A 72,089-nucleotide genomic window follows, 5' to 3' on the forward strand; every position below is an offset into this window, starting at 1 on the left:
AGGAGTTAGAGACTATCCTAAGCAACACAGTGAGACCCTATCCCTACAGAAAAGAAAAGGCCAGGTATGGTGGTGCATACTTGTAGTACTAGCTAATTGCATACTTGTAGTCCTAGCTAATAGCATACTTGTAGTCCTAGCTAATTGCATACTTGTAGTCCTAGCTAATTGCATACCTGTAGTCCTAGCTAATTGCATACCTGTAGTCCTAGCTAATTGCATACTTGTAGTCCTAGCTAATTGCATACTTGTAGTCCTAGCTAATTGCATACTTGTAGTCCTAGCTAATTGCATACCTGTAGTCCTAGCTAATTGCATACCTGTAGTCCTAGCTAATTGCATACCTGTAGTCCTAGCTAATTGCATACTTGTAGTCCTAGCTAATTGCATACTTGTAGTCCTAGCTAATTGCATACCTGTAGTCCTAGCTAATTGCATACTTGTAGTCCTAGCTAATTGCACACTTGTAGTCCTAGCTAACTGGGAGACTGAGGTGGAAGGATCACTTGAACCCACGAGGTTGAGGCTGCAGGGAGCAATGATCACACTACTGCACTCCAGCCTGGGTGAGTGTCTCAATAAAAAAAAAAAAGCAAGAGAGGAAACAAAAATCATAAAATCATCAACTCCATAAAAGGCAGAAAAAGAGTGGAGGACAAAGCAAGAACAAAGAACAATAGGAGTGAATGGAAAATGATATGGCAAAATTAATCCAACTGTACAATCACTTTGAATGTCAATGGTCTAAATGTACCAATGAAAAGACAAATTGTTAGAGCCCATCAAAATAGAGGCACACCTCACTTTATCGAGCTTCACTTTATTTTGCTTGCCAACATCACCTTTTTAACAAATTAAAGATTTGTGGCCATGAAGTGCTCAGCAAGTCTGACCAGCACCATTTTTCCAACACCGTGTGCTCACTTCACATCTGTGTCACATCTTTTGGTAATCCCCACAATCTTTCAAAGATATTAGTTATCACATCTGTTATGATGATCTGTGATCAGTGATTTCTGATGTTATTATTGGAATTGTCTTAGGGTGCTGGAACTCTATTGAAGACAACATGATGGAAAAATGTGTTCGACTGCTTCATTGACTAGTCATTTCCCTGTCTCTATTTCTCTCTTCCAGCCCCGCATTCCCCAAGATACAACAATGAAATTAGGCCACTTCACTCTGCAGTGGCCACCATGTGTTCAAGTGAAAAGAAGTGTGCACGTCTGTCACTTCAAATCAAAAGGCAGAAATCATCAAGCTTAGTGAAGAAGGCATGTTGGAAGCTAAGACAGGCCAAAGCTAAGCTTCTTGCATCAGCTACCCAAGTTGTGAATGCAAAGAAAAAGTTCTTGAAGGAAGTTATAGGTGCTACTCCAGTGAACACATGAATGATTTTAAAAAACAAAACAGATTTTTACTGATACAGAGAAAGTCTGAGTGGTCTGCATAGAAGATCAAATCAGCCCCAACATTCCCTTGAGACAAAGCCTAATCCTGAGAAAGGCCCTAACTCTCTTCAATTCTATGGACGAGAAGAGAAGTGAGGAAGTTGCGGAAGAAATGTTTGAAGCTGGCAGAGGTTGGTACATGAGCTTCTAGGAAAACAGCCATATCTGTGACATTAAAGTGTGAAGTGTGCTGTAAAAATGGGAACAAGAAAGCCTGCATGATAGCACATCTGTTACAGCATGGTTAAGACCTTCTTGTTGGTAGGCCAGGAAGTAATGGTCACCATTTGTGTCCATATTCTCCTAGACTGAGCATGGAGAAATCTATAATAGTAGCCGGAGAGGTGTAGGTTGTGTGTTCAAGGGAAAAAAGAGTGATTTTGAGGGAACACATAGCCTGCCTCAGCTAGTCAGATTTCTCTCCTATATGGGTTTGTTGATGCCTGCTGAGGTGTGACTTCTGGCAAAAGGTTTTCCCACATTCCTTACATTCATAAGGTTTTTCTCCTGTGTGTGTTCTCTGATGTATATTGAGGCCTGACTTCTGGGAGAAAGTTTTCCTACATTCATTACATCTAAAGGGTTTTTCCCCTGTGTGAGTTCTGTGATGTACAAAGAGTTCTGACTTCTGGGAGAAGGTTTTCCTACATTCTTTACACTCAAATGGCTTCTCACTTGTGTGAGTTATCTGATGTATGGTGAGAACTGTCTTATCGTAAAAAGTTTTCCTACATTCATCACATTCATAGGGTTTCTCTCCTGAGTGAGTTCCCTGATGCGTATTGAGGTTTGACTTGTGACAAAAGGTTTTCCCACACTCATTACATTCGTAAGGTTTTTCTCCAGTATGGGTTCTATGATGTACAGTGAGGACTGACTTCTGACTGAAAGTTTTTCCACATTCGCTACATTCATAGGGTTTCTCCCCCATGTGAATACCTTGATGCTTCCGAAGATTTGCCTTCTGATGAAAGGATTTTCCACATTCATTACATTCATAGGGCTTTTCCCCAGTGTGAGTTCTCTGATGTATAATAAGGTATGATTTCTGACCAAAAGTTTTTCCACATTCATTACATCCATACGGTTTTTCCCCTGTGTGAGTTCTCTGGTGTATGGTGAGGAATGACTTGCGATGAAAGGTTTTTCCACATTCATTACATAAGTAAGTTTACTCCCCTGTGTGAGTTCCCTGATGGGTGCTGAGATTTGACTTCTGACGAAAGGTTTTTCCACATTCATTACATTCATAGGGTCTTTCCCCTGTGTGAGTTCTCTTGTGTATCCCAAGGTTTAACTTATTGATAAAGGTTTTCTCACATTCATTACATTCATAGGGTTTTTTGCCAGCATGAGTTCTCTGATGTATAGTTAGGAATGACTTACAGTAAAAGGATTTTCCACATTCATTACATTTATAGGGTTTTTCCCCTGTGTGAGTTCTGTGATGTACTGTAAGGTATGACTTGTGGCTATATGTTTTTCCACATTCGTTACATGCATATGGTTTTTCCCCAGTATGAGTTCTCTGATGGACAGTGAGGAATGACTTACGGCGAAACGTTTTCCCACATTCATTGCATTCATAGGGTTTTTCCCCTGTGTGAGTCCCTTGATGGACAGTGAGGAATGACTTACGGTGAAAGGTTTTCCCACATTCATTGCATTCATAGGGTTTTTCCCCTGTGTGAGTTCTCTGATGTATCCTGAGGTTCGACTTATTGATAAAGGGTTTTCCACACTCATTACATTCATAGGGTTTTTCCCCTGTGTGTGTTCTCTGATGGACAGTAAGCCTTGACTTATGGCTAAATGCTTTTTCACAACGATCACATGCATAGGGCTTTTCCCCGGTGTGAGTTCTATGATGTATTGTGAGGTATGACTTCTGGCTAAAGGTTTTTCCACATTCACTACACTGATAGGGCTTTTCCCCTGAGTGAGTTCTGTGATGTAAAGTGAGAAGTGACTTACGGTGAAAAGTTTTTCCACATTCAATACATTTGTAGGGTTTATCCCCTGTGTGAGTTCTCTGATGTAAAGTGAGGAATGACTTACGGCAAAAGGTTTTTCCACATTCATTGCATCCATAGGGCTTTTCTCCTGTGTGAATTCTCTGATGGATAGTGAGGCTGGACTTATAGCTGAACAATTTTTCACACCAGTTACAGGCATGAGGTTTTTCCTCAGTAGGCATCTTGTGCTGTATCATAAGGTCTGATTTGCTAATGGAGGGTTTCTCACATTCAACACATTCATAGGGTTTCTCTCCTGCATGTGTTCGCTGATGTTTAGTGATGTCAGACTTTCTACAGCAAGTTGGCTGTCCTACCTGAGTTATCCCTTGGACGATAACAGCTGAATTATTACAGGCTTTCTTATATTCATTATATTTATCAAACATCTGTCCTGTATGAACCCTCTTATGTATAAAGAACATTGCCTCCGTGTTGAAGGTTTTCCCTTGTTCATTACATTGAAAAGGCTGCAGCAGAGTTTGAATCTTGTGATGCTGAGTAAGATGTTCATGATGTCTGTGGGATCTCCTAGTTATATCAGGGACATGAGGTTTCTCTCCAGACCGTGTCTCACCAGGCTTAATAGGGAAAATCATGTTCTGGCAAGCATTAAACTGCCCAGGCTTCATTTCTTAACTGTTTCCATTATTTATAATCAGATTTAAAACATGGTTTGAGTTCAAATTAAATGTTTTTCCTAATTCAACTCTCTCCTGAATTGATGTGTTGCTGTTGGTGATTACAATTTGCCAGAAAAATCTATCATGACTTTCATGGCTCCTTTCAATAAGGTCATCAAGGATCTGGACAGCTGAAATGAGAAAAAGGTATCTATGAACCACACATGAGCATGTCTTACAGAATGCTTGTGTAAAGGTAAAAAAAATTGCTTCCTATCCCAGTGGAGTAAGATTTGATAAAAATAAATAATGGGTATTAGTTTTATACCCATATGGTTCCTGTTCCTACTAACATAATGTAATAAATCAGTATATTTTCTAATGTTCAATTGAGTTTTTCTTTTCATTTGAAGTTTTCCTGTTCTTTTTTATTTCACAAAGAATTATTTGGTAATAATATGCATCTACTTCCTACTCATAGGTTTTAATAAGTGCTCATTATCTGTCATTTGTTTTCTCTCTTTTTTCCTAGTTATTCATATAATAGTGGCTGTTTTAATAGCTGCTATTTTTTCATTATTCTTCTTTGAAGATAGCCAGTTTTCCCTGGGTCAGCAACTGGCAGGTACAGGAGATGGCCATTTTTCTGTCTCCTAAGCATGGAAGTAGCTTGTGGACAGGATTTTGCCTATATTTAACCTTTCACTCTTCCCTGAGAATGGTTAAATGTGTCTGGAGGTTTTCCAAGCAGAAAATCTCTTATTCCCCATGTTAAACAAAAACAGATCCTGGCAAATTCCTACTTAAACATGACAACCCCTGCTTCCCAGAACCATAATAGGCACAGAAGCTCCAGTCAAAAAACCACACTGGTGATCTGAAGGATTGGTTCTGCAACTCAGGCTGTGCCCGTCATCTTTGAAAAGTGTATTTCTGGTTCCTTCTGAGATCAACAGCCCTGCCCCTCTCCACTCACACACCCCTGCTTGGTAATTCACCATTTTTGAAGGGTTTTATTTTGTGTTTTGGAGTTTCAGATGTCACACAGTTTCATTTAAAAATGAAGTTTCCTGTACATTTCTCATCTTCAAATGGTAACTACAAACTCCACTCTCAAACAGAAATCTGAGCCCTTCAACAGGAAATAATTGGTTTCTTTGGACTTGAGACCCAGAATCTTCTGGTTCTCCTCCCAGGTCCAGCATCACCCCTATCCAGGCCCCTATGATGGGTCCCCCTCAGCTTCATAATTTCTTTCTGAGACAGGATCTTACTCTGTTACCCAGGCTGGAGTGCAGTGTTGCTATCATAGCTCACTGAAGCTTCAAACTCCTGAGCTCAAGCAATCCTTCCACCTCAGCCTCCCAAGTATAAAACCTGGGATTACAAACCCATGTCACCATACTCAGCTACTATTTTTTTTTTTTTTTGTAGGTGGGGGTCTACAAGGATCATTTAAGGCCAGAAGTTCGAGACCAGCCTGGGCAATAGAACAAGACCTCATCTCCACAAACAATAAAAAATTAGCTGGGTGTGGTGGCACACACCTGTAGTCCTAGCTACTTGGGAGGCTAGGCTGTGAGGAACACTTGAGCCCAGGAGTTCATCATTACAGTGAACTATAATCATGCCACTGCACTTCAGTCTGAGAAACAGAGTGAGAACTATCTGTTTAATAAAAAATAAAACAAGAATAAAGCTACAGCTTAAAAAGAAACACTATTTTCATCATCATTGTTATAATGACTGAGTCTTAAAAATCGCTTAAGATACATTCAACGGATAAATAAATGCATGAATGTCTAAAAAAATTTTTTAAGATACTACATCAGAATAGAGGAAAAGAGGGAAATAGAGAAAACAAATAGCAAAGAAAAAGGCCTGAGGAGAGGATGGCAGGGATTGGATTTGGGGTAAATAGAAGATACTCAGAAAAATAAAAGACTGGGATATATGTATGAGAGTTACCCCTGGGGACTATATAATGCACATTTAATGCAGACCAACAGTCTTCAGGTCAAAGATCTAGGGAAAAAAGTGGTGAAAACAAGATAACACTACAAAAATCTGCTGGGCATTAGTCCTCCAGGCCTCCCTGCCCAGTATTCACCGACTGACCTGAAAGTCTCAGGTTTGGGGCTTCTTCTACTATCCATGGCTCTGCTCCTTGCTCTAGCTTGAAGATCATCTCAGGTTTGGTAATGCAATGCCCTGATAACGAGAAACAGTGGAAGACTTTGTCAAACCACTAAGTCAAATCCTTTTCAGAATGACAACAGCTGGGCTTCAGGGACTGTGCAATGAAGGAGCCAATTTGAACATTTCATTACAGAGTAGTGACACATTTTTCATCAACTGGAATCTTACAAGTAAATATTATTATACCTTAAAAGGGTTCCTATATTTACCAACAACAAAACACATTCCTGGGAGTTACTGGGAAGTTTTACTCACCCAATGATACCAGGCTGCTGTAGGTCTCCAGCATCACGTCCCTGTAGAGGGTCCTCTGAACATCATCCAGGTCCTGCCACTCCTCCCAGGTGAAGTGCACAGCCACATCTTCAAAGGACACCAACCCCTGTAATGGCACATTTTTCCTCAAGTCAAAGCATCAGCCCAGGGTCAAAAGAACATGAATCTGGGAATTCACTCTTTTGTGTGTCCATGTGTCTTATATGTATTTTACATAAGATGTAGTTTGTTTTGTACTGTTTATGGTGAGAGAAGGAGTAATCACAGTAGAAATATGCTTCCACTGTAATAACTTATGAATTAATAAAATTGTATTACAAAGTTCACCTTATAGATCTAGAACCATCCTTATTGCTGGGGATAAAAGTATAAACAAAATGCAAAACCCTCTCACTACAAAAATAATAAAAAAAAATAGGCATCATGCTGCATGCCTGTAGTCCTGGCTACTCTGGAAACTGAGGCTGAAGGATTGCTTAAGCCCAAGAGTTTTACAGTGCAGTGAGTTATGATCACATCACTGAACTCCAGCCTGGCCAACAGAGAGCCTATCTCTCAAAAAAAAAAAAAAAAAAGAGGAATAAAATTCTACTCCTCAAAGGAGCTCATGATCTGGTTATGAATATATAAGTATAAACACATACTGGGAATGATGTTTAGGTGAACTCATTGAGACACAAGTTCAATACAGACTAAAATAAGAGAGAAGAAAATAAGTTTTATTTTGCATCATGAGGTTCCACTTTACTGAAAAATCAGGTGTTTGGCTCTTCCACACGAACCATGAATCCTCATGACTATGGGAAAGTATCAGAAGTCTACTCACAAAGGCAAAGAGAACACACACCACTTTAATGGAACTCTGGACAGCACCATGCCTAGATGAATGATCCTGGGCAGTGATGAAAGCTAAAGGCAATATTTAAGGAATTGATTATGCAGTGATTCTGCATTTAAATATTTGACCTAATTTCAAAAATTCTTATGCATCTATCATTTTTACATTACATTACTTCCTCAGTATCCATGGGGACTGATTCCAAGATACTCCCAGATACCAAAATCCACAGATTAGATAACTCTCTTATATAAACTAGTCTCATATTTGCATAAAACTTATGTACATCCTCCTATATACAGTCATGAGCTGCATAATAACATTTCAGTCAATGATGAAACATGTATATCACAATAGTCCCATAAGATGATGTTGAAACGTACACAGAAACCTGATATTGGCATTACAGATGAAGTGCAGAAAACGATATTCAATAATGGCTCTGAGCCATCTGGTTACCTATATACCAAAAACATATAAATAAAAATATACATATCATGTAGGTTTTTGTAACACTATGAAGTTCACAAAACAATGAAATTACCTAAAGATGCATTTCTCAGAAAGTAATCCCATTAGGAAGCCATGCATGACTGAACTTTAACTCTTTAGATTACATATAATACTGAAGACAATGTAATGCTACATAAATGGCTCTTATACTGTACTGTTTAGGAAATAATGACAAGAAAAATTTCTGTAGATGCTCTGCACAGAGACAACCATCTATTTTTGTGGGAATATTTTCAATCTGAAGTTGGCTGAATCCACAGATGCAAAACCCATGGATACAAAAGGGTAAGTATAATTAAAAGCATATACACTAGCATTTCAAAATTTCCTTTCTACGGGACAAAAAATTGCTGTATCCACTCAGGGTGAACATAGTCACTTCACAAACAGGTGTAAATAAGGAGGTCCAGTAAGGACAGAAAAGTTACATGACCATATTGGCATTTTAACAGCCATCCCTGAGAAAGAGAATGGGAAAGGTCTTAAGGGAAAGCCAGAAGGGAGTAAACAGGAAGATAGATGTGACCACCTACATCAAGACATGGAGTGTAAGAATACACAATAGGGAAGCAGTTCTTAAAAGGAAAATAATGTAGAAACAGGATTTGGTACCAATTTGCTGTGCAGTGGGTAAAAAGGGGAGTTTTGTTTCCAAGTTATCTGCCATGATCCAGCTAGTTTGGTACTGGTGTTGTGAAGTGAAATTTGCAAAAAATAAAAGAATATGATAACCAGAAGTGACACAGACTTGGACATATCATGTGTGAAACATCTGAGGTTCCATATGTGGGAATGTCCAACTGGCAATTGGGAATATGTCTCCAGTGGTTCAGAAGAGAGATCAAAACTAAAGATAAAGATTTGGAAACTACCAGCATTTCAATGGTACCTGAATCCATCAGACCAAATGAAAATAAGAGAATGAAAGAATAAAAGAAACAACTACAGAATCTACAGAAACACTAACATTTACACAGGAAAAGAAATAGACCGTGAAGACCAAGAAGGAACTTTCTGAGTTTATTCCGTGAATAAAGAAAAATTCAATATTCTGAAGTCTACTAATATAATTCATCACGACCATAGTCCTGTGGAAAAAAATCCTTTAACTGTGCATATACGCATTGAGAAGACAGTTTTAGAAACACATTCCAGGTTCCTATTTCTGCATGTAAGAAGCTTGGAAGTAATCAATAATTACTTTACAATAATTAATTTTAATAACAATCTTCACAACAAATTAATATGACACAATCTTAACAACAAATAAAAAGCCGAACAGACTAAAAAATCAACAATTCTTTCTAGATTTGAAACTCAGGGGAGGACACAGGGCAAACCACTGCCCCCAGGATTGCAGAGACAGAGAAGTGAATATAGGACTTTATGGCTTACAGGAAAACGGACTCACTACTGAAACCAACTTTCGAATCAGTGCTGGAGTAGAAAAACTCAAACTGTAACTGGTGAATGGCTGGAGGATCCGCGTGGACAACTCTAAGTGGTAAAATCTACAAAGAGATAGAGTTATTGTGAGGGAGGGGCACAATACTGTAAAATTGTCTCATGGAGCTTCACCAGGCTCCTGTGACAAATACCTGAGAAAACTCCCCTCCTGCTTCAACCTTTTGGAAGGAAAAAGGAAAACCATTTTGAAATATGCCAGAGCACCCCATCTTAACAAGGCTTGTCCACAGGAGAAACTACTTAACTTCAGCCTAATCTGCTCTAGTATAATCAGAGACTAAATAACGGAGGGAAAGGGAATTATCCCCTTCCACTGCAGCCCATTCTAATCATGTTCCACCTAAGGTGGAAAATTAATTAAACAGAGGAACACTTCTGAGGTTCACAGTATAGACCCAATCATAGCATTCCAGAACACGGCTGCTGGGGTCTGTGTGTTTGTCCCTCACATACGATACCAAAACGCTGCTCCTGAGGTCTGAATGTTTCTCCCTCACATAGGATTCCAGAACACTGCTACGAGGGTCTGAATGTTTGTCCCTCACATAGGATTCCAGAACATTGATGCTGGGGTCTGAATGTTTGCCCTTAACCTAGGATTCCAGAACACTGCTGCTGGGGTCTGAATGTTTGTCCCTCACATAGGATTCCAGAACACTGCTGCTGGGGTCTGAATGTCTGTCTCTCACATGGAATTCCAGAACACTGCTAAGAGGGTCAGAATGTTTGACTCTCACATAGGATTCCAGAACACTGCTGCTTGGGAGTGAATGTTTGTACCTCACATAGGAGTCCAGATCACTGCTACGAGGTTCTGCATATTTGTCCGTTACATAGGATTCCAGAAGACTGCTGCCATGGTCTGAATGTTTGTCCCTCACATAGGATTCCAGAACACTGCTGCTGGGGTCTAAATGTTTGTACCTCACATAGGATTCCAGAACACTGCTGCTGTGTTCTGAATGTCTGTCCCTCATATAGAACTTCAGAACACTGCTGCAAGTGTCTAAAGGTTTCTCCCTCACATAGGATTCCAGAGCACTGCTGCGAGGGTCTAAATGTCTGTCCCTCACACAGGATTCCAGAACACTGCTACGAGGTTCTGAATGTTTGTCTGTTACATAGAATTCCAGAATACTGCTGCTGTGGTCTGAATGTTAGTCCCTCACATAGGATTCCAGAACACTCCTACTGTAGTCTGAATGTCTGTTACATAGGATTCCAGAACACTGCTGCCATGGTCTGAATATCTGTCCCTCACATAAGATTCCAGAACACTCTTGCTGTGGTCTGTTTGTCCCTCACATAGGATTCCAGAACACTGCTGCCATGGTCTGAATGTTTGTCCCTCACATAGGATTCCAGAACACTGCTGCTGCGGTCTGAATGTCTGTCCCTCACATAAGATTCCAGAACACTGCTCCTGGGGTCTGAGTGTTTGTCCTTCAAATAGGATTGCAAAACACTAATGCAATGATCTGAATGATTGTCCCTCACGTAGGATTCCAGAACACTGCTGCTGGGGTCTGAATGTTTGTCCCTCACATAGCATTCCAGAACACTGCTGCTAGGTTATGAATGTTTTTCCCTCACTTAGAATTCCAGAACACTAATGCAATGATCTGAATGATGGTGCCTCACATAGGATTCCAGAACACTGCTGCTGTAGTCTGAATGTTTGTCCCTCACATAAGATTCCAGAACACTGCTACGAGGGTCTGAATGTTTGTCCGTCACATAGGATTCCAGAACACGGCTGCTGTGGTCTGAAAGTTTTTCCCTCACATACGATTCCAGAACACTGATTCCAGGGTTTGAATGTTTGTACCTCACATAGGATTCCAGAACACTGCTGCTGGGGTCTGAGTGTCTGTCCCACACATAGTATTCCAGAACACTGCTGGGACGGTCTGAATGTTTGTCCGTCACATAGGATCCCAGAACACTGCTGCTGGTGTCTGAATGTTTGTCCCTCACATAGGATTCCAGAACACGGCCGCTGTAGTCCGGTTTTTTTTTTTCTGTCTTTTTAAAATTACTTTATTAATATTTATTTTTAATTGACATATGATATTGCAAGTTTTTGTAATGTAAAACATGAGGGACAAACATTCAGACCAATGCAGTAGCGTTCTGGAATCCTATGTGAGGGACAAACATTGAGACTCTCACAGTAGTGTTCTGGAATCCTAACTGAGGCACAAACATTCAGAACCCAGCAGCAGTGTTCTGGAATCCTATGTGAGGGACAAAGTATGCATACATTGTGAAAAGGTCAAATCTAGCTAATTAACAAATACATCAACTCACATAGTTATTTTTCTGGTGAATACACATAACATTAACTTTCTATTTCTCAAGAATGCAATATGCCATCATCAATTACAATCACCTTGCTCTACATCTCCTGAAATTTATTCCTTCTAACTAACTCTAAGTATGTATCCTCTGATTAACATCACCGCAACTCCCCTTTACCCCTAGCTTTGATACCCACCATTGTACTTTGTAATTCTATGAGATCAACTTTTTTACATACCAGTAGGAGTCATGTCATGATATATTTGTCTTTCTGTGCCTGGCTTATTTCACTTAACATGTTGTCCTCCAGGTTCATCCATGTTGTTCAAAAATGACAGCGTTTTCTTTTTTTTACTGCCAAATAATATACCAGGTTTTCTTTCTTTTTTTAATATATTTTCCGTATTGAATTATTTATATATATATATACTTATTATACTTTAAGTTCCAGAATACATGTGCAAAACGTGCAGGGTTCTTAACATATGTATACACGTGCCATGTTGGTGTGCTGCACCCAGTAACTCGTCATTTACATTAGGTATATCTCCTAATGCTATCCCTCCCCCCTCCCCTCACCCCACAACAGGCCCTGGTGTGTGATGTTCCCCTTTCTGTGTCCATGTGTTCTCATTGTTCAATTCCCACCTATGAGTGAGAACATGCGGTGTTTGGTTTTTTGTCCTTGTGATAGTTTGCTGAGAATGATGGTTTCTAGCTGCATCCATGTCCCTACAAAGGACATGAACTCATCATCTTTTAAGGCTGCATAGTATTCCACGGTGTATATGTGCTACATTCTCTTAATCCAGTCTATCATTGTTGGACATTTGGACATTTCAGTTGGTTCCAAGTCTTTGCTATTGTGAGTAGCACTGCAATAAACATACGTGTGCATGTGTCTTTATAGTAGCATGATTTATATACCATTGGGAATAATTCCAGTAATGGGATGGCTGGGTCAAATGGTATTTCTAGCTCTAGATTCCTGAGGAATCACCACACTGTCTTCCACAATGGTTGAACTACTTTACAATCCCACTAACAGTGTAAAAGTGTTCCTATTTTTCCACATCCTCTCCAGCACCTGTTGTTTCCTGACTTTTTAATCATAGCCATTCTAACTAGTGTGAGATGATATCTCATTGTGATTTTGATTTGCATTTCTCTGGCCAGTGATGATGACCATTTTTTCATGTGTCTGTTGGCTGCATAAATGTCTTCTTTTGAGAAGTGTCTGTTCATATCCTTTGCCCACTTGTTGATGGGGTTTTTTCTTGTAAATTTGTTTGAGTTCTTTGTAGATTCTGGATATTAGCCTTTTGTCAGATGAGTAGGTTGCAAAAATTTTCTCCCATTCTGTAGGTTGCCTGTTCAATCTGATGTCTTTTGTTATGCAGAAGGTCTTTAGTTTAATCAGATCTGATTTGACAATTCTGGCTTTTGTTTGCCATTGCTTTTGGTGTTTTAGACATGAAGTCCTTGCCCATGCCTATGTCCTGAATGGTATTGCCTAGGTTTTCTTCTAGGGTTTTTATGGTTTTAGGTCTAACATTTAACTCTTTAATATATCTTGAATTAATTTTTGTGTAAGGTGTAAGGAAGGGATCTGGTTTCAGCTTTCTACATATGGCTAGCCAGTTTTCCCAGCACCATTTGTTAAATAGGGAATCCTTTCCCCATTTCTTTTGTCAGGTTTGTCAAAGATCAGATAGTTGTAGATGTGTGGTATTATTTCTGAGGGTTCTGTTCCGTTCCATTGGTCTATATCTCTGTTTTGGTACCAGTACCATGCTGTTTTGGTTACTGTAGCCTTGTAGTATAGTTTGAAGTCAGGTTGTGTGATGCCTCCAGCTTTGTTCTTTTGGCTTAGGACTGACTTGGCAATGTGGGCTCTTTTTTGGTTCCATATGAACTTTAAAGCAGTTTTTTCCAATTCTGTGAAGAAAATCCTTGGTAGCTTGATAGAGATGGCATTGAATCTATAAATTACCTTGGGCAGTATGGTCATTTTCACGATATTGATTCTTCCTATCCATGAGCATGGAGCATGGAATGTTCTTCCATTGGTTTGTGTCCTCTTTTATTTTGTTGAGCAGTGGTTTGTAGTTCTCCTTGAAGAGCTCCTTCACATCCCTTGTAAGTTGGATTCCTAGGTAATTTATTCTCCTTGAAGCAATTGTGAATGGGAGTTCACTCATGATTTGACTCTCTGTTTGCCTGTTATTGGTGTATAAGAATGCTTGTGATTTTTGCACATTGATTTTGTATCCTGAGACTTTGCTGAAGTTGCTTATCAGCTTAAGGAGATTTTGGGCTGAAATGATGGGGTTTTCTAGATATACAAACATGTCATCTGCAAAAAGGGACAATTTGACTTCCAAGAAATAACTAAGATCAGAGCAGAACTGAAGGAAATAGAGACACAAAACACCCTTCAAAAAATCAATGAATCCAGGGGCTGGTTTTTTGAAAATATCAACAAAATTGATAGACCACTAGCAAGACTGATAAGAAAAGAGAGAAGAATCAAATAGATGCAATAAACAATGATAAAGGGGATAGCACCCCTGATCCCACAGTAATACAAACTACCATCAGAGAATACTGTAAACACCTCTATGCAAATAAAATAGAAAATCTAGAAGAAATGGATAAATTCCTTGACACATAAACCTTCCCAAAACTAAACCAGGAAGAAGTTGAATCTCTTAATAGACCAATAACAGGCTCTGAAATTCAGGCAATAATAGCTTACCAACCAAAAAGAGTCCAGGACCAGATGGATTCACAGCCGAATTCTACCAGAGTTACAAGGAGGAACTGGTACCATTCCTTCTGAAACTATTCCAATCAATAGAAAAAGAGGAAATCTTCCCTAACTCATTTTATGAGGCCAGCAGCATCATCCTGATACCAAAGCCTGGACGAGACATAACAAAAAAGAGAATTTTAGACCAATATCCCTGATAAACATCGATGCAAAAATCCTCAATAAAATACTTGCAAACCCAATCCAGCAGCACATCAAAAAGCTTATCGACCATGATCAGGATGGCTTCATCCCTGGGATGCAAGGTTGGTTCAACATATGCAAATCAATAAATGTAATCCAGCATATAAACAGAATAAAAGACAAAAACCGCATGATTATCTCAATACACGCAGAAAAGGCCTTGGACAAAATTCAACAGCCCTTCATACTAAAAAACTCTCAATGAATTAGGTATTGATGAGACTTACCTATAAATAATAAGAGCTATTCATAACAAACGCATAGCCAATATCATACTGAATGGGCAAAAACTGGAAGGATTCCCTTTGAAAACGGGCACAAGACAGGGATGCCCTCTCTCATCACTCCTATTCAACATAGTGTTGGAAGTTCTGGCCAGGGCTATGAGGCAAGAGAAAGAAATATAGTGGATTCAATTAGGAAAAGAGGAGGTCAAATTGTCCCTCTTTACAGGGGTCTGTTTGCCCTCACATAAGACATAAGATTCCAGAACACTACTGCTGTGGTCTGAGTGTTTGTCCCTCACATAGGATTCCAGAACACTGCTGCTAGGGTCTGAGTGATTGTCCCTCACATAGGATTCCAAAACACTGCTACGAGGGTCTGAATGGTTTGTCCCCCATATAGGATTCCAGAACACCGCAGCGAGGGTCTGAATGTTTGTCCCTCACATAGGATTAGAGAACACTCCTGCTGTGGTCTGAATGTTAGTCCCTCACATAGGATTCCAGAACACTACTGCTGGGTTCTGAATGTTTGTCCCTCACATAGGATTCCAGAACACTACTGCTGTGGTCTGAATGTTTGTTCCTCATTTAAGATTCCACAACACTGATTCTGTGGTCTGAACGTTTCTCCTTCACATAGGATTCCAGAACACTGCTGCTGGGGTCTGAAAGTTTGTCCCTCACGAAGGATTCCAGAACACTGCTACGAGGGTCTGAATGTTTGTCCCTCACATAGGCTTCCAGACCACTCTTGCTGTGGTCTGAATGTTTTTCCCTCACATAGGATTACAGAACACTGCTAATGTGGTCTGAATGTTTGACCCTCACATAGGATTCCAGAACACTTCTGCTGGGTTCTGAGTGTCTGTCCTTTGCATAGGATTCCAGAACACTGCTACGAGGGTCTGAATGTTTGTACCTCACACAGGACTCAACAACACTCCTGCTGTGGTCTGAATGTTTGTTCCTCAAAAAGGATTCCAGAACACTCCTGCTGTGGTCAGAATGTTTACCACTCACATAGGATTCCAAAATACTGCTGCTGGGTTCTGAGTATTTCCCCTGACTGAGGATTCCAGAACACTGCTACGAGGGTCTTAATGATTGTCCCTCACTAGGACCCCAGAACACTGCTGCTGGAGTCTGAATGTTGGTACCTCACATAGGATTCCAGAACATTGCTGCTGGGTTCTGAGGGTTTGGCCCTCACATAGGACTCCAGAACACTGCTACAAAGGTCTGAATGTTTGCCCCTCACACAGGATGCCAGAACACTGCTACTGGGGTCTGAATATTTGTCTCTCACATAGGATTCCAGAACACTGCTACGAGGGTCTGAATGTCTGTCCCTCAAATAGGATTCGAGAACATTCCTGCTGTGGTCTGATTGTTTGTCCCTCACAAAGGATTCCAGAACACTCCTGCTGTGGTCTCAATGTTTGTCCCTCACATAGGATTCCAGAACAATGCTGCTGGGGTCTGAATCGTTGTCCCTGACATCGGATTCCAGAACACTGTTACGAGAGTCTGAATGTTTGTCCCTCAAATAGGATTCGAGAACACTCCTGCTGTGGTCTGATTGTTTCTCCCTCACAAAGGATTCCAGAACACTCCTGCTGTGGTCTGAATGTTTGTCCCTCACATAGAATTCCAGAACAATGCTGCTGGGGTCTGAATCGTTGTCCCTGACATAGGATTCCAGAACACTGTTACGAGGCTGAATGTTTGTCCATCACATAGGAATCCAGAACACTCCTACTGTTGTCTGAAAGTTTGTTCCTCACATAGGATTCCAGAACACTGCTGCAGTGGTCTGAAAATTTCAATCTCACAAAGGATTCCAGGACACCCCTCCTGTGATCTGAATGTTTGTCCCTCACATAGGATTCCACAACACTGCTGCTGGGTTCTGAGTGTCCTTCACATAGGATTCCCGAACACCGCTACAAGGGTCAGAATGTTTGTCCCTCACATAGGAATCCAGAACACTGATGCTGGGTTCTGAGTGTTTGTCCCTCACATAGGACTCCACAAAACTGCTGCTGTGGTCTGAATGTTTGTTCCTACCATAGGATTCCAGAACAGTGCTATGAGGGTCTGAATATTTGTCCCTCATATAGGATTGCAGAACACTCCTGCTGTGGTCTGAATGTTTCTCCTTCACATAGGATTCCAGAACACTGCTGCTAGGTTCTGTGTGTCTGTCCCTCTCATAGGATTCCAGAACACTCCTACGGTGGTCTGATTGTTTCTCCCTCACAAAGGATTCCAGAACACTCCCGCTGTGGTCTGAATGTTTGTCCATCACACAGGATTCCAGAACACTGCTGCTAGGTTCTGAGCATCTGTCCCTCACATAGGATTCCAGAACAATGCTATGAAGGTTTGAAAGTTTGTCCCTCACATAGGATTCCAGAACACTATTGCTGGGGTTTGAATGTTTGTCCCTCATATACGATTCCAGAACACTGTTACAAGGGTCTGAATGTTTGCTCCTCACACAGGATTCCAGAACACTCCTGCTGTGGTCTGAATGTTTGTCCACACATAGGATTCCGAACAATGCTGTTGGGTTCTGAGAGATTGTCCCTCACATAGGACTCCAGAACACTGCTATGAGGGTCTGAATGTCCCTCACGTAGGATTCCAGAACACTGCTGCTGGGGTCTGAATGTCCCTCAGATAGCATTCCAGAACACTCCTGCTGTGGTCTGAATGTTTGTCCCTCACATAAGATTCTATAACACTCCTGCTATAGTCTGAATGTTTGTCCCTCACATAGGATTCCAGAACACTCATGCTATGGTCTGAATGTTTGTCCCTCACATAGCATTCCAGAACACTACTGCTGTGGACTGAATGTCCCTCACATAGGATTCCAGAACACCGCTTCTGGATTCTGAGTTTTTTTCCCTCACATAGGATTCCAGAACACTCATGCTACGGTCTGAATGTTTGTCCCTCACATAACATTCCAGAACACTGCTGCTGTGGACTGAATGTCCCTCAATTAGGATTCCAGAACACTGCTTCTGGATTCTGAGTTTTTTTCCCTCACATAGGATTCCAGAACACTGCTACGAGGGTATGAATGTTTTTCCCTCACAGAGGATTCGAGAACACTGCTGCTGGGGTCTGAATGTTTGTCCCTCACATAGGATTCGAGAACACTCCTACTGTGGTCTGAATGTTTGTTCTTCACATAGGATTCCAGAACACTCCTGCTGTTGCCTGAATGTCTGACACTCACTAGGACTCCAGAACACTCCTGCTGTGGTTTGAATGTTTGTCCCTCACATAGGATTTCAGAACACTCCTGCTGTGTTCTGAATGTTTGTCCTTCACATAGGATTCCAGAACACTGCTACAAAAGCCTGAATGTTTGTCCTTCACAAGGGATTCCAGAATATTCCTGCTGTGGTCTGAATGTTTGTACCTCACATAGGACTTCAGAACACTTCTGCTGTGTTCTAAATGTTTGTCCCTGACATAGGACTCCAGAACACTCCTGCTGTGGTCTGAATGTTTGTCCCTTACATAGCGTTCAAGAACACTGCTGCTGGAGTCTGAATGTTTGTCCCTCACATAGGATTCCAGAACACTCCTACTCTGGTCTGAATGTTTGTCCCTTACATAAGATTGTAGAACAGTGCTGCTGGATTCTGAGCGTTTGTCCCTCACATAGGATTCCAGAACACTGCTACAAGGGTCTGAATATTTGTCCCTCACATAGGAATCCAGAACACTGCTGCTGGATTCTGAGCATTTGTCCCTCACATAGGATTTCAGAACACCGCTACAAGGGTCTGAATATTTGTCCCTCACATAGGAATCCAGAACACTGATGCTGGGTTCTGAGTGTTTGTCCCTCACATAGGACTCCACAAAACTGCTGCTGTGGTCTGAATGTTTGTTCCTACCATAGGATTCCAGAACAGTGCTATGAGGGTCTGAATATTTGTCCCTCACATAGGATTGCAGAACACTCCTGCTGTGGTCTGAATGTTTCTCCTTCACATAGGATTCCAGAACACTGCTGCTAGGTTCTGTGTGTCTGTCCCTCTCATAGGATTCCAGAACACTCCTACGGTGGTCTGATTGTTTCTCCCTCACAAAGGATTCCAGAACACTCCCGCTGTGGTCTGAATGTTTGTCCATCACACAGGATTCCAGAACACTGCTGCTAGGTTCTGAGCATCTGTCCCTCACATAGGATTCCAGAACAATGCTATGAAGGTTTGAAAGTTTGTCCCTCACATAGGATTCCAGAACACTATTGCTGGGGTTTGAATGTTTGTCCCTCATATACGATTCCAGAACACTGTTACAAGGGTCTGAATGTTTGCTCCTCACACAGGATTCCAGAACACTCCTGCTGTGGTCTGAATGTTTGTCCACACATAGGATTCCGAACAATGCTGTTGGGTTCTGAGAGATTGTCCCTCACATAGGACTCCAGAACACTGCTATGAGGGTCTGAATGTCCCTCACGTAGGATTCCAGAACACTGCTGCTGGGGTCTGAATGTCCCTCAGATAGCATTCCAGAACACTCCTGCTGTGGTCTGAATGTTTGTCCCTCACATAAGATTCTATAACACTCCTGCTATAGTCTGAATGTTTGTCCCTCACATAGGATTCCAGAACACTCATGCTATGGTCTGAATGTTTGTCCCTCACATAGCATTCCAGAACACTACTGCTGTGGACTGAATGTCCCTCACATAGGATTCCAGAACACCGCTTCTGGATTCTGAGTTTTTTTCCCTCACATAGGATTCCAGAACACTCATGCTACGGTCTGAATGTTTGTCCCTCACATAACATTCCAGAACACTGCTGCTGTGGACTGAATGTCCCTCAATTAGGATTCCAGAACACTGCTTCTGGATTCTGAGTTTTTTTCCCTCACATAGGATTCCAGAACACTGCTACGAGGGTATGAATGTTTTTCCCTCACAGAGGATTCGAGAACACTGCTGCTGGGGTCTGAATGTTTGTCCCTCACATAGGATTCGAGAACACTCCTACTGTGGTCTGAATGTTTGTTCTTCACATAGGATTCCAGAACACTCCTGCTGTTGCCTGAATGTCTGACACTCACTAGGACTCCAGAACACTCCTGCTGTGGTTTGAATGTTTGTCCCTCACATAGGATTTCAGAACACTCCTGCTGTGTTCTGAATGTTTGTCCTTCACATAGGATTCCAGAACACTGCTACAAAAGCCTGAATGTTTGTCCTTCACAAGGGATTCCAGAATATTCCTGCTGTGGTCTGAATGTTTGTACCTCACATAGGACTTCAGAACACTTCTGCTGTGTTCTAAATGTTTGTCCCTGACATAGGACTCCAGAACACTCCTGCTGTGGTCTGAATGTTTGTCCCTTACATAGCGTTCAAGAACACTGCTGCTGGAGTCTGAATGTTTGTCCCTCACATAGGATTCCAGAACACTCCTACTCTGGTCTGAATGTTTGTCCCTTACATAAGATTGTAGAACAGTGCTGCTGGATTCTGAGCGTTTGTCCCTCACATAGGATTCCAGAACACTGCTACAAGGGTCTGAATATTTGTCCCTCACATAGGAATCCAGAACACTGCTGCTGGATTCTGAGCATTTGTCCCTCACATAGGATTTCAGAACACCGCTACAAGGGTCTGAATATTTGTCCCTCACATAGGAATCCAGAACACTGATGCTGGGTTCTGAGTGTTTGTGCCTCACATAGGATTCCAGAAGACTGCTACAAGGGTCTGAATGTTTGTCCATCACATAAGATTCCAGAACACTGCTGCTGGGGTCTGAATGTTTGTCCCTCAGATAGCATTCCAGAACACTCCTGCTGTGGTCTGAATGTTTGTTCCTCACATAGCATTCCAGAACACTGCTACTGTGGACTGAATGTTTGTCCCTCACATAGGATTCCAGAACACTGCTCCGGGATTCTGAGTTTTTTCCCCTCACATAGGATTCCAGAACACCACTACGAGGGTATGATTGTTTTTCCCTCACAGAGGATTCCAGAACACTGCTGCTGTGGTCTGAATGTTTCTTCCTCACATTGGATTCCAGAACACTGTTACAAGGATCTGAATGTTTGTCCCTCACATAGGATTCCAGAACACTCCTACTGTGGTCTGAATGTTTGTTCCTCACATAGGATTCCAGAACACTCCTGCTGTTGTCTGAATGACACTCACATAGGACTCCAGAACACCCCTGCTGTGGTTTGAATGTTTGTCCCTCACATAGGATTTCAGAACACTCCTGCTGTGTTCTGAATGTTTGTCCCTCGCATAGGATTCCAGAACACTGCTACAAGGGTCTGAATATTTTTCCTTCACAAGGGATTCCAGAACACTCCTGCTGTGGTCTGAATGTTTATCCCTCACATAGGATTTCAGAACACTCCTGCTGTGTTCTGAATGTTTGTCCTTCACATAGGACTCCCGTACACTCCTGCTGTAATCTGAATGTTTGTCCCTCATATCGCATTCAAGAACAATGCTGCTGGAGTCTGAATGTTTGTCCCTCATATAGGATTCCAGAACACTCCTGCTGGGGTCTGAAATTTGTCCCTCACATAGGATTCCAGAACATTTCTGCTGTGGTCTAAATGTTTGTCAGTCACATAGGATTCCAGAACACTGAGGCTGTTCTCTGAATGTCCCTGACATAGGATTCCAGAACACTGCTACGAGGGTCTCAATGTTGGTCCCTGACATAGGATTCCAGAACACTGCTATGACAGTCTGAATGTTTGTCCCTCACATAGGATTCCAGAACACTCCTGCTGTGGTCTGAATGTTTGTCTCTCACATAGGATTCCTGAACACTGCTACGAAGGTCTGAATGTTTGTCATTCACTTAGGATTCCAGAACACTCCTGCTGTGGTCTGAATGTTTGTCCCTCACATAGGATTCCAGAACACTCCTGCTGTGGTCTGAAAGTTTGTCCCTCACATAGGATTCCAGAACATTTCTGCTGTGGTCTGAATGTTTGTCTGTCACACAAGATTCCAGAACACTGTGGCTGTTGTCTTAATGTCCTTGACATAGAGGAGTCCAGGAAACTGCTACGAGGGTCTGAATGTTTTTCTGTCACATAGCATTCCAGAAAACTGCTGGTGTGGTCTGAATGTTTGTCCCTCACATAGGATTCCAGAACACTGCTACAAGGGTCTGAATGTTTGTCCCTCACATAGGATTCCAGAACATTTCTGCTGTGGTCTGAATGTTTGTCTGTCACACAGGATTCCAGAACACTGTGGCTGTTGTCTTAATGTCCTTGACATAGAGGAGTCCAGGAAACTGCTACGAGGGTCTGAATGTTTTTCTGTCACATAGCATTCCAGAAAACTGCTGCTGTGGTCTGAATGTTTGTCCCTCACATAGGATTCCAGAACACTGCTACAAGGGTCTGAATGTTTGTCCCACACCTAGGATTCCAGAACACTTCCGCTGGTGTCTGAATGTTTGTACCTCACATAGGATTCCAGAACACTGCTGCTGGGTCTGAATGTCTGTCCCTTACATAGAATTCCAGAACACTGCTGGGAAGGTCTGAATGTTTGTCCCTTACATGGGATTCCAGAACACTGCTTCGAGGGTCTAAATATCTGTCCCTCACATAAGATTCCAGCACACTGCTACGAGGTTCTGAATGTTTGTCCCTCACATAGGATTACAGAGCACTCCTGCTGTGGTCTGAATATTTGTCCCTCACATAGGATTCCAGAACACTGCTATGAGGGTCTGAATGTCCCTCACATAGGATTCCAGAACACTGCTATGAGGGTCTGAATGTCCCTCACATAGGATTCCAGAACACTCCTGCTATGGTCTGAATGTTTGTCCCTCACATACGATTCTAGAACATTCACGTTGGGGTCTGAATATTTGCCCATAAATAGGATTTCAGAACACTGCTCCTGGGGTCTGAATGTTTGCCTTCAAATAGGATTCAAGAACACTCCTGCTGTGGTCTGAAAGTTTGTCCCTCACATAGGATTGCAGGTCTCTCGTGCTGTGGTCTGAAAGTTTGTCCCTCACATAGGATTCCAGAACACTTCTGCTGGTGTCTGAATGTCTGTCCATCACATAGGATTCCAGAACACTTCTGCTGGTGTTTGACTGTCTGTTCCTCACATAGAATTCCAGAACACTGCTGCGAGTGCCTGCATGTTTGTCCTTCAGATGGGATTCCAGAACACTGCTGCGAGGGTCTAAATCTCTGTCCCTCACTTAACATTCCAGCACACTGCTACGAGGTTCTGAATGTTTGTCCCTCACACAGGATTACAGAGCACTCCTGCTGTGGTCTGAATGTTTGTCCCTCACATAGGATTCCTGAAGACTGCTACGAGGGTCTGAATGTTTGTCCTTCACATAGGACTCCAGAACACTACTGCTGTGGTCTGAATGTTTGTCCCTCACATAGGATTCCAGAACACTACTAAGAGGGTCTGAATGTCTGTCCTTCACATAGGATTCCAGAACACTGCTGCTGGGCTCTCAATGTGTGTCCCTCACATAGGATTCCAGAACACTCCTGCTGTGGGCTGAATGTCCCTCACATAGGATTCCTGAACACTGCTACGAGGGTCTGAATAACACTCCTGCTGTGGGCTGAATGTCCCTCACATAGGATTCCTGAACACTGCTACGAGGATCTGAATGTTTGTCCCTCACATAGGATTCCAGAACACTCCTGCTGGGGTCTGAATGTTTGTCCCTCACATAGGATTCCAGAACACTGCTGCTGTGGTCTGATAGTTTGTTGCTCACATAGGATTCCAGAACACTGTTGCTGCCTTCTGCGTCTTTGTCCCTCACACAGGATTCCAGAACACTGCTACGAGGGTCTGAATGTTTGTCCCTCACATAAAATTCCACAACACTACTGCTGGGGTCTGAATGTTTGTCCCTCACATAGGATTCCAGAACATGGGTATGAGGGTCTGAATGTTTTTCCCTCACACAGGATTCTAGAACACTCCAGCTGGGGTCTGAATGTTTGTCCCTCACATAGGATTCCAGAACATGGGTATGAGGGTCTGAATGTTTTTCCCTCACACAGGATTCTAGAACACTCCAGCTGGGGTCTGAGTGTTTGTCCCTCACATAGGATTCCTGAACACTGCTGCTGCCACTAGAGTCATTGGGAGTGTCTGAATGTTTGACCTTCACCAAACACCAAATGTCCTGGCACTTTAGTCTTAGACTTTCCAGCCTCCAGATCTGTGAGCAATATTCTCTGTTGTTTATGAATTACTCAGTCTAAAGTATTTTATTATAGCAACCTAAAGAGACTAAGAGAGCATCACCTGCCCTGACACCTCATCACCACATTACTGAAGCTATATTAACAGCAGTCACTTTTAGTGGGTACTTCATGCCTGGGAATAAAGGGGAAAAAATTACAAGGCATACTAAGAGGCAAAAAAAGAAAAAAAAATACAATTTGTAGCAACAGAGCAAGCTTCAGAAGCAGACAAAGCTATGATTTTGGAATTTTTTTTAAACCACTGGAGAATATGCTAAGGGCTCTCATGAATGAAGTAGACAGCATTCAAGTGTAGATGGGTAATGCAATCAGAAAGACAGACATCGTAAGAACCATCAACATAATGTAGTGAAAAAATGTGGTAAATAACTGAAGAATACCTCTGATGGCTTATTAGTAGACTAGACTCAGCTGAGTAAAGAATCTCTGGGCTTGAGGATTTATCAACAGAAACTTCGAAAACTAAAAAAGAAAAGAAACACTGAAAAGAACAGAAGATGATATCCAAGACTGTGGGACAACTACAAAAGGTGAATCAGAGTAATAAGAATACCAGGAGGAGAAGAAATAGAAGAAAGATCTGCAACAACCATGTCTGAGAACTTCCAGTATTAATGTCAGACACCAAACCAAAGATCCAGGAAGCTCCAAGAACACCAGGCAGGATAAATGCCAACAACCTACACTTGGACGTATAATTTTCAAACTATATGAAATAAAAGATAAAGGAAAACTCTGAAAGAAACCAGAGGTGGGGCAGAAAACACCTTACCTACAGAGACACAAAGATAAGAACTGCGTTCAACATTGCAGAAACTGTGAAAGCAAGAAGACAGTGAAATGAAAAATTCAAAATGTTGACAGAAAAAAACCCACCAACCTAAGTTTCTGTACCCACTGAAACCATCCTTCAAAAGTGAAGGAGAATTAAGGCCTTCCTCAGAAAAATAAAAATTCAAGAAACTTGTTGCCAGGAAACCTGTCTTGCAAGAAATGTTAAATGAAATTCTTTAGAGGGAAACAAAAGATATATAACTGAAACCTGGATCAACTTATTTTTAAAAGAGCATTAAAGAAAGAATTGTGGTACAATAAAAACTTATGTATTTATTCTTAATTGATCTGACCAAGAAGTTTATAGATAATAATAAATATACACAGATAAATTATGTATGCTTATACACAAGTGAAGTGAGTAACACTAATACAAGGAATGGAATGGAAGATGGGAGGGAGGAATTGTGGTACAATAAAAACATGAATTTATTCATAATTGATCTGATCAATAAGTTTGTAGATAATAATAAATACACACAGATAGATTATATATGCTTATACACAAGTGAAATAAGGAATAATAATACAAGGAGTGGAATGGAAGGAAGGGAGGGAGAAATCAGGTGTTTTCTTTGTTAAGTAGGTAGTCACCCATGAAGTGGGATAGTGTTATCTGAAAGTGGACTTGAATTGGTTGTAAATGTATATTGAGGAATTAGCTGTTTTCTTTGTTAAGCAGGTAGTCTTATTTGTGGGATAGTGGGATAGCGTTATTTGGAAGTGGACTTGAATTCGTTGTAAATGTATATTGCAAATTCTATGGCAACTAGTTAAAAAAAGTTTTAAAAAAAGAAGTACATGCTAAGAAAGACAATGAAAATGTAGTCATCTAAAATCATCAATGAAAACTGCAAAGGGCAGAAAAAGAGTGGTAGACAAAAGAATGAAGACTAAGGAGAATGAATAGAAAACAGTAACAAATATAGTAGATATTAATGCAATGATATCAATAATCACTTTGGATGTTAATGGTATGAATGTACCAACTCAAAGACAGAGATTGTTAGAGTCTATCAAAAGACAGACACATCTAGTTTCACTGCACTTTGCTTTATTGTGTTTTGTGACCATGTTTTTTACACATTGAAGGTTTGTGGCCACCCTGCAATAAGCAGGTCTCACTGGCACCATTTTTCCTACAGCATGTGCTCACTTCACGTCTCTGTGTCACATTTTGGTCATTCTCACAGTATTTTAAGCTTTTTATTATTGAACCTGTTATGGTGATCCGTAATCAGTGATCTTTAATGCTACTATTGCCATTGTTTTGGGAACCACAAATCACACCCGGATAAGACAGCAAACAATTGACAAATGCATGTGTTCTGACTACCACACCAACGGGTCATTTCTCTTTCTCTCTTTTTCTCAGGCTTCTTTTTATTAATATTAAAATGTGGTCAATTAATAACCCTACAATAGCCTCTATGTGTTCAAGTGAAAGAAGAGTTGCATGTCTGTCACTTTAAACCAAAAGGAAGAAATAATTAAGCTTAGTGAGGAAGGTATGCTGTAAGCAAGACAGGCCAGTAGCTAGGCCTCATGCAACAAACACTTAGCCAAGTCGTGAATGCAAAGGAAGTGTTCTTGAAAGAAATTTAAAGTACTACTCCAGTGAATACGAGTGATAAAAAGCTAAACAATCTTGCTGCCGTTATGAAGAAAGTTTAATTGGTCTAGATAGAAGATTAAAAAAAAAATCCATTAAGCCTAAGCCTAACTCTTTTTTTTTTTTTTTTTTGAGATGGAGTTTCGTTCTTGCCCAAGCTGGAGTGCAATGGCGCGATCTCGGCTCATCGCAACCTCTGCCTCCCAAGCAACCTCTGCCTACCAAATTCAAGCCATTCTCCTGCCTCAGCCTCCCGAGTAGCTGGGATTACAGGCATGCGCCACCACGCCTGGCTAATTTTTTGTATTTTTAGTAGAGATGGGGTTTCTCCACGTTGGTCAGACTGGTGTAGAACTCCCAACCTCAGGTGATCTGCCCACCTCGGCCTCCCAAAATGCTGGGATTACAGGCATGACAGCCACCACACCCGGCCTCTCTTCAATTCTATGAAGGCTCAGAGAGGTGAGGCAGCTGCAGAAGAAAAGTCTGAAGCTAGAAGAGCTTGTTTCATGAGATTTAGGGAAAAAAGTCATCTCCATAACATAAAAGTGCAAGATAAAGCAGCAAGTACTGATGGAAAAGCTGCAGAAAGCTATCTAGAAGATAACTGATTAAGATGACTACACTAAACAGATTTGCAATGGAGACAAAACAGCCTTCTTTAGAAGGAGATGCCATCTAGGATGTTCCCAGCTAGAGAGGAGTTGATGCCTGGCTTTAAGGCTTCAAATGACATGCTGACTCTCTTGTTAAGGGCTAATGCAGCTGGTGATGTTAACTTGAAACCAATGATGATTTACTATTCTGAAAATCTGAGGGCCCTGAAGAATTATGATAAAACAGCTCTGCCTGTACTCTACAAATGGGAACAAAGCCTGGATGACAGACTATCTGCTTACAAATATGGTTTACTAAATATTTTAAGCCCACTGTTGACACCTACTGCTCAAGAAATAAGATTCCTTTCAAAGTATTACCACTCACTGCCAATGCTCCTGGTACTCAAGGGCTTTTACAGAGATGTATAAAGATCTGAATATTGTTTTCATGCCTACTAACCCAACATTCATTCTGCTGCCCTTGGATCAAAGAATAATTTCAACTTTCAAGTCTTATCACTTAAAAAATTTGTATTTCATAAAGCTATAGTTTCTCTAGAAAGTGATTCCTTTGATGGATCTGGGCAAAATAATTGAAAACCCACTGGAAAGGATTCACCATTCTAGATGCCATTGAGAACATTCATAATTTAAAAAAGAATCAAAATAGCAACATTAGAAGAAGTTGGGGCCGGGCGTGGTGGCTCACGCCTGTAATCCCAGCACTTTGGGAGGCCAAGGCGGGTGGATCACGAGGTCAGGAATTTGAGACCAGCCTGGCCAACATAGTGAAACCGTGTCTCTACTAAAAACACACAGAAAATTAGCTGGGTCTGGTGGGGGTGCCTATAATCCCAAATACTTGGGAGGCTGAGGCAGGAGAATTGCTTGAACCCGGGAGGCGGAGGTTGCAGTGAGCTGAGATCGTGTCACTGCACTCCAACCCAGGCAAGACTCCATCTCAAAAAAAAAAAGAGAAGTTGGGAAGATTATTCCAACTCTCACAGAAGACACTGAGGGTTCACGACTTCTGTGGAGGAAGTAACTGCAGATATAGTGGAAATAACAAGAGCACTAGAATCAGAGACAGAGCCTGAAGATGTGGCGAGACTGCAGCAGCCTCCGGAGAAAACATGAGTGGATGAGTTTCTTCCATGGATGAGCAAAGAAAGTGGTTTCTTGAGATGAAATCTACTCGTGGTGAAGATAGTGTAAACATTGTTGAGATGACAACAGATTTAGAATAAACTTAGTTGGTACAGCAGAAGGAGGGCTTGACAGAATTGAACCCAGTGATTTACAATAATACATAAACTTAGTTGGTACAGCAGTACGAAGGTTTGACAAAATTGAATCCAATTCTGAAAGTTCTACTGTGGGTAAAAAGCTATCAAACAACGTCGTATGCTACAGATAATTCTTTTGTGAAAGGAAGAGTCAATTGACACAGCAAAACTTCAATGTTGTCTTATTTTAAGAAATTGCCACAGCCACCCCAACCCTCAGCAACCACTATCTTACATTAAGGCAAGACCCTCCATCAGCAAGAAGACTGCAACTTGGCCAGGTGCAGTGGCTCACACCTGTCATCCCAACACTTTGGGAGGCCAAGGTGGGTGGACTGCTTGAGCCCAGGATGTCGAGGCAACATGGCAAAACCCCATCTCTACAAAAAAAAAAAAAAATACAAAAATTAGCTGGACATGGTTTCATGCACCTGTAGTCCCAGCTAGTCAGGCGTCTGAGGTCGGGGTTTGATTGAGCAGGAGGTTGAGGCTGCAATTACTCCAGCCTGAGCCACAGAGTAAAACCCTATCACACACATAAAAAAAGACTGCAGCTTGCTGAAGGCTCAGATGGCTGTTAGCACTTGTTAACAATAAGGTATCTGTAAATTAAGGTGTGTACACTTTGTGGACATATGCTATTGTACACTTTATACAACACAGTATAAACATACTTTTACATGCACTGGGAAACCAAAAGAAATTGTATAACTCACTTTATTGCAGTGGTCTGGAACCAAACCCACATCATATATCTCTGATGCATGGCCGTCCTGTATTGTACACTTAAAAAAAAACTTAAAGAGGGTATATTTTAGGTGAAATAGTCATCTCATTTTTTTTTTTTTTTTTTCTTTTGAGATGGAGTTTCGTTCTGTTGCCCAGGCTGGAGTGCAGTGATGCGATCTCGGCTCACTGCAAGCTCCGCCTCCCGGGTTCGCACCATTCTCCTGCCTCAGCCTCCCGAGTAGCTGGGACTACAGGGGCCCGCCATCATGCCCGGCTAATTTTCTGTATTTTTAGTAGAAACGGGGTTTCACTGTGTTAGCTAGGATGGTTTCGATCTCCTGACCTCGTGATCCACCCGCCTCGGCCTCCCAAAGTGCTGGGATTACAGGCGTGAGCCACCACTCCTGGTCTCATTTTTTAAAAAGAGTGAGAATGAGAAATATTTGGGGAGTGATGGTCATGTTTATGACATTATTTATTTTGATGAGTCCTTGGGTGAATACTTACCTCTAAACTCATTAAGATGTATATATTCAGTGTCACATACCTGTAATCCCAGTACTTTGGGAGGCCGAGGCAGGCAGATCATCTGAGGTCAGGAGTTCGAGACCAGCCTGGCCAACATGGTGAAACCCTGTCTGGTCTCAAACTCCTGGCCTCATGTGATCTGCCCACCTCAGCCTCCCAAAGTGCTGGGATTACAGGCGTAAGCCATTGCACCCGGCAACTTTTAAATATATATAATTAAAAATTAATAAAAAACAGGTATTTGCAAGTTTCCGTTTTGGTACATGTTTATTTATCTTTATGTCAGGTTGCTATGTCAATACACTTAGGAGATCATAGTTTCTAAATTGAAATACATATAAATATGTCTGAAATTTTTTCTTTCTTTTTGAGATGGAGTCTTGCTCTGTCACCCAGGCTGCAGTGCAGTGGTGCAATCTCAGCTCACTGCAACCTCCGCTTCCCAGATTCAAGTGATTCTCCTGCCTCAGCCTCCAGAGTAGCTGGGATTACAGGCACCCGCCACCACACCCAGCTAACTTTTATATTTTTTTTTTCTATTTTCAGTAAAGACAGGTTTCACCATGTTGGCCATGCTGGTCTCCAACTCCTGACCTCAGATGATCCACCCGCCTCAGCCTCCCACAGTGCTGGGATTACAGGTGTGAGCCACTGTGCCTGGCCTGGAATTTTTTTCTAAAGTTTACATTTCTGAGTTAAGAATGCTTAAAATATTATAAAAACAGAAGCACAATTCATTACGTGTTTCACTAATCACCTTTATTAAAAACAATGCAATTATATTACAATAAGACAAAAAAATGTTTAAGCAAATGAAAACAAAACCATGACATACCCAAACTCAGGAGGAGGCAACAAAGGCAGTGCTAAAGGGAAGCTTACAGCTGCAGATGCTTAAATTAAAAAGAAGAAAGATCGCAAACCCATGCTAAAGGGAAGCTTACAGCTGCAGATGCTTAAATTAAAAAGAAGAAAGATCTCAAACCCATGCTAAAGGGAAGCTTATAGCTGTAGGTGCTTAAATTAAAAAGAAGAAAGGTCTCAAATCAATACCCTAACATTACACCTGAAGTGAAAAAAACTAATGACGAATCAAGCAAAAGGAAGAAAATAACAGATTAGAGCAGAGATTAGCAGAATAAGACCAGAAAAAAAAAGAAAAAAAAACCACAATGAGTTTGTTTTTTTTAAAGATCAATAAAAATTTTAAAACTCACAGCTGTATTAAGAAAAAAAGAGAAATCTCAAATACTAAAATCATAAATAAAAGAGGTGACAGTACAACAGATGCCACAGAAATGAAAAAGATTACAAGAGACTAATGTGAGCAACCATATGCCACAAAACTGGGCTACCTAGAATAAATTTATAAATTCCTAGAAACACAAACCACTATACTGCATCACGGAGAAATAAAAAATCCAAAGAGACCTGTAACTAGTAAGAAGATTCAACCAGTAATCAAAAACCCCCCAAAAAAGAAAATTCCAGGTCCAGATAACTTCACTGGAGAATTTTACCAAACATTTCAAGAAGAATTAATGCCAATCCTCTGCAAAATATTCCAAAAATGTTCAAAAACCAGGAGGGGACATTCCAATCCATTCTATCAGGTCAACATTTATCTGGTTCCAGAGCCAGATGAACACCTTTCATAATAAAAACACTCAAAGAATTAGTAATAGATGGAAACTCCGCAGTAAATAAAGATCGTACATGAAAAGCTCACAGCTAACATCATACTCAATGGTGAAAAACTAAAAACTTTTCCTCTAGGATCAGGAACAAGATAGCAACATCTCCTCCTGCCACTTCTATTCACCACAGTACTGGAATTTCTACCCAGAATAATTAGGCAAGAGAAAGAAATAAAAAGCATGCAAATTGGAAAGGAAGAAGTACAAAATTTTGTTCACAGACAACAGGATGTAATGTGTAAAAATCCTGAAATTCCACAAAATATTGGTAGAATAATGAAATTCCACAAAGTTTCAGGATACAGTAACACACACAAGTCAGTTGCATTTCTATAAACTAACAATGAACAATCTGCAAATAAAATTTTAAAAAGAGAGGCCAGGTACGGTGGCTCACGCTTGTAATCCCAGCACTTTGGGAGGCCAAGGCGGGTGGACCACCTGAGGTCAGGAGTTCGTGACCAGCTGGGCCAACCCTACCTCTAATATAAATAGTAAAACTCTGTCTCTATTAAAAATACAAAAATTAGTTGGGCGTAGTGGCAGACACCTGTAGTCCCAGCTACTTGGGAGGCTGAGGCAGGAGAATTGCTTGAACTTGTAAGGTGGAGGTTGCAGTCAGCTGAGATTGTGCCACTGCACTCCAGCCTAGGAAACAGAGTAAGATGCCATCTCAAAAAAAAAGAAAGAAAGGAAAGGAAGAGAAAGAGAAAGAAAAGAAAAAAAAAAGAAAGGAAAAGAAAACAAAGAAAAGAAATTTTTAAAAAGAATGACATTTGGCCAGGCGCAGTGGCTCATGCCTGCAATTGCAGCACTTTGGGAGGCCAAAGCGGGCAGATCACCTGAGGTCACAAGTTCAAGACTAGCCAGGTCAACATGGAGAAACCCTGTCTCTACTAAAAATAGCAAAAAATTAGCTGGGCGCAGTGGCACGCACCTGTGATCCCAGCTACTTGAGAGGCTGAGGTTGGAGAATCGCTTGAATAAGGAAGGCGGAGGTTGCAGTGAGCTGAGACAGTGCCACTGCACTCCAGCCTGGGAGACAGAGCAAGACTCCATCTCAAAAAAAAAAAAAAAAAAAGAATTACATTTACAACAGCATTTTAAAAATTAGAAATAAGCTTAACCAAGAGGGCAAAAGATTTGAACGCGGAAAACTACAAAACACTGTTGAAAGAAATTAAACACAAATAAATGAAAAGAAAAGCTGGGTTTGCAGATTAGATGATTTCATCTCGGAATGATGTCAACACTACTCGAAGTGACCTAGATTCAATACAATCCTTATAAAGATTCCAATGACATTTCTGATAAACAGAAAAACCCATCCTAAAATTCATATGGAATCTCCAGGGCCCATGAATAGGCAAATCAATCTTGAAACAGAACAAAATTAAAGGTCTCAAAACAATTACAAAACTGCAATAAGCCAAAAAAAAAAAAAAATGTGGTCATGGCATAAAGACACACTTGACACACTTATGGACCAACACAACAGAGACCTCAGAAACCAACCCGGCATATATGGTCCGATGATCTTCCACAAGGATGCCAAGACCACTCAATGATGAAGGAGAGTTTCTAAAATAAATGGTGTTGGGAAAATTGTATATCCACATGCAAAACAACGAAGTTGGACTCTTACCTTACACCACGTTAAAATTAATTCAGAGTGAATTACAAACCTAAATGTAAAACTAGAATTATCAAACTCCTAGGGAAAACAAATTTGGAAAATGCTTTATGACAATGAATTTGTCAATAATTTTTAGGATATGACATTAAAAGCTCAGGCAGTAAAAGCAAAAATATATAAAACCTAAAAGCTTCTGTACCTCAAAGGTCACAACCAACAGGGTAAAAGGCAAACTATAGAATAAAAGAAAATACCAGTTGAGTGTCCCTTATTTGAAATGCTTGGGATGTGTTTCAGATTTTGTAATATTTGCATTATTCTTACTGGTTGAGCATCTCGAATTGAAACACCTGAGTCTGAGATGCTCCAATAAGCATTTCCTTTGAGTGTCATGTTGGCTCTCGAAAAGTTTCAGACTTTCGAGCATTTGGGATTTCAGATTTTTGGATCAGAGACATTCAACCTATAGTTGCACATCATGTATCTCATAAGAAGTGAACATCCAGAATACGTAAAGAACTCCTACAGAGAGACTACCAGAAGCAGAGAGGAGCAAACACATTTTCACACTAGGGCACCTCCTATCTCTCCTGGATTCCAATTAGGGCAGAGTAAGTGCTAGTTCTCTGCCAACCCAGGATTAGGCCCTGCAGCTGCAGTGAAAATAATCACAGAAGAAAACTAAGAAATAAAAAATGGAGAAAGTGAGACATCAAACTAAAATTATTAGAAACCCCTAGGAAGAAGGAAAAAGAAACCAAGAAAACAGAAAAACAATCAAACCAGTTAATTAAACCTTGGAGTGACCAGAAGATCAGAGTTTCCTAAAGGAGTGGAAATTTATTGATTTGAAGAGGATTTATTGATTACTGATTTGAAGAGGAAGAAAAACCATGAATGGTCTAAAGCAATAGTAGGTGTCTGAAGAAGTCAGTAGGGTGAAAACAAGAGCTGGCCAGAATGTCCACAGATAGTGACAAGTTTGCAAAACCTTTACTAGATTACTCGTGAGGCTAACTAGAGGCCAAGGAGCCAACCCTGCCCCTGTCCTTACAGAGACACCCTACACAGGATTCCCAGATATAGATGGAAGGACAACATCTTATCAGGTCCTCTCTGTGCAGATGTGGTTGTCATTCCAAATAATGAGCTCCAGCCCAAAGCCTGTTCCATCCTCAATTGCTTTGAGTGGGCAATGTGAGCTCTCCACACACGAGCTACATGTAGGTTTCTTGGGTACCCAGATGGGAGCTGTGAAACACAAACCCTCCGTGGTCAGGTCCGTATCTGTTTCCCGCCTTTTTCCCAGCAGTCCCCAGGCCTCAGCAGCAGTGGTCTACCTCTGTTGATTCTCATTCAGAACCTAAACTTAGAGACAATTAGAACCTGGACTCCAATTCTACCTGAAAGTAACAGAATAACATAATCTATACCCTGCAGCATGACTGTTTGCCCAACATAATGAGGATGAACTGTGAGATAATGAATGATCATGACCAAAAAACACCACTACAACCCAACAACAAAATGAAGTGATTAAAAAGTGGACAAAGAACATTTATCCAAAGATGAAAGATGATATACAAATAGCCAACAGATACATGAGATATATGAGAAGATGTGTAACATCACTAATCATTAGAGAAATGTAAATAGAAACCACAATGGGACATCACTTCAAACCCAACAGAAAGTAACAAGTGCAGGTGAAACTGAAACCCTTGTACACTGTTGGTGGAAATATGAACTGGCTCCTCAAAAAAAATAAAATAAAATGACCATATGATCCAGCCATCCAACTTCTACAGAGAGACGGAATAACTAGTAGCAGGACATCAAACAGATATGTGCACACCTATGCTCACAGCAGCATTACACAGCCACAAGGTGGAAGAAACCAAAACTTCCATCCAGGAAATATATATATACATATATACACACACACACAAAGAAACGTTATTCAGCCATAGAAAGGAACAAAATCCTGACACATCTGACACATAACATGGAACCTACTTACAAAACAACAAATATTATATAACCCCAGGTATATAAGCCAAATTTTTAGAAACACAAAGTAGAATAGTGCTTGCCAGGAAGTGGAAGGAGGGGGAAATTAATAGTTGTTGAATGAGTATAGAATTTTCCAAGATAAAAAAAAAAAAAATCTAGAAATCTGCTACGCAACACTGTAAATATTCTTAACTCTACAAAACTGTATACTTACAACTGGTTATGAGGGTAAAAATTTTAAGGTATATGTTTGTCACCAAAATTCGAAATAATAAATTATTTATAAAAAATAATCTTTTTTGACACAGGATCTTACTCTGTTGCCCTGGCAGGAGTGCAATGGCATGATCACAGCTCACTGCAGCCTCAACCTCCCAGGCTCAAGCAACCCTGCCACCTCAGCCTCCCGAATAGTTGGGACTACAGGTGCACACCACGATGTCAGGCTAGTTTTTGGTTTGGTTTTTTTGCAGACAGGGTTTTGCTGGTCTCAACCTCCTGGGCTCAAGCAATCCACCTCCCTTGGTGGCCTCCCACAGAGCTGAGATTATGAACATGAGCCACCATGCCCAGCCTATAAAAAATTATTTCAAAAAGCCAAAAGATTAATCAAACTGGAATATTTAGAAATATTTAATTAACCCAAAAGAAGTTAGGAAAGAATATATAGAAGATCAAAAGACAGATGAAGGCCAGGCATGGTGTCTCATGCCTGTAATCCCAACACTTTGGGAGGCCAAGGTGGGTAGATTGCTTGAGCTCAGGAGTTCAAGACCAGCCTGTGCAACATGGCAAAACCCCATCTCTACAAAATATATAAAAATTAGCCAGGTGTGGTGCCATGCACCTGTAGTCCCAGCTACTCAGGGGGCTGAAGTGAGGATTGCTTGGGCCTGGGAGGCAGAAGTTGCAGTAAGCCAAGATTGCACCATTGCACTACAGTCTGGGTGACAGAGCAAGACCCTGTCTTAAAAAAATAAAATAAACAAACAAATAGAAAATAAGCAGAAAAATGGCAGACCTAAATCCAACCTTACTAATGATTAGTTACAATGTAACTGGACAAACACTCTACTTAAGACAGAAACTGCCAGACCTGAGAGGAAAGCAAGACCCAACAATATGGCATCCACAGAGACACAATTTAAACACAAAGACACAAACAAACTATGAGAAAAAATATGCTATGCAAACACTAATCATAAAAATATGCTATCCAGACACTAATCATAAAAAGCTTCAACAGAGATGTTAACACTAGATGAAAGAGGCTTCAGAACAAAATATATCACCAGAAATAAACAGGTACTTTCATAAAAATAAAAGAATCAGAGAGGATGATATTACAATTACAAATTGTGCCTCAAAGTGCACACAAAGTACACACACACACAGAGCCTCAAAGTACATGAATCAAAAACAACAGAAAAAAAGCAGGAAATTGACAATCCACAATTATAGCTGGTGAATTAATACTGCTCTCTCAGTAACTGACAGAACAACCAGATAAAAAATAGGAAAAATACGGATCTAAATGACAAAATCCTGACCCAAATGGTATTTTATGAAGCACATAGTTGAGCACTACCAAGACAGACTGTATGTCGATCTATTGAGGAAAGGTTAAAGCCTGAAAGTATACAAAGTGTGTTGTCTGAACACTTGAAATTAAATTAGAAACCAACAACAAATAGATATCCAGAAAAGTCTCAGATGTCTGAAAACCAAGTAATAAATTTGAAATACCCTGTGAGTCAGAAAAAGTATTCACAAGGGGAACTGGAATGTATTTGGAACAAACTTGTTATAAAAATCACATTTCTGGTAGACTAAAGGTGACAACTTCTTTCCTGCTCCTCTCTCTGTCAGAACCAATTCCTCTTGAACCTTGCCCAGATTACTGACTTATTTGGCCAACAGAAGGTGACAAAGGTGGTATTTGGGGACTTCAGAAGCCAGGCTGAGAGAACGGAACACTTATCCAGGAGAAAGCCAGTCACCAGGCAGGAAATCTCACTCCCCTGAGACCCCTATGATGGAAACCACACGGCCAGTCCACGACTAGCTACACTCATTGACAGCCCCCACTGAGCCTCCTGCAACACCCACTCCCAACCACTAATGAGCCACCCTGCACACCACCCCGCTGTGCTTTCACACAATCCAGCTCGGCTGCTGCCCTGCTGCAACTGTGTGTGAGACGAGCTGGCCACCAAGACTCTCTAAGCCAAAAAACAAGTAATAATGAGTTGTTTTAAGCTGCCAAGTTTTGGAGATGGTTTCTTCAGAATAGATAACTGGAAAAGAATACGGCAGCTGGAAATCAGCTGCTGTGGTAATCAGAAGCTACAACATGTGCCACGACTGTGAGGCTGAGCTGTAACTGGGCTTCAAGGAGACCATTCATGCAAGCTGGAAGGGCATCAAGACTCTTGGTGAGGGCCTGAACGGTGAAAAAATGTCATTGGAAACTGGAGAAAAGGCCTGGGAGTTACGTGCTGAGGGACTGTGGGAAAACTACGGCCACAACATGGAAACTGAAAGGGCTCTATACCATATCAGGGATCTGTCTAAAGAGACATCTAGGAAGAATGTGGAAAGTGCTACCAACCTCCCCTAACTGTCACTGAATAAATATGACAGGAGAGAGACATGAACTAAAGAAGGAGGTTCAGTTTTCAAACAGAATTTAGAGAACATATAAAGAAATAATTTCTTGTCTCAAAAGGCCAAAGTAGAAAAAAAAAAAAAAAAAAGAAAAGGAAAAAAAAATCAAAAAGAAGCCATTGAATACCCTATTGACCATAAGAAAAAGGCAGAGAAAGTTGGTCAACGGCAACCCAGGCACTGAAAGAAAAAGAACATGGAGAATGACAAAAGCCCAGAGGGAGGAGTAAAAAGACACAAAGGCCATTCTCGAGGACCAGGACCGGATGCCGTTCTCAGGGACCAGGACTGGGCACTCATTAGAGAACTGCAACAGGTGCCCCATGAGAATGACCAACTGTTAGATGGGGCCTACAGGGCAGCACCTACCTCCTGCCTCCCACCAACCCCATCTAAAGGGAAATGCCGACTGTTTTCACACCAGTCCCCTCACTGCGGCTGAGTGTGTTGCGGGACAGATGACAGGCCACCACAACCTGATTCAGTCCTCACTGTGGCTGAGTGTGTGTGGGAGGACAGATGACAGGCCACCACAACCTGATTCAGTCCTCACTGCGGCTGAGTGTGTGCGCGATAGATGACAGGCCACCACAATCTGATTCAGTCCTCACTGCGGCTGAGTGTGTGGGGGGACAGATGACAGGCCACCACAATCTGATTCAGTCCTCACTGCGGCTGAGTGTGTGGGGGGACAGACGACAGGCCACCACAACCTGATTCAGTCCTCACTGCGGCTGAGTGTGTTGGGGACAGATGACAGGCCACCACAACCTGATTCAGTCCTCACTGCGGCTGAGTGTGTTGGGGGACAGATGACAGGGCACCACAACCTGAGTCAGTTCTCACTGTGGCTGAGTGTGTGGGGGACAGATGACAGGCCACCACAACCTGATTCAGTCCTCACTGCGGCTGAGTGTGTGTGGGACAGATGACAGGCCACCACAATCTGATTCAGTCCTCACTGCGGCTGAGTGTGTGGGGGGACAGATGACAGGCCACCACAATCTGATTCAGTCCTCACTGCGGCTGAGTGTGTGGGGGGACAGATGACAGGCCACCACAACCTGATTCAGTCCTCACTGTGGCTGAGTGTGTGGGGGGACAGATGACAGGCCACCACAACCTGATTCAGTCCTCACTGCGGCTGAGTGTGTGTGGGACAGATGACAGGCCACCACAACCTGATTCAGTCCTCACTGTGGCTGAGTGTGTGGGGGACAGATGACAGGCCACCACAACCTGATTCAGTCCTCACTGCGGCTGAGTGTGTGTGGGACAGATGACAGGCCACCACAACCTGATTCAGTCCTCACTGTGGCTGAGTGTGTGGGAGGACAGATGACAGGCCACCACAACCTGATTCAGTCCTCACTGTGGCTGAGTGTGTGGGCGACAGATGACAGGCCACCACAACCTGATTCAGTCCTCACTGTGGCTGAGTGTGTGGGGGACAGATGACAGGCCACCACAACCTGATTCAGTCCTCACTGTGGCTGAGTGTGTGGGCGACAGATGACAGGCCACCACAACCTGATTCAGTCCTCACTGTGGCTGAGTGTGTGGGGGACAGATGACAGGCCACCACAACCTGATTCAGTCCTCACTGTGGCAGAGTGTGTGGGGGACAGATGACAGGCCACCACAACCTGATTCAGTCCTCACTGCGGCTGAGTGTGTGTGGGATAGATGACAGGCCACCACAACCTGATTCAGTCCTCACTGTGGCTGAGTGTGTGGAGGACAGATGACAGGCCACCACAACCTGATTCAGTCCTCACTGTGGCTGAGTGTGTGGGGGGAGAGATGACAGGCCACCACAACCTGATTCAGTCCTCACTGTGGCAGAGTGTGTGGGGGGAGAGATGACAGGCCACCACAACCTGATTCAGTCCTCACTGCGGCTGAGTGTGTGTGGGACAGATGACAGGCCACCACAACCTGATTCAGTCCTCACTGCGGCTGAGTGTGTGGGGGGACAGATGACAGGCCACCACAATCTGATTCAGTCCTCACTGCGGCTGAGTGTGTGGGGGACAGATGACAGGCCACCACAACCTGATTCACTTCTCACTGCGGCTGAGTGTGTGGGCGACAGATGACAGGCCACCACAACCTGATTCAGTCCTCACTGCGGCTGAGTGTGTGTTGGGCGACAGATGACAGGCCACCACAACCTGATTCAGTCCTCACTGCGGCTGAGTGTGTCGGGGGACAGATGACAGGCCACCACAACCTGATTCAGTCCTCACTGCGGCTGAGTGTGTCGGGGGACAGATGACAGGCCACCACAATCTGATTCAGTCCTCACTGCGGCTGAGTGTGTGGGGGGACAGATGACAGGCCACCACAACCTGATTCAGTCCTCACTGCGGCTGAGTGTGTGGGACAGATGACAGGCCACCACAACCTGATTCAGTCCTCACTGCGGCTGAGTGTGTGGGGGGACAGATGACAGGCCACCACAACCTGATTCAGTCCTCACTGCGGCTGAGTGTGTGGGGGGACAGATGACAGGCCACCACAATCTGATTCAGTCCTCACTGCGGCTGAGTGTGTGGGGGACAGATGACAGGCCACCACAACCTGATTCACTTCTCACTGCGGCTGAGTGTGTGGGGGGACAGATGACAGGCCACCACAACCTGATTCAGTCCTCACTGCGGCTGAGTGTGTGGGGGACAGATGACAGGCCACCACAACCTGATTCACTTCTCACTGCGGCTGAGTGTGTGGGGGGACAGATGACAGGCCACCACAACCTGATTCAGTCCTCACTGCGGCTGAGTGTGTGTTGGGTGACAGATGACAGGCCACCACAACCTGATTCAGTCCTCACTGCGGCTGAGTGTGTCGGGGGACAGATGACAGGCCACCACAACCTGATTCAGTCCTCACTGCGGCTGAGTGTGTCGGGGGACAGATGACAGGCCACCACAACCTGATTCAGTCCTCACTGCGGCTGAGTGTGTTGGGATAGATGACAGGCCACCACAACCTGATTCAGTCCTCACTGCGGCTGAGTGTGTCGGGGGACAGATGACAGGCCACCACAACCTGATTCACTTCTCACTGCGGCTGAGTGTGTGGGGGGACAGATGACAGGCCACCACAACCTGATTCAGTCCTCACTGCGGCTGAGTGTGTGTTGGGTGACAGATGACAGGCCACCACAACCTGATTCAGTCCTCACTGCGGCTGAGTGTGTCGGGGGACAGATGACAGGCCACCACAACCTGATTCAGTCCTCACTGCGGCTGAGTGTGTCGGGGGACAGATGACAGGCCACCACAACCTGATTCAGTCCTCACTGCGGCTGAGTGTGTTGGGGGGCAGATGACAGGCCACCACAATCACAGCCTGATTCAGGATTCAGTTGGACTTCCAGCCAGTGCCATAAGGAAAACCATTCTGGGGCTTTTGAGAGGGGCAAAGCATAATTTGCATGTGGGAGAAATGTTAATAGTTTTTAGCCAGAGGACAAGCTGTGGTTTATTAGACTGCTACCGGTTCCTACTATGCTTCTCATCAAAAGGGGAATCTAATCACCTTCCCCCCTTGAATCGTGGCTGGTCTCAGTGATGAGTACGACTGGACAGTGTGGTAGGAGAGATGCTCTGGGACTTCTGAGGGGTGATCATGAGAGGCCTTACAGCTTCTGCCTGGGCCTCTTGGGCACACACCCTGGGAGAAGCCAGACAAACCTGACTACCTGACACTGCCAGGCTGGGAGGAAGTCCGTGCTGGCCACAAAAAGAGGGCTGGGTGCCTGCTCCACATCCCCAGCCACTAGAGTCTTTCTGGATCACCTGAGGTCAGGAGTTCAGGGCCAGCCTGACCAATAAGGAAAAACCCTGGCTCTACTAAAAACACAGAATTAGCTGGGCATAGTGGCGCATGCCTCTAATCCCAGCTACTCAGGAGGCTGGGGCAGGAGAATCGCTTGAACCTGGGAGGCAGGGGGTTGCAGTGAACCGAGATCGCACCATTGCACTCCAGCTTGGGCAACAAGAGGGAAAATCCATCTCAAAAAAAATAATAATAATAATAGATTTGTCTATAAGGTTTTATGAAAAATTGGGTGACATTTGGCTTTCTTTAAAGAAGATTTTCAGGTAATATTAAAAAATAATGAAAAATTTGTTTGCCTTGTAAATAAACTACCAAAAAAAAAAAAAAAAGGAAAAACAAGAGGCAGATTGTTCAGGAAGGTAAGTCTTCCCTCTACCAATGATTAAAGATTTTTGCTGTTTAAAAATTTTTTAAGTCATGATTTTAGGTAAATGAATGACTTATGGTGACCTGGAATTCTATTTCATAACATCAAGTGTTTAAACCTTTAATATATTTAATAGGCTTCCCAAAATCAAATTTCAACTTCAAAATTGTCTTTTCTGATCTCTAACTTTGGGATGCTACAGAGGCCCCTGAAGCACCCCAAAGAGAGGTAAACAGGACTATTTAACATGTTAAGTCACATGGGAAGCACTGTCAAAATAAAAAATAACATTGAACCTTCTTCAGGTTATATTTAGTGTATGTCATCAATCCGTTCTCAAATTGTATAGGATTTCTAAAATTCTTGTGTGTTTTTTTTTTCTGACACGGAGTCTTGCTCTGTCACCCAGGCTGGAGTACAGTGGCGTGATCTCGGCTCACTGCAAGCTCCAACTCCCAGGTTCACGCCATTCTCCTGCCTCAACCTCCCAAGTAGCTGGGACTGCAGGCGCCCACCACCACGCCTGGCTAATTTTTGTATTTTTAGTAGAGACGAGGTTTCACCATGTTAGCCAGGATGGTCTCGATCTCCTGACCTCATGATCCGTCCACCTTGGCCTCTCAAAGTGCTGGGATTACAGGCATGAGCCAGTGCACCTGGCCAGGATTTCTAAAATTCTAATATGTCTATATGTATGCTATCTATCACAATTACCTGTTTTGTTTTGTTTTGAGACAGAGTTTCGCTCTTGTCGCCCAGGCTGGAGTGCAATGGAGTGATCTAGGCTCACTGAAGCCTCTACCTCTTGGGTTCAAGCGATTCTCCTGCCTCAGCCTCCCAAGTAGCTGGGATTACAGACACCTGCCACCACACCTGGCTAATTTTTTTATTTTTAGTAGAGACAGGGTTTTACCAGGTTGGCCAGGCTGGTCTCAAACTCCTGACCTCAGGTGATCCACCTACCTTGGCCTCCCAAACAGCTGGGATTACAGGCATGAGCCACCACATCCACCCTAATTATGGTTATTAAGTTATTGTAGACCACAGAAATAACCAAATTTCCTTGTCAATTATCTTTAACTTTTATTTAAAGTCAATTCCACAGTTAATTGTTTAATGGTGATGCAGTTTCTAAAAACTTCACAAGCATGCAAAATTCTAGAATATGGTGTCTCTTAGAAGATTCATGAAAGAATGAAAAGGACCCTGAAAAACACTCGTGAACACAGGTTTCTAATAACTTTAATATCATGGGTAAAAATTCCCCATAAGTTCCCCGATCCCCAAGAATTGGACTGGTTAAGAACTCCCAAAAGTTAGGCTGGGTGCAGTGGCTCACGTTGGCAATCCCAGCACTTTGGGAGGCCAAGGCAGGCGGATCACTTGAGGTCAGGAGTTTGAGACCAGCCTGGCCAACGGTGAAACCCCGCCTCTACTAAAAATACAAAAATTAGCCGGGCGTGGTGGTGTGCACCTATAATCCCAGCTACTCAGGAGGCTGAGGCAGGAGAATCGCTTGAACCCAGGAGGCGGAGGTTGCAGTGAGCCAAGATTGTGCCACTGCACTCCAACCTAGGTAGCAGAGTGAGACTGCCTCAAAAAAAAAAAAAAAAAAAATTCCCAAAATTTAATAAAAAGACCAACTGGTTTGTAAAACTGCTAACCCAAGTAAAACAAAAATTGAATACCAAGGAAATATTTTGCCAGATTTGCATGCTAAATCACCAATACTGAAATTGTTTAGATATATAATTTAAATAAACTCCATGGTCTAAGTCAAATTACCTATAACTCATCAGTTACCAGTGCCATGCACCTAATTTGGAGAAACAGCTGGTATTCAAGAGGATGTAAGTCTAATGTTAATTAAGCACGGACTTATGAAGAACCAGGATGGCCACCTTGTCGTTCTCAAGTCCTTAAAGCTTTTGTTATTAAAAGTTCTGCATTCCATAACTCATCATGGAAAAGAAAAAATGATCCAAATTAAATATATTGGTGTGGTGATTTCTAAATTGCTAAAATAGTTTACAACCAATGTTTGGTTTGTGAAACTTATATTCCTAGGAAAACAATCAAAACTTCAGGTACATTTCATTACCCAATGGGCCATTTAAACATTTTATAAAGGGATTTCATTCAGTTGTCATTTTCAGTGCATGTTTTCTGATTGTATAAAAGCTCTTCCATGCAAGAGGGTTGATGTTAAAACACTAGATTATTACTCTGAAGTGTATTTTCACCAGCTAAAGAAAGCCTTTTATGGTTCACTGAGGACAGTCAACCCCTTCACAATCTAGAATCTGATGACTGGATCTTCTGAGAACATCAAAGAAGGACTGCCCTTGCCATCCACATGACAGCAAAACTTTAAAACCTTAAACTTTGGGTTCATAGTCTCACAACTCAGAAGGGTCCCTCCACACTCGGAACTGTATACCCATTAGAACCCTTAAGGTAAAGCTAACAAGGACAATTTCCCCCCAGAAGAAGATGGCATCCTTAATGTGAACAGTTTTTCCCAAGATCACAGATCAAGACTTCTCTACTATCATGAAACTCTTAAGTATCTGTGCAGCTGCTAACACTTATGGCATATGGAGAAAACATCAGGTATTATAAAGATTTGGTTGTACGGAATTAACAAAAAACCCACTTAGTTAAGCAAGTAAATTCTTTACCTAACTTATTCTTTAATCTATTTGATTTTAGGTGGTTTGATTTATGGGGACCCTAAGTAAGGAGCATATGCCAAATTCTTAGTGTTATCCCAGTAGTCATAAGAGTCTCCCTGGTGCACTGTACTTCCTCAAATGTTTTAAAAGTTTGCATGCAGCCATCTCTAAAAGGTCAAATGGTATCTCTTCAACTGGAATGACAAGAGGTTAAAAAAAAAAATGTGCAACCATAAGGACACCATAACCTATGAGTGACATGCTAAACTGGAAACCCAAAACAATGGGAGTGACCTGCTAAACCAGAAACCCAAAACAATGGGAGTGACCTGCTAAACCAGAAACCCAAAACAATGGGAGTGACCTGCTAAACCAGAAACCCAAAACAATGGGAGTGACCTGCTAAAACCGGAACCCAAAACAATGGAGTGATGTGCTAAACCTGAAACCCAAAACAATGGGAGTGATGTGCTAAATCTGGAACCCAAAACGATGGTAACTAAGAGTGGTGCTAAGGCCCTACATTTTGGTCACACTCTCAACTAAGTGAGAACTTGACTAAAAAGGAGGAATTTTTTTTTTCTGAGACAGAGTCTCACTCCAGTGTGGAGTGCAGTGGCACGATCTCGGCTCACTGCAAGCTCTGCCTCCTGGGTTCAGGCCATTCTCCTGCCTCAGCCTCCCAAGTAGATGGGACTACAGGCGCCCACCACCATGCCCGGCTAATTTTTTGTATTTTTAGTAGAGATGAGGTTTCACCGTATTAGACAGGATGGTCTCAATCTCCTGACCTTGTGATCCGCCCACCCTGGCCTCCCAAAGTGCTGGGAATACAGGCGTGAGCCACTGTGCCCAGCCAAAAGGAGGAATTTTTTAAGCAAAATTATGGGAGACCATTGTTTTAAACTAAGCTCATGCAATAGGTCCCAACAGACCAAAGCAAACAAAAATGGAGGCACTCATGCTAAATGTAACATAATCAAAGTAAGACTTTAAGGAAACACATAAATCCTAGAACAAACCAGGTTTTGTTTTTCTCCTGTAAAGAGGACGTTCCAGCATAAGAAGGTACCTTCTACTCAAGTCCTTGTTCCACCTTTTCAAAACTCACTGGTCTATTTCCCAGTGGGTTTCTAAACCAAGTAAGTACATTTGCAATGGTAACAGTGACACCAGTGACTGAAGTTTTGGTCAATCTCTCAAAATTGAGAAAATAACCAAAGGGAAGGAATTGTTAAAGTGAACTGAGTATGGCCTGAGAAGGACTCCATAATTCTACATATGAGTCCTTGTGGATGAACTGCAACCTACCCTAATAGGTAGACAAGAATGAAAACCTAACCTGAGAGTATGCACCTGGAACAACAGCTGCGTCTTGGCCAATCCCAGTGGCCAAACTTCAACCACTCAGTCACTGCCAAGCGTTCATACTGTGTTCAAACAAGGCAAACGCTGTGCTGTTTCTGTACCTCACTTCCGATTACGGTATGCCACTTCCCTTTTGTCTATAAATCTTCTTCCACCACATGACTGCACTGGAGTCTCTGTGAATCTGCGGTGATTCTGGGGACTGTCCGATTCGTGAATCGTTTATTGCTCAATTAAACTCCTTTAAAGTTTTTCTTTTAACAGAACTAACACAGAAGAATTTCCGGATCATGAACAGATGTTTTGTAATACCCAACATTGTATTAACATGAATAGACTCTTCCTTAGATACTTAACCTTGTTTTTAATATGAATAGACTCTCCCTTAGCAGAGAAAACTGGACAAACTCCATTTGGTTCCTTCATTTATAAGACATCAAGGGTTCCTTACCCACCCCCTTTCCTCAAGGACTTTAACTTGTGCAAGCTGACTTTCAACATATCAAAGAGTGCAATTAACTGATAAAGTGCTGAGGCAAGCGATGTCCACAGTTCCCAGCAATTTACTCAGAAATAGTATCATAAAGCCCCCATGTTTGTCCAGCAGATAACGCCCAGAGCCCCCTCACCTACCATTTTGTGGTGAATTTAAAGCCCCTGCACTCGGAACAGTTTGTTTTCCTTTAACCATCTGTCTTTTTAACGTTTTTGTCTGTTTTTTCTTCTGTAAAGTTGCTGCAGCTAGAATTCCCCCTCCCCTCTCTAAACCAAAGTATAAAAGAAAATCTAGCCCCTTCTTCGGAGCTGAGAGAATTTCGTGCGTTAGCCGTCTCTCAGTCGCTGGCTAATAAAGGACTCCTGAATTCGTCTCAAAGTGTGGCGTTTCTCTCTAACTCTCTCGGGTATGACCGTTTCAACTACGGTAGAAGACTCGAGTAAGGAAAATACAGTCTCCCTAAATTTGACTATTATTTAGGTTAATGGTGAGTTTCAAAGAAATAAGTTAGGACTACACAGAGTGGGCTAAATTGCAAATAAACACTGGTAATATTTCCCGGAAAATATAACTTTGAACAGGCTGCTGCACACCCTGCATGTAGAGATAAACTAAGAAAAAGGTGTGGAGAGTTATTTAAGGACCTGTGGTTAACTCAGTCCTCAAGATGTTCCGGGTTTCATCCATGAATCAAGGAGGACCTCCCAAAAGCTGTTTGGGACCACACTCTTTGAGCAAGGAGCATACCTTATGATAGAAGCTGTGCTTTAGCGGCAGATGACCGTTTCCACTGCACAGCACGCCGCGCTTTAGCGGAAGATGACCGTTTCCACTGCACAACACGCCGTGCTTTAGCAGAAGATGACCGTTTCCACTGCACAACACTCCGTGCTTTAGCAGAAGATGACCGTTTCCACTGCACAACACTCCGTGCTTTAGCGACAGATGACCGTTTCCACTGCACAACACGCCGTGCTTTAGCGGAAGATGACCGTTTCCACTGCACAACACGCCGTGCTTTAACGGAAGATGACCGTTTCCACTGCACAACACTCCGTGCTTTAGCGACAGATGACCGTTTCCACTGCACAACACGCCGTGCTTTAGCGGAAGATGACCGTTTCCACTGCACAACACTACAAGTGTTTACTGCCAGGCCGGTGTGAAATATGTTCCAGCACATAATCTGTCACCAATGAAGGTGGTGGTTCAGACTTCGTGCACACAAGCTTTCCTGTCCCACAAGAACACAGCATGCTCTCTTCTCGGGTTCCATTCCAATCACGTAACAACCACGACTGCCTTTTTTGTCACAGCATCAGAAACGTCAGAGGAAAATTTGCACTCAACTTAAACAACTCTAAGCTCTTATAACCTGCCTATATCTACAGGTCAGCTTTATCTTATTTATGTATATTTCCTTCAACCTGAGTTTTACTTATTTCTACTTTTCCTTTTTAATTCACAGACACCCATAAACTCAGAAAATACAGTGTAAAACAAAGTGAAGAACAAATAAACAACTCACCAGAGATTTATTTGTTTCTTGTAGCTCTTGGAAACACCCAGAGGACACTGGAAACATAGCTGGAAGAGAAGGCAAATGACGTGGATTAAGGAGAGAACTGGTGTGGTGTGGTCCCAGATTCTTCTGCCCAACACTCTAGACACATTACCTGGAAAAGCCCTCCTCCCTCCTGAAAAAGAAAAACTTCCCCATGGGAGAAGAGTCCTTCAAGCTTCATTAGGGGCAGCAAAGACTCAAGTTAAGATAAGATACATCTACAAGTACATTAATTGGTAGACATTAGATGCACAATTTATTTTTGAATAAAAATATGTATTACCTACTAATTTAACAACAATATTACCTAAGGATATAATCTAATAATTTAATACAAAGAAACATTATAAGTTCACTAAAATAAATGTTATAGAAATATACTGGGTTGTATTAACTATTTTCCTATTAATATGTGGACTCCACAAATAACTTCATGAGTGCTCCCATGACAGTACATCTTGCTTTTCTATACCTGAACATCATGTAAAGTGCATCTTGCAACCCAGCAATTTTGGCCTACAATTACGTTTTTTTAAATGTACATAATATGTATTTCCTGCAGTACACCATTCTACTCACATTTCCCAATAACACCTTTCCCTGAATCCAAGCCCTCATATTATGGTCTGACAATAAATTGGGCTTTTCTATCTGACTTGTCCAGTAAATGGACAATGGAAAATGTCACGCAACTATCCATTGGTTCTTGCCTTTTTGGACACAGTCATATTGTGAGGAGGTCTGGAGCTACCCTGTTGGAGACACAGGGCCTAGCCAAGAGTCACCACAAACCGCCAGATTGTGAAGGAAACTATCTTCAACCAACCAGGCTCAGTCAAGGCACCAGGTGACCAAGGCCTCTTTTGTGATCCAGGCAACACAAATATATCAACTACCCAGCTGAATCCACCGCACCAAAATGCAGATCCACAGAACTTCAAACAAATAAAATGGTGGTTGTTTTTTATAAGCCAGTAAGGTTTAATTAATTCCTTAAACAGCAAGTATTCACTGTTACACCTAAGTGAACAGAATTCAATATGTTTTTAACAAAATTATGTAGGGGGAGAAAGTCTTAAATTACAAATCAAATACAATAAATAGAACTTCACAATCTAACGCTAAGTTTGGTGATGGACTAGGTTTAATATATCTCAGACGCTGGAAACAACGAGCTAAGGTTGAAGGAATGGGACTGTGTTCGGAGAGTATTTTAATCTTCTCAAGTATGACAGGTCACTCCTGCACCCCAGACCACACTTTCAGGCCCCTTCAAATAAGGAATATTTCCTAGGTCCTTGCCTGTTCTTCTCAGGCGAATTCACCTCAACCTTCTGAAAGTTCGTCCAAACCTTCCACTATCATCTAGTCTTTGCAAATCTTGTACGTTCTAGGGAGCAGAATTAATATTTCCTGAGCGACGAAAACTAGGATCTTCACCTGTGACCTTTTTTCCTCCTCTGAAGCACCAGTGAGAGGTTAGACCAGAGGGCTGTTCTTTCAAGTGCGCTTCTTATTCATAGGGAACACTCCCCTTCAAACTTTATAACACACGGTTAAGACTGAAGTACCCTTAAGGCTGAAGACCATCATCCAGTACCCCACCTCCCTCGCGGAATCAGTGAGTTCTTCCCTGGAAACTAGGTCTGGTACAAACTTCCGTAAACGCAACCCGGGAGGACTAGGCAGGTCACACAGTGAAGGACGGAACCAGAAACTTCACTTGCTAAAGAGACACAGGGAAACCCAACTAATACAAACGCCCAGTTTAGGACTCGAGGCGCACGCGTTTCGCACTACTCCTCTGGGAATGGGGAACGTCTCCCGAGAACTGTGTGTTAGCACCGGGACAGATGGGCAAACTGAGCGACATGCGGCTTGATAACCGGGCCCCTCAGCGGCAGGACAGGAGCGCGGCCTGCAGACTCCAGGCCCAGGGCCACCGGCCTCGCCTACGCGCTCCTGCGCCTCTGGAACCCGCTTCACTGCCAGGACCCCACGCCTGTCCTCCCAGCCCCTGCCAGGGTCCGCGGCCCGCACCTGCACGTCAGGCCCTGCCCGCCCGCGATGCGCTCACGCGTCTGCTCCAACAACTGGGGAACACTGGTCCAGCTCCCCGGGATCCCCCAAGGCCCACAGGTTCCTCTTCGCCCTCGCACCGACCCGCAGGGACATAGAACCAAGCCCCAGGCCTGCCCAGCTGCAGGACCGCCCGTGGGTTCCGCACTTCCGGAGGAAAATGGCGGAGTGGGCGGGCAGGCGCATGCGCAGAGAGAAAAGCAGGTTTCCAAGGTCCTTGATGGTAACATCATTGGAAGGTTACACTACATTTCCCATGAGGCTCTGCGGCCCCCCGTTAGGAACCCACGCCGGACATTCTGTTTTGCCTGGCAGTGAGTCCAGTTACCCGGAGACCTGGACTTAATGGATCAGGACTGGTCCCTACCCACGTGACACAGATGTGGCATTCTGGTTCTTTATTAAATCCTGGTTTCACAGCCTGGGACATTGTGAAAATAATGGAGAAATTTCAATAGCGGCCAGTTGGTCTATGCTGTTAATGAGTAACTTTTTTTGTGGGGGGGATGGAGTCTCGCTCTGTCGCCCAGGCTGGAGTGCGATGGTGCGATCTCGGCTCACTGCAACCTCCGCCTCCCGGGTTCAAGCGATTCTCCTGCCTCAGCCTCCTGAGTAGCTGGGATTACAGGCGCGCGCCACCACACTCGCCTAATTTTTGTATTTTTAGTAGAGACGGGGTTTCACCATGTTGGCCAGGCTGGTCTCGAACTCCTGACCTCGTGATCCGCCCTCCTCGGCCTCCCAAAGTGCTGGGATTACAGGCGTGAGCCACCGCGCCCAGCCCTCATGTCTATTTTTTATAGATGCATTCGAAATCATGAAAAAAATCATGTCTCTATTTTACTTTAAATTTTTAAAAACACAACTAATGAATATGGTAATTCTCTTCCAATCAGTTATCTTTTCTCTCACTAAACTAATTTGTAAGCCTTCAATTTACACAGTTAGAAAAAATGCTCTAGTGCATATACTAGGATAAAATAACAGTGTCATAAGACAGATGCACTCCATAATCTTTGTGACAATTTACACTTCCAGTGTCTGATAAATATTTGCCCATAAACTCCCACGTTTCATCCATCAATCAATCAAATCTACCTATCTTTATTTATTTATTGTGAGAAAGACCTGAACTTTGCCTTTCGTTCCCTGATTTCTGCCACAAACTAGGCAAGGAGTTCTGCCTAGGGGTTTCTCAGAGCTCCGGCTACCACCGAGGTTCCTAACAGGGAAACACCGGCTTGAATGCTCAGGGTTGATGTGGGGGTGCGTATGAAACGGGGGTGGGGTGAAAGGGCAGTGAAGTTTGTAGGTGGGCAGATGGGGGTGTGAAGAGCTTTCAGGTAAGAGGCACGCAGGAAACTGGGAGAGGCAGCGAAAACACCTCACGCCTCAGATCACCAGAAGACGCTCCCACCAGCGCCGTGACAGTTTGCCATCGCCATGGCAGCACGGGAAGTTCCCACCCCTTGCCATGGAAACAGCTGGAAGTTACTGCCCATTTCTAGCTATTTCTGAGTAACCTTAATTAGCATGCCATTAAAAGTGAATTATGAAAATGACTACAAGCCACCCCTAGGCTGCTACTCTGGGAGCACAACCCACCGAGGGCTCCCTGCCCTGCAGGAGCAGACGCAGGGCTGTTACACCGCCAGTGCCTCCGTAGAGCTACTTTCTTCCACCAGAGGCTTGCTTTTGAATTCCTTCCTGAGCGACTCCAAGAACCTGCCCTTCCTCAGTGTGACTCTTGCCTAAAACCTGTCCCTGGTTTTCTCTTTTCCTAAGCATGCCCTGACTTGTTCTTTCATCTCCTCTGATCTTGCGATTGCTCCTCAGTGACTCTATTCTGCAGATCCAGAAATCTCAACTTTAATCTTCCCAGAGCCGTGTTGTCTCCAATATTGGAATCTCTAGACTTGCTTTCTCGGACGCCTGGATCACAGGCCTCTCTCTTGAATACCTATTGGTATGGTATCTGGGGATGCTTTAAATACACGAAGATTGGCAGGGGTTACATAGTGGAAATCAGTACCTGACAATTCGCCTTCCAGGATATGGACTGTCATTCCCTCTCTTTGTGGGCCTCAGTCTCTTATCCATAAAAGTAGAGATTGTAATACTCATTTGAATTGCAGATACCTCACCCCAAACCCACGTAATATAATGTAAAAGCCAAGAATGCAACCCCTTTCCTCACCCCGTGAAGGTAAAGTCCTCAGAGCCAAGGAGAGAAGGCTCAGGGATGGTACCTGGATGTTTCCAACACTAACCATGTATTGTAGTTTTTAGTGTTCAAGTTTAAGCTTCCCTAGCTTTAATTCTATTGTAACAAGATTTATTTTTGTAATTCCATTTTTGGATTCTTGATTTCTTGGTAAAGAAATACAGTTATTTTTGTATACCAATCTTATATAGTGTTACTTTGCTAAATTTGTTCACGAGTCCTAATACTTTTTAGTAAACTTCTTATGATTTTCTAAATGCAAGATCATGTCATCTGTACATAAAGATAACTGTACTTCTTCCTTTCCAGTCTAGATGCCGTTTATTTATTTACGTTGCCAAGTTGTCCCAGCTACCACTGTTATCAAGCAAAAGGGTCTCACTGCCCAAAGCACTAGAAGCCGGTACCATGACACTGAGTTTTCGAGAAAAGAAAAACTTTAAAGTCAAACCAAAACCTATGGGGTACAGGCCGGGCGCAGTGGCTCATGCCCATAATCCCAGCACTTTGGGAGGCCGAGGCGGGCGGATCACGAGGTCAGCAGATCAAGATCATCCTGGCTAACACGGTGAAAACCCGTCTCTACTAAAAATACAAAAAACAAAAATTAGCTGGGCGTGGTGGCAGGCGCCTGTAGTCCCAGCTACTCGGGAGGCTGAGGCGGGAGAATGGCGTGAACCCAGGAGGCAGAGCTTGCAGTGAGCCAAGATCGTGCCACTGCACTCCATCCTGGGCAACAGAGCGAGACTCCGTCTCAAAAAAACAAAACAAAACAAAACAAAAACCTATGGGATACAGTAAAAACAGTACTAAGACGTAAGTTTATAGCAAAAAGCACCTACATCAAAAAAAGTAGAAAAGCTTCAAATAAACGACTTAATAATGCATCTTAAATAATTGGAAAAGCAAGAGCAAACCAAAACCAAAATTAGTAGAAGGAAACATAGCAAAGATCAGAGCGGAAATAAATGAAATTGAAATTTAAAAATATAAAATATCAAGGAAATGAAAAGTTAATATTTTTTAAAAGACCAACAAAATCAACAAACATTTAGCCAGACTAAGAAAAAAGAGAGAAGACTCAAATATGTAAAACCAGAGATTAAAAAGGAAACACTACAACTGATACCGCAGAAATTCAAAGAATCATTAGAAACTATTACAACCAACTATATTCCAATAAATTGAAAAACCTGGAAGAAACGGCTGGGCACCGTGGCTCATGCCTGTAATCCCAACACTTTGGGAGGCCAAGGCAGGTGATCACCTGAGGTCAGGAGTTCAAGACCAGCCTGGCCAACATGGTGAAACCCCATCTCTACTAAAAATACAAAAATTAGCCAGGCATGGTGGCATGCACCTATACTCCCAGCTACTCCAGAGGCTGAGGCAGGAGAATCACTTGAACCTGGGAGGCAGAGGTTGCAGTGGGCTGAGATTGTACCACGCTCCAGCCTGGGTGACAGAGCAAGACTCCATCTCAAAAAAAAAAACCAACCAAACAACAAACCTAGAAGAAATGGATAAATGAAATTGAAGCCATAATAAAACATCTCCTAGCAAAGAAAAGCCTGGATCCAATGGCTTCACTGATTAATTTTACCAAACATTGTAGGCAGAATTACTATCAATCCTACTCAAACTGTTCCAAAAAACAGAGGAGGCTGTAGTATTTCCAAACTCATTCTATGAAAAAGACCATTCATCATGTCTAAGTGGGATTTATCCCAAGGATGCCAACATGGTTCAACATAGGCAAATCAATCAATGTGACACATCATACCAACAGAATGAAGGACAAAAACCATATGATAATTTCAATTGAAGCTGAAAAGCATTTAATAAAATCCAACATCCCTGTGATAAAAAGAAACCCTCAAAAAAAACTAGATATAGAAGGAACATACCACAACACAATAAAAACCATATGCAACAGACCCACAGCCAGTATCATCCTGAACAGGGAAAAGCTGAAAGCCTTTCTTCTAAGATCTGGAACAAGACAAGAATCTCCACTTCCAACACTGTTACTCAACATAGTACTTGAAGTCCTAGCTAGAGCAATCCAGACAAGAGAAAAACAATAAAAGGAATTGGAAAGAAGCAAAATTATTACTGTTTTCTTGTTTGCAGATTATTTGATCTTATATTTGGAAAAACCTAAGGACTCCACCAAAAAACTATTAGAACTGATCAACAAATTCAGAGTCACAGGATAGAAAATCAAACTACAAAAGTCGGTAGCATTTCTAAATGCCAAAAATGAACAATCTAAAGAAGAAAATCAAGAATGTAATCCCATTTACAATAGCTACTAATAAAATAAAATTTCTAGGAATAAACATAACAGAAGAAGTGAAAGATCTCTACAATGAAAACTATAAAACACCAATGCAAAAAAATTAAAGAGGACACCAAAAAAAAATAGAAAGATAGTCCATGTTCATTGATTGGAAAAGTAAATATTGTTAAAATACTCATACTTCACAAAGCAATCTACAGATTCAATGCAATCCCTATTGAAATACTAATAACACTCTTCACAGAAATAGAAAAAAATCCTAAAATTTATATGAAACCATAAAAGACCCAGAATACCAAAAGCCATCCTGAGCAAAAAGAACAAAACTGGAAGACTCACATCACCTGACTTTAAATTATACTACAGAGCAATTGTAAACAAAACAGCATGGTACTGGCATAAAACAGACACATAGACCAAAGGAACAGAATAGAGAACCCAGAAATAAATCCATACATTTACAATTAACTCATTTTCAATGAAGGTGCCAAGAATATACATGGGGGAGAGGACAGTCTCTTTAACAAATTGTGCTGGGAAAACTAGATATTCATTGGCAGAATAATTTTTTTTTTTTTTTTGAGATGGAGTCTAGCTCTGTTGCTCAGGCTGGAGTGCAGTGGTGTGATCTGGGCTCACTGCAAGCTCCACCTCCTGGGTTCACACCATTCTCCTCCTCAGCCTCCCAAGTAGCTGGGAGTACAGGTGCCCACCACCGTGCCTGGCTAAATTTTTTTTTTTTGTATTTTTAGTAGAGACGGAGTTTCACAGTGTTAGCCAGGATGGTCTCGATCTCCTGCCTTCATGATCTGCCCACCTCAGCCTCCCAAAGTCATTGGCAGAATAATTAAACTGGAACCCTCTCTTGTGCTATATACAAAAATCAAATCCAAATGGGTTAAAGACTTAAATCAAAGACACAAAACTAATGAAAGAAAACATTAGGGAAACTCTCCAGGAAATTGGTCTGGGCACAGATTTCTTGAGTAATACTCCAAAAGCTCAGACAACCAAAGCAAAAATGAACAAGTGGTATCACATCAAGTTCAAAAGTTTTTGCATAGTAAAGAAAACAATGGGCAAAGTGAAAAGACAATCCACAGAATGGAAGAAAATATTTGCAAACTATATATCTGACAAGGGATTAATAACCAGAATATATAAGGAGCTCAAACAACTCTATAAGAAAAAAACTAATAATCCAATTATTTAAATGGGCAAAAGATCTGAACAGACATTTCTCAAAAGAAGGCACACAGGTCAGGCACAGTGGCTCACACCTGTAATTCCAGCACTTTGGGGAGCCAAGAAGGGTGGACCACTTGAGCCCAGGAGTTCAAGACCAACCTGAACAACATGGCAAATAATTTTAAAAACTACCTGGGCATGGTGATGCATGCCTGTGGTCCCAGCTACTCAGGAGGCTGAGGTGGGAGTATTGCTTGAACCCTGGCAGTCAACACTACATTAAGCCATGATCATACCACTGCACTCCAGCCTGGGTGGTAGAGTGAGACCCTGTCTCAAAAAATGAGCAAGAACAAAAAAGAAGATATATAAATGTCAAATAGGTATATGAAAAGATGCTCAATATCATTGGTCATCAGAGAAATTCAAATCAAAACTATAATAAGATTGATATCTTATCATCTTACCCCATTAAAATGGCTTTTATGCAAAAGACAGGCAAAAACAAATGCTTCCAAGAATGTGGGGAAAAGGGAACACTCTTACTTGTTGGTGGGAATGTAAATTAGTACATTCACTATGGAGAACAATATGGCGGTCCCTCAAAAAATTAAAAATAGAACTATCATATGATCCAGCGATCCCACTGCTGGGTATATACCCAAGAGAGGGAAAATTAGTATATCAAAGAGATATCTGCATTCCCATATTTATTTCAGCATTATTCCTAATAGCCAAGATTTGGAAGCAACCTAAGTGTGCATCAACAGATGAAGGGATAAAGAAAATGTAATACATATACACAATGGAATACTCTTCGGCCATGAAAAAGAATAAGATTCTGTTATTTGAACATTGATGGAACTAGAGGACGTTATGTTAAGTACAATGAGCCAGGCACAGAAAGACAGACTTTGCATGTTCTCACTCATTTGTGGGAGCTAAAAATTAAAACAATTGAACTCATCAAGATAGAGAGTAGACAGAGTTTCCAGAGGCTGGGAAGAGTAGCGGTGTTATGGGATCCTTGGAGTGTCACTTTTCTGGACAGAAACCTCTATGTCTGCTGGCACTTTTGCCTGAGTTTTGCTGGGCCCCACACACTCAGCCTGGCAGGCTGTGCTCAGCTCATGCTACCACGTTGGATCCCATGCCTGCCAAGGGAGACTGCATGGAGTGGCAAGGGGTGTGTGAGCGAGCATGGGGTCTGCCCACTGTGCAGTCAGACTTGCTGGCTGCTGCAGTGGAGCAGGTAGCTCCAGGTGCCAACACGGGCACCAGCTCTCCACAAGGCTGTGGCTGGACCACGGGCACCGCAAGCAGCTTCCACAGCTGGCACACTGGGAACACAGTGGCATCCAGAAGCTTGGAGATACCAGGAACCACAGGGCCCCAAAGAGGGAATCACAGCCCTGGCTCGGGGAGCTCCCAGGTCTGGGCTCCCCAAAGGGCCACAGCTCTTCTTTCCTTCTCTTTGCACACAATGTGGTGAGCAAGGGGCATATCTCAGCCCTGTTTGTGTTACAGCTCTTTCAGCCTCTTCCCTAGGATTTGTCATAATTAATTCCCATATCGTCTTATTTTTTTACATGTGTTTCAACTTCAGAAGATGTATGGATCTAAACACAACGTGATGTGTTAGCTAGCTGCCATATGAATTTCTCCCTGTTTCACCACTATGTAGCCTAAAGTTATTCCATCATCCATGACTATCCTGGCTAAAGAGTCTAAAGATCTTTATTTGGTAGCTATGGCTTCAGCTAGTTCATTTGCTAAGTTACCTAGAGTGGCTGACAGACTTCTAATTATACGTTCATGAGAGGTTATTCCCCATCATTGCAAGAGACTTCTGCCAAACATAGGCCAAAATTCATCTCCTTGGTTTGCAGGTACGGCTTGTCTAATCCTGGAAAATAATTTTGATGAACTACTTCAGCGTTCAGAAACATTGGAGTTATAAATAGAAAGAGGAAGAGCCACATAACCTAATAGACAATTACCTCTCATATGCCAGCGGTCAACACATTCATAAGCCCATGGGTGCTTGATCCAGGGACCACACAGGGTCCCTGACAGATTCTGAAAGTTAAGGCTTTGGCTTACTGGTAATAGAGACAGGTTAAAGTACATGTCTTCAGTCTTGAGTAGAGTGTAATCAGTCTGATTTTTTTTTTTTTTCTAATGAGACAAACATCAGGTAAAGACCTTGACAAGAAGGAAGAGAAATCCCGAGATTCTATAATCATAATAATCGAATTGTAATTGCTAGTTTAAGTAGTCCTTCAAAAATACATCTCATTCCTGACAGGATGAAACTAGTTTTTTAAAATATATTATATCCAGGTTCACTAGGGAACACTTGGAGCCAGGAAATAATTCAGGATTCAGCCCAAATTATAGGCAAATAATAAAAACTCGAAAACAATGATCAGGGCTGGAATCTAATAGCATATGTCATAGTTTTCTTTTGGAACACAAATTTTCTCTCTCTAGTCCATCATTTTATCAAAGACAAATCATAGTAGGACCAATTTGTGTGCAAAATAAGTTTTAGTCTTATCATACCTGGTCTGATTATTTGCATAAAGTGCAGAAAGAATATTTATTGACCATATAGGCTTCTTAAAATTGGCTTTGTTGGAACTTTTTAATAAGGAATCTTAGATTTTTAAAAGCCTTGAGGCTAGACAAGTCAAAGATTTGAATCAGACTGTGTCTGTAATACTTTTTTTTAACCTATTTTTTTATTGCACTTTAAGTTCTGGGGTACATGTGCAGAACGTGCAGGTTTGTTACATAGGTATACATGTGCTGTGGTGGTTTGCTGCACTCATCAACCCATCACCTATATTAGGTATTTGTCCTAAAGCTATCCCTCCCCCCGCCCCCCACCCCCCAACATGCCCCAGTGTGTGATGTTCCCCTCCCTGTATCCATGTGTTCTCATTGTTCAACTCCCACTTATGAGTGAGAACATGTGGTGTTTTGTTTTCTGTTCTTGTGTTAGTTTGCTGAGAATGACGGTTTCCAGCTTCATCCATGTCCCTACAAAGGACATGAACTCATCCTTTTTTATGGCTGCATAGTATTCTATGGTGTATATGTGCCATATTTTCTTTATCCAGTCTATAATTGATGGGCATTTGGGTTGGTTCCAAGTCTTTGTTATTGTGAACAGTCCTGAACTAAACATACATGTGCATGTGTCTTTATGGTAGAATGATTTATAATCCTTTGGGTATATACCCAGTAATGGGATTGCTGGACCAAATGGTATTTCTAGTTCTAGATCCTTGAGGAATAGCCACACTGTCTTCCACAATGGTTGAACTAGTTTACAGTCCCACCAACAGTGTAAAAGCATTCCTATTTCTCCACACCCTCTCCAGTATCTGTTATTTCCTGACTTTAATGATCGCCATTCTAACTGGCATGAGATGGTATCTCATGGTATCTAACTGGCTTGAGATGGCATGAGATGCATTTCTCTAGTGACTAGTGATGATGAGCTTTTTTTCATATGTTTGTTGGTTGCATAATTGTCCTCTTTTGAGAAGTGTCTGTTCATATCCTTCACCCACTTTTTGATGGGGTTGTTTTTTCTAGTAAATTTGTTTAAGTTCTTTGTAGATTCTGGATATTAGCCCTTTGACAGATGGATAGATTGCAAAAATTTTCTCCCATTTTTTACATTGCCCATTCACTCTGATTGTTTCTTTTGCTGTCCAGAAGCTCTTTAGTTTAATTAGGTCCCATTTGTCAATTTTGGCTTTTGTTGCCATTGTTTTTGGTGTTTTAGTCATGGAGTCTTTGCCCATGCCTATGTCCTGAATGGTATTGCCTAGGTTTTCCTCTAGGGTTTTTATGGCTTTAGGTCTTATGTTTAAGTCTTCAATCCATCTTGAGTTAATTTTTGTATAAGGTGTAAGGAAGGGATCCAATTTCAGCTTTCTGCCTAAGGCTAGCCAGTTTTCCCAACACCATTTATTAAATAGGGAATCCTTTCCCCAGTGCTTGTTTTTCTCAGGTTTGTCAAAGATCAGATGGTTGTAGATGTGTGTTGTTATTTCTGAGGGCTCTGTTCTGTTCCTTTGATCTATATATCTATTTTGGTACCAGTACCATACTGTTTCAGTTACCGTAGCCTTGTAGTATAGTTTGAAGTCAGGTAGCATGATGCTTCCAGCTTTGTTCTTTTTGCTTAGGATTGTCTTGGCTATTCGGGCTGTTTTTTGATACCATATGAAATTTAAAGTATATTTTTCCAATTCCATGGAGAAAGACAATGGTAGTTTAATGGGGATAGCAGTGAATCTATAAATTACTTTGGGCAGTATGGCCATTTTCACGATATTGATTCTTCCTATCTATGAGCATGGAATGTTTTTCCATTTGTTTGTGTCCTCTCTTATTTCCTTGAGGGGTGTTTTGTAGTTCTCCTTGAAGAGGTCCTTCAGGTCTCTTTTAAGTTGTATTCCTAGGTATTTCATTCTTGTTGTAGCAATGGTGAATGGGAGTTCACTCATAGTTTGGCTCTCTGTTTGTCTGTTATTGGTGTATAGGAAAGCTTGTGATTTTTGCACATTGATTTTGTATCCTGAAACTTTGCTGAAGTTGCTTATCAGCTTAAGGAGATTTTGGGCTGAGACGATGGGGTTTTCTAAATATACAATCATGTCATCTGCAAGCAGAGACAATTTGACTTCCTCTTTTCCTAATTGAATACCCTTTATTTCTTTCTCTTGCCTGATTACCCTGGCCAGAACTTCCAACACTATGTTGAATAGGAGTAGTGAGAGAGGGCATCCTTGTCTTGTGCTGATTTTCAAAGGGAATGCTTCCAGTTTTTGCACATTCAGTATGTTATTGGCTGTGGGTTTGTCATAAATAGCACTTAATATTTTGAGATACTTTCCATCAATACAAGTTTATTGAGAGTTTTTAGCACGAAGGGCTGTTGAATGTTGTCAAAGGCTTTTTCTGCATCTATTGAGATAATCATGTAGTTTTTGTCATTGGTTCCGTTTATGTGATGGATTACATTTATTGATTTGCATATGTTGAACCAGACTTGCATCCCAGGGATGAAGCCAACTTGATCATGGTGGACAAGCTTTTTGATGTGCTGCTGGATTCAGTTTTCCAGTATTTTATTCAGGATTTCTGCATCGATGTTCATCACGGATATTGGCCTAAAATTTTCTTTTTTTTTGTTGTGTCCCTGCCAGGTTTTGGTATCAAGATGATGCTGGCCTCATAAAATGAGTTAGGGAGGATTCTCTCTTTTTCTATTGTTTGGAATAGTTTCAGAAGGAATGGTACCAGCTCCTCTTTGTACCTCTGATAGAATTAGGCTGTGAATCCGTCTGGTCTTGGACTTTTTTTGGTTGGTAGGCTATTAATTAATGCCTCAATTTCAGAACTTGTTATTGGTCTATTCAGGAATTTGCCTTCTTCCTGGTTTAGACTTGGGAGGGTGTATGTGTCCAGGAATTTATCTATTTCTTCTAGATTTTCTAGTTTATTTGCATAGAGGTGTTTATAGTATTCTCTGATGATAATTTCTATTTCTGTGGGATTGGTGGTGATATCCCCTTTATCATTTTTTATTGCATCTATTTGATTCTTCTCTCTTTCATTCTTTATTAGTCTGGCTAGTGGTCTATTTTGTTGATCTTTTTGAAAAACCAGCTCCTGGATTCATTGATTTTTGGAAGGGTTTTTTGTGTCTCTATCTACTTCAGTTCTGCTCTGATCTTATTTATGTCTTGTCTTCTGTTAGCTTTTGAATTTGTTTGCTCTTGCTTCTCTAGTTCTTTTAATTTTGATGTTAAGGTGTCAATTTTAGATCTTTCCTGCTTTCTCTTGTGGGCATTTAGTGCTATAAATTTCCCTGTACACACTGCTTTAAATGTGTCCCAGAGATTCTGGTACGTTGTGTCTTTGTTCTCATTGGTTTCAAAGAAATCTTTATTTCTGCCTTTATTTCGTTATTTACCCAGTAGTCATTCAGGAGTAGGTTGCTCAGTTTCCATGTAGTTGTGAGGTTTTGAGTGAGTTTCTTAATCCTACATTCTAATTTGATTGCACTGTGGTCTGAGAGACTGTTTGTTATGATTTCTGTTCTTTTGCATTTCCCGAGGAGTGTTTTACTTCCAATTATGTGGTCAATTTTAGAATAAGTGCAATGTGGTGCTGAGAAGAAGGTATATTTTGTTGATTTGGGGTGGAGAGGTCTGTAGATGTCTATTAAGTCCACTTGGTCCAGAGCTGAGTTCAAGTCCTGGATATTCTTGTTAATTTTCTGTCTCATTGATCTAATATTGACAGTGGAGTGTTAAAGTCTCTCACTATTATTGGGTGGGAGTCTAAGTCTCCTTGTAGGTGTTTAAGAACTTGCTTTATGAATCTGAGTGCTCCTGTATTGGGTGATTATATGTCTAGTATTGTTAGCTCTCCTTGTTTCATTGATCCCTTTCCCATTATGTAATGCCCTTCTTTGTCTCTTTTGATCTTTGTTGGCTTAAAGTCTGTTTTATCAGAAACTAGGATTGCAACCCCTGCCTTTTGTTGCTTTCCACTTGCTTGGTAAGTGTTCCTCCATCCCTTTATTTTGAGTCTATGTGTATGAGATGGGTCTCCTGAATACAGCACATTGATGGGTCTTGACTCTTTATCCAATTTGCCAGTCTGCATCTTTTAATTGGGGGCATTTAAACTCATTTACATTTAAGGTTAATATTGTTATATGTGAATTTGATCCTGTCATTATGATACTAGCTGGTTATTTTGCTCGTTAGTTGATGCAGTTTTTTCATAGTGTCAATGGTCTTTACAATTTGGTACGTTTTTGCAGCAGCTGGTACCAGTTGTTCCTTTCCGTGTTTAGTGCTTCCTTCAGGAGCTCTTGTAAGGCAGGCCTGGTGGTGACAAAATCTTAAAGCATTTGCTTGTCTGTAAAGGATTTTTATTTCTCCTTCACTTATGAAGCTTAGTTTGGCTGGATATGAAATTCTGGCTTGAAAACTCTTTTCTTTAGGAATGTTGAATATTGGCCCCTACTCTCTTCTGGCTTGTAGGGTTTCTGCCAAGAGATCCACTGTTAGTCTGATGGGCTTCCCTTTGTGGGTAACTTAACCTTTCTCTCTGACTGCCCTTAACATTTTTTCCTTCATTTCAACCTTGGTGAATCTGAAGATTTTCTGTCTTGGGGTTGCTCTTCTTGAGGAGTATCTTAGTGGTGTTCTCTGTATTTCCTGAATTTGAATGTTGGCCTGTCTTGCTAGGTTGGGGAAGTTCTCCTGGATAATATCCTTAAGAGTGTTTTCCAACTTGGTTCCATTCTCCCCGTCACTTTCAGGTACACCAATCAAACGTAGATTCAGTCTTTTCACATAGTCCTCTATTTCTTGGAGGCTTTGTTCATTTCTTTTTACTGTTTTTTCTCTAATCTTGTCTTCTTGCTTTATTTCATTGAGTTGATCTTCAATCTCTGATATCCTTTCTTCTGCTTGATTGATTCAGCTATTGATACTTGTATATGATTCATGAAGTTCTTGTGCTGTGTTTATCAGCTCCATCAGGTCATTTATATTCTTCTCTAAACTGGTTATTCTGGTTAGCAATTCATCTAACTTTTTTTTTTTTTTGAAGTGAATGTAAATGTAGGCCACTTTATTCCAATAAAGATATTTCCATGGAATGTAAGATAAAGCAGAAATTTCATTTTATGCATTTTGTATCATAGATGGCAGAGTCCTGAGATGATGTGCCTCTTACACAGATTTAGATAGAAGGATTTGGGTTTTGCATCTTTCCAAAAATAACCACTACATACCCATGCCATCCCCCTAACAGTTTAGTTTGTACACAGATGGTAGTCCTGCCTTTGCTCTGCTGCCTTCATTTAAAAGGAACTCATTATATATTTATTCTTATCTTTGTTTCCATTTATGTTAGATTTGTTTTCTGGACTTTTCTTTTTTTTTTCTTTTCTTTTTATTATTATTATTATTATTATTATTATTATACTTTAGGCTCTATGGTACATGTGCGCAATGTGCAGGTAAGTTACATATGTATACATGTGCCATGCTGGTGCGCTGCACCCACCAACTTGTCATCTAGCATTAGGTATATCTCCCAATGCTATCCCTCCCCCCTCCCCCCACCCCACAACAGTCCCCGAAGTGTGATGTTCCCCTTCCTGTGTCCATGTGTTCTCATTGTTCAATTCCCACCTATGAGTGAGAAAATGGTGCTGGGAAAACTGGCTAGCCATATGTAGAAAGCTGAAACTTGATCCCTTCCTTACACCTTATACAAAAATTAAGTCAAGATGGATTAAAGACTTAAATGTTAGACCTAAAACCATAAAAACCCTAGAAGAAAACCTAGGCAATACCATTCAGGACATAGGCATGGGCAAGGACTTCATGTCTAAAACACCAAAAGCAATGGCAAGAAAAGCCAAAATTGACAAATGGGATCTAATTAAACTAAAGAGCTTCTGCACAGCAGAGGAAACTACCATCAGAGTGAACAGACAACCTACAAAATGGGAGAAAATTTTCGCAACCTACTCATCTGACAAAGGGCTAATATCCAGAATCTACAATGAACTCCAACAAATTTACAAGAAAAAAACAAACAACCCCATCAAAAAGTGGGCGAAGGACATGAACAGACACTTCTCCAAAGAAGACATTTATGCAGCCAAAAAACACATGAAAAAATGCTCACCATCAGTGGCCATCAGAGAAATGCAAATCAAAACCACAATGAGATACCATCTCACACCAGTTAGAATGACAATCATTAAAAAGTCAGGAAACAACAGGTGCTGGAGAGGATGTGGAGAAATAGGAACACTTTTACACTGTTGGTGGGACTGTAAACTAGTTCAACCATTGTGGAAGTCAGTGTGGAGATTCCTCAGGGATCTAGAACTAGAAATTCCATTTGACCCAGCCATCCCATTACTGGGTATATACCCAAAGGACTATAAATCATGCTGCTATAAAGACACATGCACACGTATGTTTATTATGGTATTATTCACAATAGCAAAGACTTGGAACCAACCCAAATGTCCAACAATGATAGACTGGATTAAGAAAATGTGGCACATATACACCATGGAATACTATGCAGCCATAAAAAATGATGAGTTCACGTCCTTTGTAGGGACATGGATGAAATTGGAAATCATCATTCTCAGTAAACTATCGCAAGAACAAAAAATCATCTAACTTTTTTTTCCAGGTTCTTAGCTTCCTTGCCTTGGGTTAGAACATGCTCTTTTAGCTCGGAGGAGTTTGTTATTACCCACCTTCTGAAGCCTCCTTCTATCAATTCGTCAAACTCATTGTCTGTCCAGTTTTGTTCCCTTGCTGGTGGGGAGTTGTGATCCTTTGGAGGAGAAGAGGCATTCTGGCTTTTGGAGTTTGCAGCCTTTTTGCACTGTTTTTTCCCCATCTTTGTGGATTTATCTACCTCTGGTCTTTGATGTTGGTGATGTTGATACTATTCTTTCTGTTTGTTAGTTTTCCTTCTAACAGTCAGGTCCGTCTGCTGCAGGTCTGCTGGAGTTTGTTGGAGGTCCACTCCAGATGCTATTTGCCTTCACTAGTGGAGGTTCAGTTGGAAATGAACGAATCACCCGCCTTCTGGGTTGATCTCATTGGGAGCTGCAGGCCGGAGCTGTTCCTATTCAGACATCTTGCCAGCTCTCCTGTAATACTTTTATGAATGGGTGTAGTCCTCTCTTCTCAAGGTCCCCAAATATCTTGAGGTTCCTGGGCCCATCAGAAAGTGACATTACTTCTTACCACAAGGACAGCAACTTTGTAAAGGACCCTTGTAGACAAGACTCCAAGCCAGTCATTCTAAGGGGCTTTGTATTGGTGCTATAAAGCCAACCTCAATTCCTTAAAGTGGTCTGGTTGTATCTGCCATTCAAGTTAAAGCCTTGATAAAACAAAAAGTGTCTCCAATTGAATCCTGTTACCAGAAACAGATTCTTATTGAAATTATGCAAATAATTATATTGCCATAATTTAAGAATGCTCATGAATGGCTTCTGAATTCTGAAGAAATCAGTTAGAGAGACAGATAAATGGCTCAAATTTTTGTTCACAATATAGTTTATCTAATGTACTGTATGTTAAAAATAGCTGAAAAGAAAAAAAAATTTCTTGACTTTGGAAAACAAAACATAAAGAGAATCAACAATGTTTCCAATGAAAGGGCCATGAATAAAATCTTTTCTGTCTTTTATAAGTTGAGTCCCATGTAACTAAATCTTGTTCTGCTTGATTTCAAATAGCAATTCTCATTCAGCTTTTTGTGTTTTGCTTGATTTCAATTAGAAATTCTCATTCAGCTTTTTAGAGTCCTGGAAGATTTTCCTAGTCCAATGGTATGATCCCCAAAGTTATCAGAAACCATATTTAAAAGAACTTGTCAGAGTCCTTTCCATTAAAAGTAATTTAGATGATAGCTGATTGTAAAGGCTTTTTTTTTTTTCTTTTCAAGACATGGTCTGGCTCTATCACTCAGGATAGAGTGCAGTGGCATGGTCTTGGCTTACCGCAATCTCTCCCTCCCAAACTCAAGCCATCCTCCTACCTCAGCCTCCCAAGTAGCTGGGACCATAGGCATGCACCATCATGCCTGGCTAATTTTTGTATTTTTATAGAGACAGGGTTTTACCATGTTGCCCAGGCCGCTCTCAAACTTCTGAGTTCAAGCAATTCACCCACGTTGGCCTTGCAAAGTGCTGGGATTTTTGTATGCGTGAGCCACCGCGCCCTGCACCGCACCCTGCACGGCACCCAGCTCTGCGCCCTGCACCACGTCAAACACCACACCCTCCAACAGGCCCAGCACCACACCCTGCACCACGTCCAGCACCGCGCCCGGCCTGTAAAGGGTTTTAGAGAAGAACTTTAAGCAATCACCGTGGATGACAAAAACTTAGAATAGCCTTTGGTTAAAATCCAGTGGAAGTTCTCAACTGGCAAGAAAATTTAGTTATTTCTACTATATGTAGCATTTTAAGATAACAGCCAGAATAATGACTGATGGCAACACATCAGATCCATCAGACTTCCACAAATTTTATAAAATATTTAGAATATTTATATTAATAATATATCTATACACATACAACTTTAGAAAAGATTTAACATCATCAAAGTTATCACTGATACCATATTAGATTTTTATAATTTATATAACATTTAAAATATTTATATTAATAACATACCTACAAATGTAACCAAAAGAAGATTTAGGTCACACACAGTGGCTCATGCCTGTCATCCCAACAATTTAGGAGGCCAAGTTGAACAGATTATCTGAGGTCGGGAGCTTGACACCAGCCTGGCCAACATGGCAAAACCTTGTCTCTACTAAAAATACAAAATTAGCCGGGCGTGGTGGCACGTGTCTGTAGTCCCAGCTACTTGGGAGGTTGAGGTGGAGAATCACTTGAACCTTGAGGCAGAGGTTGCAGTGAATCGAGATCATGCCACTGCACTGCAGCCTGGGTGACAAAGCAAGATTCTGTCTCAGAGAAAAAAATAAAAAAGAAGATTTAGTGTTATTTATTTTTTGGCAATGCTTCACATATAATGTTATCAAGTAAGTTTTAGCAAAGATGTCAAAAAATTAAAAACATTTGACCAAAACAGAATGACTTTTTTTTTATTATTTTATTATTTTTTTGAGACAGGGTCTCACTCTGTTGCCCAGGCTGGAATGCAGTGGTGCAATCATGGCTTACTGCAGACTCAACCTCCCAGGCTCAGGTGATCCTCCACCTTAGCCTCCCAAGCAGCCAGGACTATGGGCATGTGCCACCACACCTAGCTAGTTTTTGTGTTTTTAGTAGAGATGGGGTTTTTTCCTTTTGCCCAGGCTGGACTTGAACTCCTGGGCTCAAGTTATCCACCCACCTTGGCCTCCCAAAGTGCTGGAATTACAAGCATGAGCCACTGCACACAGCCACATGTCATTTTTAAATAATAGTCACTCATTTAATTAGCATGACAACCAAAAGACATCAAAAGCAACATAGAAGGTTACATGGATGTGAAAACGGAAAACCCTCAGTTTTCCCAAGTAATTAAAAAAACAATAAAGGCAACACATGGATTACCTTGATAAAACCTAAAATCTTTATTACAGGCCAGTCATTTAAAGGGTAAAATCTTCTGTGGCATAATTGTGTCTTCTTATGGGAAGCTAATTTAAATCACTTGGAAGTCAAACCGGATGACAAGGAGACTTGAATTTAATTAGACATAGAAAGAGTGTGTCCAGGGTCATGAGTGAGCATAATATTACAGAGGAATGTAAACAGGAAAACCAGAGCATAGAGCAGTGGGGATCCGTAGCTCACAGTGATAGCATGGAAGTTTCCTGGTTACATGAAGCAATTCAGACATATTTAAAAGCCAAGAGTACAAAATTAGACCTGATGAAAAAGCTGAAGGAGTTATCATCCCAGCCAAGCAGAAAAGCCAAGCCTTCTATTCCTTCTCAAGAAGGAACAGAAGACAATGATGTGATCCGTGAGTCATGTGTAACATGAAAGTACAGGAAAAGTTGAACTTCTGATATACAAATCTGAAAAGTTTTTATAGTAACAGATTTCAGGATTAAAAGTCAATATTTATTACCTCTTATTAAGAGCAAATAAATACTTTAAGAAAACCTTGTTGTTTTAACCAAAATTTTTAGTTTTGTATCACTATGTTTTTAATATTACAGCTAATTTAAATAAACTTTACAAACAATCTATCTGATATCAATCAGTTTTGACCTCGAGGTAAGATTTACATAAACTTTTAATAACCTTGTATAATTTTTTCCATCTTTCCCAACTTTTTACACACATTTAGTTTTATCTATCTTTTTTATTCCTTCAATTTAAAATAATCCTTAAAAATCTCCAAGCGAATTTACTTTCTCTGAAACAAAAACCGCTATACATTTTGCATACAGAATTATTTCTCTTGTATCTAGTAGTCTTAATCACATATATCTACCACAATATTAACACTTGGTAACCCTAATTTTAATAAAAAACCCAGGAAGCAAGAAATCTTGAATTGTCATATAGCGGTATCTTACAGATGAGAATGATTTCATAATTTAGAATTACGTGTTCCTAAAACATATAATTTTTTTTAAGATGGAGTTTCGCTACCAACCAAAAAAAGTCCAGGTCCAGATGGATTCACAGCTGAATTCTACCAGAGGTACAAGGAGGAGCTGGTACCATTCCTTCTGAAACTATTCCAATCAATAGAAAAAGAGGGAATCCTCCCTAACTCATTTTATGAGGCCAGCATCATCCTGATACCAAAGCCTGGCAGAGACACAACAAAAAAAGAGAATTTTAGACCAATATCCTTGATGAACATTGATGCAAAAATCCTCAATAAAATACTGGCAAATCGAATCCAGCAGCACATCAAAAAGCTTATCCACCATGATCAAGTGGGCTTCATCCCTGGGATGCAAGGCTGGTTCAATATACGCAAATCAATAAATGTAATCCAGCATATAAACAGAACGAAAGACAAAAACCACGTGATTATCTCAATAGATGCAGAAAAGGCCTTTGACAAAATTCAACAACCCTTCATGCTAAAAACTCTCAATAAATTAGGAATTGATGGGACGTATCTCAAAATAATAAGAGCTATTTATGACAAACCCACAGCCAATATCATACTGAATGGGCAAAAACTGGAAGCATTCCCTTTGAAAACTGGCACAAGACAGGGATGCCCTCTCTCACCACTTCTATTCAACATAGTGTTGGAAGTTCTGGCCAGGGCAATTAGGCAGGAGAAGGAAATCAAGGGTATTCAATTAGGAAAAGAGGAAGTCAAATTGTCCCTGTTTGCAGATGACATGATAGTATATCTAGAAAACCCCATTGTCTCAGCCCAAAATCTCCTTAAGCTGATAAGCAACTTCAGCAAAGTCTCAGGATACAAAATCAATGTGCAAAAATCACAAGCGTTCTTATACATCAATAACAGACAAACAGAGAGCCAAATCATGACTGAACTCCCATTCACAATTGCTTCAAAGAGAATAAAATACCTAGGAATCCAACTTACAAGGGATGTGAAAGACCTCTTCAAGGAGAACTACAAACCACTGCTCAAGGAAATAAAAGAGGATACAAACAAATGGAAGAACATTCCATGCTCATGGGTAGGAAGAATCAATATCATGAAAATGGCCATCCTTCCCAAGGTAATTTACAGATTCAATGCCATCCCCATCAAACTACCAATGACTTTCTTCACAGAATTGGAAAAAACTACTTTAAAGTTCATATGGAACCAAAAAAGAGCCCGCATCGCCAAGTCAATCCTAAGCCAAAAGAACAAAGCTGGAGGCATCACACTACCCGACTTCAAACTATACTACAAGGCTACAGTAACCAAAACAGCATGGTACTGGTACCAAAACAGAGATATAGATCAATGGAACAGAACAGAGCCGTCAGAAATAATGCCACATATCTACAAGTATCTGATCTTTGACAAACCTGACAAAAACAAGAAATGGGGAAAGGATTCCCTATTTAATAAATGGTGCTGGGAAAACTGGCTAGCCATATGTAGAAAGCTGAAACTGGATCCCTTCCTTACACCTTATACAAAAATCAATTCAAGATGGATTAAAGACTTAAATGTTAGACCTAAAACCATAAAAACCCTAGAAGAAAACCTAGGCATTACCATTCAGGACATAGGCATGGGCAAGGACTTCATGTCTAAAACACCAAAAGCAATGGCAACAAAAGCCAAAATTGACAAATGGGATCTAATTAAACTCAAGAGCTTCTGCACAGCAAAAGAAACTACCATCAGAGTGAACAGGCAACCTACAAAATGGGAGAAAATTTTCGCAACCTACTCATCTGACAAAGGGCTAATATCCAGAATCTACAATGAACTCAAACAAATTTACAAGAAAAAAACAAACAACTCCATCAAAAAGTGGGCGAAGGACATGAACAGACACTTCTCAAAAGAAGACATTGATGCAGCCAAAAAACACATGAAAAAATGCTCACCATCACTGGCTATCAGAGAAATGCAAATCAAAACCACAATGAGATACCATCTCACACCAGTTAGAATGGCAATCATTAAAAAGTCAGGAAACAACAGGTGCTGGAGAGGATGTGGAGAAATAGGAACACTTTTACACTGTTGGTGGGACTGTAAACTAGTTCAACCCTTGTGGAAGTCAGTGTGGCGATTCCTCAGGGATCTAGAACTAGAAATTCCATTCGACCCAGCCATCCCATTACTGGGTATATACCCAAAGGACTATAAATCATGCTGCTATAAAGACACATGCACACGTATGTTTATTGCCGCATTATTCACAATAGCAAAGACTTGGAACCAACCCAAATGTCCAACAATGATAGACTGGATTAAGAAAATGTGGCACATATACACCATGGAATACTATGCAGCCATAAAAAATGATGAGTTCATGTCCTTTGTAGGGACATGGATGAAATTGGAAATCATCATTCTCAGTAAACTATCGCAAGAACAAAAAACCAAACACCGCATATTCTCACTCATAGGTGGGAATTGAACAATGAGAACACATGGACACAGGAAGGGGAACATCACACTCTGGGGACTGTTGTGGGGTGGGGGGAGGGGGGAGGGATAGCATTGGGAGATATACCTAATGCTAGATGACGAGTTGGTGGGTGCAGCGCACCAGCATGGCACATGTACACATATGTAACTTACCTGCACATTGTGCACAGGTACCATAAAACCTAAAGTATAATAATAATAATAATAAAAGAAAAAAAAAATAAAAAAAAATAAAAACAACTATGCAGTTCTTAAGATATCCAGAAGATGTCTTTGTTGCCCTTTAGTTTTGACAACTGCTTTCATTATAGTGTTGTGACAGTCTACTCTTCACTATTTATTACTAAATTGGCATCATCTGTTTTTTCTTTTATGATTAGGTATAAATTAAATGCTGAATATATGTTAAAAAAAAAAAAAAAAAAAAAAAGATGGAGTTTCGTTCTTGTTGCCCAGGCTGGAGTGCAATGGCATGATCTCAGCTCACTGCAATCTCTGCCCCC

At 41.5% G+C, this 72,089-nt stretch overlaps 1 protein-coding gene across 1 annotated transcript; it reads right to left on the reverse strand.

The window, feature by feature from the left end:
• Window positions 1-804: 804 nt before the first annotated feature.
• LOC134759340 (zinc finger protein 717-like) lies at window positions 805-50,311 on the reverse strand. The gene is given in 8 exon segments (XM_063720832.1): window positions 805-1,860; window positions 1,863-2,337; window positions 2,340-2,546; window positions 2,548-4,280; window positions 6,208-6,300; window positions 6,544-6,670; window positions 48,099-48,157; window positions 50,175-50,311. Coding segments are annotated over 7 exon segments (2,742 nt in total). The 5' UTR covers window positions 48,156-48,157; window positions 50,175-50,311; the 3' UTR covers window positions 805-1,810.
• Window positions 50,312-72,089: the final 21,778 nt, after the last annotated feature.

This window comes from Pongo abelii, chromosome 22 (assembly GCF_028885655.2).
Source record: "Pongo abelii isolate AG06213 chromosome 22, NHGRI_mPonAbe1-v2.0_pri, whole genome shotgun sequence".
NCBI lineage: Eukaryota > Metazoa > Chordata > Mammalia > Primates > Hominidae > Pongo > Pongo abelii.